This window comes from Oxyura jamaicensis, chromosome 1 (assembly GCF_011077185.1).
Source record: "Oxyura jamaicensis isolate SHBP4307 breed ruddy duck chromosome 1, BPBGC_Ojam_1.0, whole genome shotgun sequence".
NCBI lineage: Eukaryota > Metazoa > Chordata > Aves > Anseriformes > Anatidae > Oxyura > Oxyura jamaicensis.
Genome location: NC_048893.1, coordinates 141,562,971 through 141,623,918, shown reverse-complemented (window position 1 = coordinate 141,623,918; position 60,948 = coordinate 141,562,971). Strand labels below are relative to the sequence as shown.

The window sequence follows — 60,948 nt, the reverse complement described above, 5'->3', positions numbered from 1 at the left end:
GGTTCTCCATCACATCCCAAGCTGATCCAGAATCGTTGACTATAACAGAAAGCACTCCTGCACATAACTTGGTATCCCTTGCTCGAGAACAAAAGTGAACCCATAGAACTACTTCTGGGTTTTCCTATCCATGCACAGTCCACCAGTGAGTCTGTCCTTGTTATTACTGTCTCGTTAGCAATTATCCTTTCAAAGTGGCATCTGGTCATTCCTGAGTGTAAGACTTTTGTCAGCTGGGATACAGTTGGGATTGTCTTGCCCTGCCTCTATTCTTTCCTCTGGGACAGTTACATCTCCACACCTTGGTCACTTACCTTGTCACGTGTGGTTTATTAGGTTAATCCGTCATCTCCGTATTTGACTAGGCAAAACATGGTGTAGAATGACTGGGAACATTTTTTTTTAAAAAAGTGTAGAATTAGACCTTTTCCATATTAACCCTGTGAAGCATAGGGTGACCTTAGCCACTCAGTGTTCAGATATCCACCACAGCACACCTCTCGTTCTCATTTCTTTAACCCACTAGAAGGCAAGGAACAAATAAAGCAAGATTCAGTTGTCTCAAAGCAGGCTAAGCAAAGCCTGCCCCAGCAGCACCAGGATAGTTTAAAAGTTAAATGCACTTTGTGGCTCTACAACCTCTCCCAAGTAAACCCACAAGCATATTCTCACCGCACTGCAATTCAGCCTGGCTAACTCTCAGAATCACAAGCCTCTGTGCTCCCGTTAGGCTCACGGTGAATGAGCCAACCCAAAAATTAAGCAGCAACAAAATGTCATCACCGCTTAATATTCCCAATTCTCAACACCTCATCATTTGCTTCAGTGGTTATTGACACAAAAGCCATATGGCTTTCAGCTTATGAGTCTTTTCTTCTAATTGTTTCCTGCTGACCCAGTTTTTTTTTCCATTCCCTGTTGACCAGGAGTTTTTCTAAAGGTCACAGCTGAGTCTTCTATCTGTGGTACCAGAAAGAAGAACTGTAGCAATAATAATAGCAGCAACCATGTGCTTTCCAGCCCAAGGATATGTAATACTGACACAAACACATAATCCCCCACCTCCAAACAAACTGAAACAAAAAACCACCACTAGTGTAATCTCCACATCAGGCATAGCCTGAGTCCAAATAGCAGAGTACAGGCATCAGGCATAGCCTGAGTCTCCAAATAGCAGAGTACAGAATAATTGGAGTACAGGTAAATTAAAAACTTGTATGTAAATATTTTATTCTCTCATACTTTGCAAATCAGAAAGCGGTGTTGGTAATAAAAATAATACAGAATTATTATTTTTCTTCCAGTCCACACTCATATATTACCAGGTTTTCCACATTCTGGATAAAACTGTCTCTTACAGCTTAAACATGACATTCATTTAGGTATATTCTGTACTTTTGGCTTTTTTAATATTAGTCTTCTGAACTATTTACAAATATATTACAACCTTTAAACCTCAAAGCAAAGGAGTATTTCAATAATCAATCTGACATAAGGATCAGTAGCTCCTACGTAACTTCAGTGTTTAAGAGAAACTATACACGCAGTGCGGTAGGTCTGAATAATTTATATCTTTAAAAAAAAAGAAAAGCATTGAAAGTTTCCTAGTATAAAACTTTCGCATTGCAGTGGTACCTACGGACCCGCCTCAACTGGAGGACAAGAGTGTGACGTGATGTCGCTGTGCTTGTACAGTGCCTCGTCCAAGTCCAGTGCCTTGCTGTTCAGCTTCACAGTCATGCAGCCGTGGTAGAACGCCGTGACCGGAGTAGAGGTGACAGGAACATCTGTGCCAAAGGGGAGACAAGCATCTCTGGTGGCCTGTTTTGCACAAACACCTGTCCTGCCTACGCTCCCATGATCATCAGTGAATTCAAACTGACCTCTTCGCTGCGCCAGGCTTTCTGCCTTCCCCTGCCCCTCTCACCAGAACACAAGAGCACGATCCCAAACGTAGGCAGAATGCCCTCTGCTCTTGTGCACTGAACCCTTCCCCAGCTGCTCTGCCTCCGTGCAAGGCCTCCAGCACTGTGCAGCAGCATGGCTTCACTCCGCTCACGCCAGAAACACCATGTTCACACTGCTTTCCATCTCAATGGTTTCTCTCCTTCTACCTTGGTTTTTCCCTCCCTCTATACGGTCTTCAGAGGAGTTGTTGGACCTTCCTGTGATGTTGTTCCCCTCCTCAACATATTTGCCAAGATATTTTTGGATGAACTTCATGACAGGAAGGCTCCTCCTACACACAGCATCTACCGCTTGCTGCAGCCACCTTTCCCGTTCTGTGATTATGCTGAGTATCACCAGCACAAGGAGGCTGCCGGCATTCACCAGAAGGTGCTGGAACACAGAGCTGGTAAGACTAATGCCACGGTTTTTTTCTGGTGACAGTTTACAAGAGGCAAAAAACAAATAGCAAGGAAGAAGAAACTAAGTACAATCCAAGAGACGAAGAGAAATTAGGCAAGGCTATTACGAACTTCTGCAACATCACTTACACACTGGCCTTAAATAAACAAACACAACTTAAATTGAACTGTGTCCTCTACCCTTCCCCGAAGGTTATTAGCTTACTTACAACCCAAAGCTGACCCAGCCGTGCTGGCTGTGCAATTGAAAGCAAGGAATGTCTCACAGATGAGGCAGCCTCCCAGTGAGGCAGGTAGCAAAGCAAGCCCCTTATCTCTACACTGAAGCAAGGACGACGTGAACAATAGGTTGTCCTGTTGGTCTGAGATTATATGCCATTTAAAGGGTTCTGCCAGGCCAAACTCAACGCTGATGTAATCAAACACAGCTCACACTGAGCCGGACTCCAGGACTGAGTGAGAGAAAGAGTATTTGTGTGGGATTTGTAAGCCACAAATAGATACTATAAATTTTTCAGCTTTCTGGCTGGAAAACACCATCGCTTGGTGCTTGCTTAAACAAATGATTTCAGCTATTTCCTGTTCCTCCCTGTTTACCAAATTTTATCTCTGGAGTCTGCTTAAGATAACTGGACTCTCACAAAGAAGTGGGTCTCTGTGTTACAGTACCTCACACGAATTTAAACTGAATTTTGACTTGGAAGAAGTTGATAGTGATGGTTTCATGGCTTGAACACTCATCTAAGGAATCATGCAGACTGCTGTTACATGTGCCACATGGCTAAAGGAAGGACAGCGTGGGCTGGGTGAGATGGATTTATAAGATACTGTCAAAAATAAATATAAAAAGGATTTGTGTGTTATAATTGCAAGTCAGGTCAAATAGATAATTTTCTGTTACGACTAGAAATGGATCTGTCTGAATGTGGTCCTGTAAAGACTCAGAAGGCTTGTTTAAAAGCTCATTTACCAGCCTGGTATACACATTGCCTGGAAAAATGCCTATGCACCATATAAATTACATAATTTAGGATTTATCCAAGTTGAAAATACCATAAAAAGGTAGTAAATGCCTATAAATTCCCTCTTGTCTCTCAAACTCTAAATAATACTTCTTCTACACCTGCAGTCTTATCTGTACTTAGTATGGGACATAATGTGTATTTTGACCCAGGATTCTTTATTTATTTGTTGCAAATGGAATAAAGCTGTTAAATGTGATTGGCTCTTTTCCACAGGGTAAAGAAGCAGGGGAAAAAACACAAACGAAATAACATTACTAAAATCTGAATGAGCCAAACTCACTTCGATCTGACCATTTGATACAGTTATTTAACCCAGAGTTATGAATCCAACCAAAGTGCTGAAATGTTTATTCGTCTGGCAAGGAACAATGCTTCTCAGCGCAAGCGTTGGGTTCTGCTCAATGGTAAAAGCAGACCAGAGGCAGCAAGTCCTCCTGATGAGTAGAACAGATCAAAGGGTGAAAGCAGCTAAATCTACAGAAGCCAGGTGGGGCTGAGAACAATAGTTACGATACTTCCCACCTAGTCCTAGGTAATTAAAAGCTGTCTTTCACCCAGCACAGTTAGTCTGAGCGTGTGAACTCCCCAGAGCATCCTGCCTCCCCCTTTTAGGTGTGACGATGAACCATTTACATCGCTGGCATAAATATTCTCTAAGCTCGTGTTCATGGTGGCACCAGTCATGTGCCCTAGCGTACGCTGCACCTCGGCCACTCTGTTCCATCTTGACTGCTTCAACACTACTTCCCCTCCCTCGCTTGGGCAAGTAAGGGCAAGATTTTACTTAGCTGTTGGCAACAAAATAGGATGGACTGCTCTGTGTCACAAACACAAGTGTTTCCTTAACTGCATTCCTCAGCACTAGGGACTGATAAACCAGTTCAGCCAGAACAAGAGACAAACCCCCAACATTTGGCCAAAATTCATGAGTCAGATGAAAGCTTGATCTTCCAGGCTCACAACAGAGGAGCAAACTGATCTCTTTCAAGCAGCTGAAAAGCCACCAAAGCTATAAACTGTGGTAGGCCTCTGGTTGTGCTCTAAGTACCTTCAGCTGGGAGGAAATAAATTAATTGTGCACTGCTGTGTTCAGCTCAAAGAGAACATCAGCCAGGGAGAATCAGCACATTGGACTTTCCAAGCTTCAGTCAAAACAACGTGAGTCAGGAGTCTGACAGGAGTCAGGCAGAGAAATCAGATTTTGGAGACAAAAGGGCAGAAAACCTGTACACGGATATTTGGCAGGTTGGGACGCTAGGTGCTGTGTGCTATGGCATGAAATGTTTAGCCCTCACAATGGGTTCTTGGACCAATTCTGAAACTTCCTATCAAAGGTGATGGGATATAAAAAGTAGGACTACAGATGAGAACTGAGATCTCCTCACAAGGAGTGCTTAAGTAACAACATAAAGCTTGCACGTTCTAACCTCATGAATGTTTATGTGTGTAAGAACTGCAGGATCTTGTGGTACAGGTCTTATGGATCTTACCATATTTAAGGCATTACAACTACCCTTCAGAAAAAACATTCCTATTGCTGACTAAGCAAAACCTCCTCTTTCTTTTTTTGCCTCCACCTGTCCTCAGAAGGACACAATCATTGAAGAAAACAAAACAAAACAAAACAAATCCATCAAGCACACCCTCACTTCTGTTGAGATCATACAGGCTGCATTGCAGACAAGGCCTGCTTAAGCACAGAGAGTGAGGCTCCTAGGTTTAATGAATGGGGACAGTTTTCCTGACTGCCAGCTCAGTAAGGTGGTATTCTGTATGCCATGCTACAAAACTGGATGCTCACCTGGCAATCCTCCCACATATGTCTTCACTGTTGATTGCAAAGAGCTCTCCAAGATGGACAGGCTGTCCTCTAACTCAGAAGTGCTTAATTCACTCTCTCCTGCCATCCCATCTACCCTCAGGGATAGCTGGTCCTTCTTGACAAGGATGTTAACAGAGTGTTCCTTCTTATCGCAGAGATTTATTGCCAGTCTGGACACAACTGTGTGCTCCAAGGCCAAGATGACGAACTAGACAGCAGGGGAAAGAAAAAAAAAGAGGCAGTGAGCTCCACTCTTATCCAGGGCTAGGATGGCCCCATTGTGGCCTTGTTTATGAATACTTTGCAGAGCCACGAGAAAATTAGCATTATTATTATTATTATTGATCATATTCTGAACTCACTTGCACTGATGAAAAAACAATGAAGTGAGGGGAACTAACTGTTTCTTGTAACCACTTTCTCCTATGAGAGAATTCTTAGTGGGTCTTGGTGGATGTAAATACACCATAGCTGCTGTATTGTACGTGAAAAGTTGGCTGATGAGTTTTAGTGAAATTATTCCTTATTTATACTCCTGTAATGCCAGAATTTAACCCTTCATTCCGAATGTAATTAGATCAGCATCTTCAGCCCTCCATCGTAACTGACCTTTCACAACATCTGGAGTGACTCCTAAATTTGTCTCTTGTCTGTGTTGGGATTATTACTGAGGAGCTCCAGAGAATGGAAATTCTCAGCTTATGATACTAAAGAGCTTCTAAGCCAGCAAAATTTAACAAAATATGCTGGCATTCAAGAAACCAGTTCCATCTTTTACCTAGGCCATATCTGCAAAGAGCTCACAAATAGTGTCTGTCTAACACGTTACCCCCAGGGCAGAACTTTGGCGTTAGCCAAGCAGCCCAGTCTCAGACCATGTTCAGAACTGGTGAGCGTAAGTAAGCAGGCAGGCAGAGAACCTGACAGCTCTTTCTTGAAAATGGGTCTCAGGTCCCAGGAAATAGCAAGGAGCTTTCTCTAGAAAAATGCTTAATCTCTACCTGTTGTTTCAGTTTCTTTGTGGAGTGATAGTCAATCAGAGATAGTGATAAAGGGACAGATGCTTCTTCTGTAACCAGAGCAAAGAGCACACCGGTGTCTGTTGCTGGCTGAATTGCAGCATTTAGTTCTATTTTCCAACTTGTCTTGGTTTCATTTCCCGAAGAAGGTTGCACTACAAGAAAAAAAAAAAAAAAAAGTGTAGCAAGAGAAACATAAGAATATCACGTTAAATGGTAGAATGTGCAATTTCTGGATGGAGAAGGGGGCAGAAGGATGAACGTATGTAGAGATTGCCACATTCCTTTTGCTCAAAAAAATGCTGAAAGCACCTGAATCAGAGAAGAAAATGGCATCAGTTCCCTCTTTTTACCTTCTGAAATCTGTTGCCTTTCAGAAGTCAAAACACAAGCTTTTTATCACAAAGCGAGATTCAAATTCCCATGGCTGTCAATCCATCACATTCAAAGAACTGCTGCAACACAGGGCACCCAATTTTTACATGGTTCTTGACTGTCAAAAGACCACTGAGGAATCTAAGTCCAAATCTGACATACACTTCTATAAAAGCCTGTATTAAACTGAAAAAAACATATAAATATACTACACTGATCACTGACTAATCAGTTCCTGATCATCACTCTGTCACAGGTGTGGGATGTTGCTTCTCATCTGGTGAACCTGGAATTCAACTTGCTGGCATCTTGCTTACTGACGTAGTGCCCATGTAATTCAAAATCTGATGCCAGCTAGAAAGAGCAGTGCTTCTGCAGCCTCCCTGCACGGTAGTATTAGCTATACTGGTTCACCACATTTTGGAATACTATAAGTAAGTTCTTTATAAAGCTACTATTACAAAGCTGAAACTAACAAACAACCACCACCACCACAAAACCAACCAAACAAAAAGAAACAAAACAAAACAAAGGTGGATTATTTGTTGTAGGAAAAAAAAATGATATAAAAATGCAGGGGCTAAGGACTCATCTCTGCAGAGTGCTCTCGTCTCACTTCAGATGCTGCATTGTCTGTACACTGCAGCTTTTGGATCTGTGTGGTAAACAAGATGACAGGCATCTGATACTCCCTCATATATGGTGGCACAGCAGAAAAATCCACATAATGGTGCATAGGAAGCTTCTCGAGATGAGAACTTGCACACAAAACTAAAATAGATGGTTGTCAATTGTATAGGTTTAAAAATACTGACAGTTGGTCATACTTATAAACAGCAGAATAAGCTAAAACACAGAAAATGTGTCTGAGTGCTAAATCAGTATGGCCAAGTTTGGTTTTGAAACTCTATCTAGGATAATTTCATTCAACTTCTACCAGTGATATGCTGAGTGTGTTTGTCCCAGGTGAATACCAGCCAACAATTAAAAGGGAATCTGATCTTGGACATTTTGCTACAGGCAATGTAGATATTCTGTCCATTATAAACTCAAGATACTGCACTATGGCTTGCAGCTCTCCTTGTTTAGGAGAAGACAACGGTCAGGGCTGGAATCAGCTACAGAGGAACAGCTACAGAGGAACAGGGAAGCCCCTAAGGCTGAAGATGAGCCGGAGCCAGCCCAGGTGTGAAATGCATTGGTGGAACCACACAGAGAGAACCTTGTCTGTGCTGGCCAGGTCCATAGCAGCTCTAGCCATCATACACAGGCCTTCCTTTGCTATGAGCCACAAGTTCAGCTGATACCTCCTCATCCACAGCTGCCAGTCACTTCTTCATCAATCAACGCTGAGTTGGGCATGATACAAGTTTCAAACTGTTCATTAAACAATTACAATTAATGGCAGGACAACAGTTAGAAATAAAAATATGAAGTACTTACTGTAAGTAAGATTAAATACAGCAAAACCTCGACCAGGATAGAAAGACCCTCGTCCTGCTACAGAAAAGCACTGCATCCTTTCATTCATCCTTATGGTCTCTTGGATAGTGCTGTCCTCCCCATTCAGCCAGTTCCATGCTCGCATGCAACCATCCAGACGAGGGTTTATCTACGAAGATAAAGCACTATCTCACACCTTAAACTGCAATTCAGTGAAGAATGAGTGATTTCAGGTTCCAGGGATATTATGATATCAGACAGGAGAAATCACGTTGACATTTTACATACATGCAAACCAACTGGTGGCAACCCCAGTTCTGCAGCCCCAAGTATTAGGTGGTCAGTATTCCCCAGGAAGCTCCCTTGGGTTCATCTGAAGGGTACTGGCTACTGCAGGTGCTGATTTGGTCGTACTGATTCTGTTAGTCACTTCTACATGCTGAGCATCATTACTGTAATTTACTTAAGCTTTGCAGCCAAAGCTTTGTAACTCCTTTAATGCTGCATTGCAACCACTGGGGGCTAACTTGAAGTGGAAAACAAAATCCTTTGTGTCATTTTAAGTAGCCTTTCTGACACACAAAAGGTTGGACGTGATCATGGCAGGTGGTGTTGTGTTCTGGTTTAAGTGAGGGGTGCCTGAGCCGTGAGATGGGCACGCTGCTCTGTACACACCTTGTTTGTTCCAGCTTCTTGTGCTGTTATCCTGCACCAGCATTAAAATGTGAGGCAGCATGTAAAGAGAAGGCTCCCTGCAAAAGCACCTAAATCAGAACCATGATCCCAAATTAACTGAAGCAGACAGAATTAAGTTTCTGAGCCAGGATAAAAACCTCAGGAGTTTTTGGCCCTTAATCGTATATTGAGACCACACCCCTAGCTTAGCATTTCAGACAAGCATTGGCCCTGAATGACTTCCTGAGAGGAACAGAAGCCTTCCTCAGCTGCTGCACTCCCAGTCACGGAGCCACAAATTTGTCACCTCATTTAAAAATAAGGGGATGCCAGTTTTGGTTTCAAGATGCCAACTCTGTGTGTGGTGGACGTTCAAAATAGCCTGAGCAGCAACTATTTCAGAAACACAGCAATCAGCCAATCCCACCCAAAGGATGCTTTAACCGTCACTTGTGTGCTCTATCTGCTTGAATAAGGAAGAAACGAAGAAAAACAAGCTCCTGCTTTCCCTTGGGTCTTACAAAACCGAAAGAGTAAAAGCCAGGAGCATAAAGCTGTGATACAATACCCATGAAGCTCAAACCCCAGTCACAATGCAAAAACTGCCCTCCACACCAATCCAAGTCCTACTGGGCACTGTATTACCCTCACTCTGGAGCCTGGCACACCAGGGCCACTCACGATCTCCAAGCCAGCATGATCACCATTAATTCCTAGGGCTCTGCCACATGCTCCAGCTTTGCTGTGTCCTAACTCTGCAGGCCAAGGGTGGGATAGATCGCACCCAACCTTATCAATCAAAAAATCAGGAGTCTCACCTTTGCTACTGGCTTAGCTTCCCTCTATAGTCAGTGGAGAGAAATCTGTATCCAGGAGGTGATAATGCCACCTGTGTCAGGGCAGGCTGAACTGCTCTCAGGAGGGACCTACATCACCCCAAGAAAAGATGAAATCAAGCCCTTCAGGCATGCAAAACAACCTAAGTGCTGATGCTATACTTACTGGCAGAACAAGGTCCTTTGTTTTGAAAGGGATGCCTCCTACTGTCAGATTCAGCTGATACAGTCCTTTGTCTAGAGTAAACAGATCACCTGAGACAGCTATTTTCATAACTGCATCCCTGTTGACCTTTATAACCAAGCTTCTCTCGAGTTCTTCAACAGAGATCTGAAGAAGTAAAATTGTAAACAGACAATTTCAGTATAAAGACATGCAGGCTCAACTATAGGACAGACGCTATAGTAATATACCTACAATGCAGAAATATTTCCTGTCCCCAGGTCTCTTTGTTTACCTTTTAAGTTACATTCCACCTCGATATTCAAGTCTCTAGAAAGCAACCTGCAGTTGCCCTAATGGCAAAGACAGCCCAGCTACTTCAAAACAGAAACACGAATGAATGAATGAATGAATGAACTATGTGACATTTGCAGCTTGCTCTAAGCAAAATCTAAATGCAGTAACAAGCTATTAATGAGAAACTTCCTATTGCAACAGCATGTGAAAGGAAAAGCCGGAAGGACAGATAAGAGGATGTCTCCGGTTGGCTCAGCGAAGGATAACACAGAAGCCTTCCAGCCACAACAAGTTTAGTCTTTGAGCACTGACCCCTGAAAAAAGAACAACAGGAGATGTTGTTACATTTGAGAGGGTAATAAAAATGTCCAATAGGCACTATTTTTTCTCTCACAAGGTCCCTGACAGTAACTCCTAAGAGTTACTGTCAGGAAGATTTTATCCTCACTAAAATGTAAAAAAAATAGTTGTAATTCTTAATGGCATCGCTGTATTTGTGGTGTCACATGGGAACAACGATCTACGACAAGGTGCCTCGCTAGAAAGCAAGAGGCCAGGCTGCACAAACACTGCGTAGCAGCCAACTGGACCCTGCTGCCGTGGGACCTGGCTTCTGCTGCCAACAGGACGTCTTGCAGCCGCAGAGGAAGTCAACTTCTTTCATCTTGTAGAGGAGAAAGGAGCACACATCCGCCAGTCCACAACCTTCAACACAGCCCTCCTTCTTCCCACGACATGGCAGATATCCCACCTACCCACTCATCACCCGTGCAGCTCTATTCCCTGGGTATAAACCCAGAGACTGGGTTTGAAACCCTCCATCAGTGCGCCACTGAGCAGAACCGAGTCCTTATTTCAGTGGTACTTTATACTTGTTCTTCCCACACTTTCTGTGTGCATTTCGAGAGTGACCACCCCCACACTGTTTCCATCATCCGTGCTGGGCTCTCTATGGTTGTAACACAAGGGATGGCAGGGTTGGGAACATTAGCAGCCCAGCAGGTACAGCCAACCTGCACTAGCTACACTTGCTATCTGACTAAGAACCCATTTGGGTGCCTGTATCCTGAGGCTCTGAGCACAGACTGCGGGCAGACACAGAACAAGCAGGAATGGGGAACGGGGAAAGCCTGCGGTGCTTGCCCTGTGAAGGGCACCTTCAACCTGCAGGGCCACCAGTGCTTCTACAGTTTTACTAGATTGTATTTAAAGCACGGGCATGTGTTTTAATTATACGTGATTGTATTTGAAGTATTGGCATGCATTTTAATTCTATGTTTAAACAAATAGCTTCTGTTCTTAACTGCTTCTGATCATTAACATACAAAAAAAAACACACCAGAAATCAGTGGAAACTTCCACAGGAGAAGGGGTCAATGCCTCTTTAACAAATGCCAGTTGAGGAAATTACATTCTGCCTACCTCCAGCTGCCCTCTGGCAGTTTCAGCTGTGGCTCCTCACATCAGAAGCTCACTGGCTGGTGTGCCACCAGCACCCACAGACCAAACGGGGAAGCCTTTGGGTAGCGAGCAGACTGCTGCAGTTTCCTCCTCCTGCTGCGAGGAGCAACCAGCCGCTGCCTGCCACAGTCTGCGTGGAGACTCCTAGGCAGGCAGGTCTTGTAGCTCAGTGCTCCCATACGGTGTAATCATAAAGGCAGGCAGTTTTGTGTGTTGGACTCCTGCCCTGGCTAGCTCACAGAGCACAGCCCTGTCTGCTTTCGGCTGAGAAGCGAGCGGGCAGCACGGCAATGGGACCGGGCTGCAGGCAGCCGCAGGGTGAAAGCCACGTTACGGATCTGCTTGTGATTGCTTCACCTCAACTTGGACATTTAACAGTGCCCGTAGGTTATTATCTGTGCTAAACATATCATCTTCATGCTAGTGCTAAATTAAACACTGAAAAGAAGACAAAATGATACGTTGGGGGTGGGGGGGAATGCAAAACAAACAGAAAAGCAAGTGCGTTTTCTACTCTCATCAGTTCATACGTGACACTTCATTCGGCTGGATTACAACGCTGTATTAAAAGCTTTTCCTGAGGCTTGCCTGTTTGTGCTTTCACTGCTGGGAATGATCGCCTCAAAATAGATGAGGCAAGATCAACATCAGAATATACCCAGGTAGAAACGCTGGCCTGAACTTTTGAAAAGTACCAGGCACAACATTCACAGTTTAACTCTGGGAGATGTCCACCAGACCTATGGCCATTAACCTGCTCCAAGCAAGCACTCCACCTACCATTTTTCAGTTTAAAGCCACCCCCCCTTGCGCTATCACTACAATCCCTGACCAAGAGTCCCTCCCCAGCTTTTCTGTATGCCCCTTCAGGTACTGGAAGGCCGCTGTAAGGTCTCCCCAGAGCCTCCTCTTCTCCAGGCTGAACAACCCCAACTCCCTCAGCCTGTCTTCATGGGAGAAACCCTGGGGTAGAGTTTCCAGGGGACATACACAATCTCTACCAAAACACACACCGAGTGCGTTGCTGCAGCAACTCAGCCAGGCAACTTCTTAGGTATGACGGTAAGTGGGGATAAGAGGCCTGGACCTGATGGCTGGCAGGAGACCAGCAATTGTACTCAGTGCCTAAAAATGATAATTACTTTTATCATACTGCCTGCTCTCCCTGCAGGAAGCAAACACGGCCTTTGCACTGTTTACCCTGTAACTCCCAAGTGTTTGAGCATAGCATTTTTGTATTATTCCTTGAAGAATGAAAATGTGTTTCTGGTATCTCTCCCACAACCAGTATGGGAAAGTTTGTAATTACTACATAATGAGGTCCAGCACTTAACAAGTTTACACTCCTATGTTAAATGGTTTGGCTTGGTAATAACTGCTTTTTGTGACTCATCTTCTATTACCATCCTCCCTCTGCAGGCAATTACAACCACCATATTTCAAATTAGCAGGACAAATCTTTAATTTAGTAAGAATTGCCTCAAGGCTATTCCTACCTGCCAAGATACAGCATGTCACACGTTTTATCTACAGCTTTGCTGCATCTCTACAGCTCTCCGTTTGGAATCTAAAATTGTTTCAGTGACAGTGAAGGAACTGAATCAAACATCACCTCATCTGCTGGAAATATTACCACATGTCAGTAGCTGACAATGTATGCACTCAAGAACTTCTTTATTTATTCATTAGAAACAAAACTTTTCCCACTGTGCTTTTTTTCTTTAATGTATAATTCTGATTTTTAAAGCTAAAAAACTTTAAACAGAAAATGACTCACAGTTACCAGCATCTGTATTTGTCTCCTGTGGAAGTTAACCGAGAAATTCCCACCCACTGCCCAACAGACACATCAACTTAAAGGCCACAGATCTAATTAAATAAGACAAGAAGAAGGGAGGGAAGGCACAAGTGAGAAGATGCATATATCACGCTGATCTGTTGTAGATCATACTGTAAGATAGTTTTTATGATCCTGTCACAAAAGGTAACACCCCAGAAACACCAGAGACATTCTGAGAGTGCCAAGAACACGAATTCTTACAAGCTCCAAGATGCAGTGCGTCTTCTCATGAGACTGCTGGGATTATGCTGTTAGCAAGCAGAGATCTACACAGTTTCTAATCGACTCCAATATCTTTACGAGGGAAATGGAGTATTTTATTTATAAACAAACTTGAAGAATGTATAATATAACATAGAATAATAGATTTGTCAAGGTTCAGAGCTGAGCTCTGCTACTAAACAAATGAACAAAAACAAATACACACACCATACACAAAACAAACCACCCCTGGAGACTTCCTTAAAAGATCTTCCGCTCGCTCCCTGGCAGCACTACCCAGAGGACATCTTCTCATATTAATGTAAAGTCAGCTCAGCACTGCTGCATCTTGGAGGTGCTGTGTCTGTTTACGGTAGCATTGTGCAAACCAATGATGTTGTCTAGTTTCACTGGACATAAAGTGTAATTCAGCTTCTTAGGAAAAACATCCTGTTCTCACCTTATCATGAATAATGTACTAGTGTGCAAGCGGATGCTCTGACTATTGAATGAGTAGGTTGGAAAAGCATCTCAAAAATATGAAGACACATGAAGACCTATGCTTAATAAGGTTTAGCAGGAACAAGAAAAGAAAGGTAAGCTCTTGGAAGTGGCCCATACTCACCGTCTGCCACATGCCATGGTTGATAAGTGGTCCGCTGCTGGTCACGCGGCCTATTCCGTTGTATTTCAGCTGCAGCTCTAACCGTCCCTTGCGCAAAGCCAAGACTACCCATGTGCTGTCTTGATGGCCTCCAGCAAAGAAAAGGATACCTTCAGGATCAAAGGTTCTAAAGTCGAACTCAGCCACAAGTCTGACCGCACAGGTGTCAAGAAATAAATTAGTTATGCAGAGTTCAAAAACCACAGAGTACTTTCCATACAGACAGCATCAACTCTAGTAGCTATACAGCTCTGTTAGAACACACTAGCTTTTAATGCACTCTCAAAAAGCTTAAGCTGTGAACATGGACCTTAAAATGGCATCAATACTAAAAAATACATTACTGTGCTTCAGTAATTATCTTACGAGCTCTGTGGTCAAGACTGCCTTTCCCAGTTACTGGTTTGGATAGTGTTTCCCGTAAAGTACTCCACAACCCAAACAAATAAGCATGATCACAGGGATACTCGTTATTTTAATGACTTAACTCCATTGCATGCATCAAAGCTGGCCAACACATTTGACTGTCCTTCAAAATTGTCCTCACCTTGTCGGTTGTTTCCTTTTAAAGCGCAGTCTGATGACAGGAGTCCCACTGAACATCCTCCCCAGGTATAAGGACTTAACGCTTTTTGCAACAGCAAAAGGCACACATGGCATTATGTTCTATAACCAAAACACATTCTTTGAATGCTTGTTCTCCTCACACAACTCAATGAGAATGAAGCAATATGCCTTGTCTTTCCTCAAACACATAATTGCTATACATATAGTAGGCTAGGGCACTTTAATGGTCGTACTCTCAAAATACTGCTGCTTTGGTCCTGAGAACATTTCCTTTTTCCTTCCCTCCTCCCTCCTATTCACCTTGGCAGAATGCTTTCCTGGTGCAAAATGAGATCACGCTCACAAGACACAGCGTAAAGTTTTCTACTGCAACTTAGTGCCTGCAGCACGAGATATGCTCAGAACTTGCTCTTGGTTGGCTTATGCAGAAGCAGCCTTTGCCACTGAAGCCCATCCACCTCAGATGCCTGGACCATGGAAGTGTAAAGTGCAAGCGCTGCTTCTTAACTTGCTCTTTTTGGAATGGGGACAGGAGGAGCATGAGAAGAGAAACTATGAATAGATATACTCCCATAACAGGCCAACAAGACCCTTCTATCTTTCCAGGAGAGCTACTGCCCCAGCTCACGTGGCCTTGACCCTCTGACTCCCTCCTGATGGTCTCAGCTCGAAATGGCTTTGGTCCAGAGCTTCATCTGTTATTCTCAGTTGCAGCGTAAAGTAAAGGTTTACGGTTCTGTTCTGCAGTTACAGCAACGAAGGAAGACTAACGTACCTCACATGTATTCATGTCCTGGGAAAGTTTTACTCCCCCTCTGCCATCACAGTGACAGGTATAACTCCCTGGTGAGTTGACACAGGTCTGTTCACAGAGCTGTTGTTCACATTCATTTATATCTGCACAAAACCAGCAAAGAAAGGAGAGAACAGCCATTGGGTTTGTTTGAACATTAATTATCTGTGGGAAGAAAGAGTTATTAGTGCTGTTTTGTTGCATTGTTACTTGAGTGTGCTCAAGTGTTCCATAGCCAGTATCTACCCTATATCACTTCTTTACAGGAGAGAAGAGTTAGCACCTGCACAAACCTATTTTTACACACAGATTCCTGCTGCACAAACACACTCAGCAAGTGAGTAGGAGGGCTGGATGCAGAACTCAACTCCTTATCTGCTGGTTCAGAGCCCTGGGCTTTACCTTCCAGACAAGATTTCCACCCTGAAGGCCCCTTCTGCTAGTCCTGTTCTGACTGGCTCCTGCTCCTGCAGCTCAGGTTAGCAGGGGCTGCTTGCTTCACTGCTACTCACCAGCTGGATCCTCAACAGACAAGTGAAAACTGATTTTGTCACTTGGAATTTTCTTAATCGTTCAGCATGTTTTTATCTGCTTCACCAGCAAATGCAGGGAACCAAACTGTGACGGGCCACAGAGATCTTTTCAGGCACAGATAACACGTAGGGCCCAGTAGGGCTGGTGAGTGTGTGATTCCAGTCAGTGCATTAACTTAAACAAATGACAAGGCATAATGCTACTTTTGGAATGCTTTCAAAACATACTCAGTTGAGAAAGCGTGCAGGCAGTGCAGCCAGCAAGGGCTGTACATGGTTCCAATGCATATTAAGCTCCTAGTTCTGAGTAATACCACAAGACAGGTTTTGACAGAACAACAGCTACTGCCCTGTAACTCTTCTTGTCCTACAAAGAGACGCAGCAATATGTACAGATGCTTCCACCAGATCTTGTACTTCTCATAAATCCAAGAAATCTCAGTACTCCAGGTCACATAGTTGATTCAAGTAATCAAAAATCACTGCAAACTCAGTGTGTTGCTCAAAACTAGTGAAAGGCAATAAGGAAGACTTAAAAAGTTGCTTTTACTGAAGCCTAAAGTTAAATTTATTGTCATTTTTAATAGCTTTAGAGCACATAATAAATGTTAATATGCTGTTATTTCATGAGCTTACCATCACAAGTCTTTCTCAACTCATTGTACTTGTAGCCTGCATCACAAAGACATTCATATGAGCTTATCAAATTTTTACAGCGAGCTTCTCCACAGATGTCTGCTGATGCTGCACACTCATCTATGTCTGCAAAACAAGCAATTAAACAACACGACTTCAGATGACTAGAATCACTTCAACATTTGCACCCAGGAGTGGGCTCAGAGTCAAGTGATCCCTCTATGATTTTGGTAAATCAAAAACCAGTATCTTTAAGAATCTACCTTTACTTCAGGCTTTCAGGACCAGCTGTTCTTTCTTTCTCTAAGCCATCAACCACTATTGGAAAAAACAACGCAAAGCAAGCCTAGAGGAAAACCATAAAACAAAACAAAGCAACCCCATGAAAAACCCCAAATCCCACTCTGTTCAAGGGGCTGAAACTGGGGGATAAAAAACAGCCACGAGGAAATCAGGAAAAGCAGTATGTTTTTTAATAAAACACAGAAGCAAGCACTCAGTCTGTGGAAAAGCCAAGATTTCTGTTCTTCCTCAGACAAGCAAACAATCCTGTTTTTTCACACATTCACAAAATTGACATCCAAATCTGCTGATCTGTGGTGGCAAAGGGGAATTGAGGCAGTCCTGATTGTCAGAGAGAACAAGTCTTGTTTAAGAGGTGTTGTGCGATTTCACTACAAAGGCAGGCAATGGAGTGGAACTGGAGGCCCATAAAACAATCAAATATTTTCCTACCATGTTAACCATTACCCAGCAAAATCTTGGTGTTGTCAAAACATTCACAGTATATTGAGAGTTTCATATTTACTTTTGCTTCCTATTACATGTTAAGACTACAGTTACACTTGGTGATTTTCCCACGTATGAGTGAAGTAATCTATCTCATACGCTGTGTAGCCTAGTCTACAAATCAACTGGCAAACATAATGTTTTAGTGTGCACACCTAATGATAGGAAAAAGCAGCAAGAAACTCAAAATATACAAAAGCATTAAAATGCAATGACACATCACAGCTAGCATTAGTCATATCTGATATTGACATCAGCAACCTGATGGCCACGCATCGGATATAAATCTGGTATGCTATGTTTACAGTGTTTTTATAGACAGCACTATACAAACACATACATGCAATAACAAATATAATTGCAAGCCCATTTGCTGTCCACCTGTTCATGCCAGCTGTCACGAGGGGGCAATTCAAAGGCGATGTTGGCTCATCTGAGCGGCTGTGCGCATTAGAAGCAGATACCATGTAATCTGTACAATCACCACTTTAAATGGTGGAAGTGGCACAGAAGTAAAATCCTGCTCTTTTTTTTTTTTTCTGATAGCATTAACAGGTTGTTCAGGTCAGGTATACAAATTGCTCAGAATTATGTTATCGTATCCATTAGTTATATACAAAGACTTGCATGTTTTTCGTTGAGTTAAAAAAAGAACATTAACAGCTACCTGTGATCATTAATGGGTCTATGTCTCTGCACGCAGTTTCTCAACACTTTTAAATGTCAGTTGCTTAGGTTCTGGATACGTAAAGTCATTCCACCATTTCATGACCGATCAGCTACACCAATTCAGCACAACACCAGCCACAAACCCTGGTGAATCAGACCAGTGTTGAGACACTGGAGAGCAGCGTGGTGGGACCACTGAGGAACCCAAGATGTAGTGCTGGCATGAGCACCCAGTACCATCCCAGCCCCAGCAGCTTCCCAGCTGGGGCTGGGAAGTAGGAGAGGACTGCTCAGCACAGCCCAGCTCTCCAGCGTACAGCCCCAAGTCGCCAAGCACCAGCTGAAGCACACTGAGAGGACCAGGAAAACTTACCTTCACATGTTTTGCTGTCTTTAAGGGCATAACCACTGTAGCATGAGCAACGGTAGCTGCCGAGCTTGTTGAGACAGATCTGGTTACAGCCACCGTGCTGCACTTTGCATTCATCGATATCTGCAGCAAAAGAAAGTATTGCAGTCAGCTTTTCACCTCTGCATCTGACCTGGGGAGTGAGAGTGGGGTAGGAGCTGGGAAGGAGACAGAGCAAACAAGAAACACTATCACATCTGCAACCTGATGATTACAAAAAGTACAGAGATTTCATTAATTTCAAGTGCATCAGCTCAAATTCATTTGACAATAGAAAAGGCAGAGAACAAACTGTAACTGAGTACCTCCCTCTCAGTTTGGAGAATGCACAGAGTATCTTTAGCCATTATGGAGGTGAAGAAGAAGAGTTTGTCTGCAGAAGCAAACTACTTATAACTAACATATTTTATATTATAACTAACTTTTAAGATGATACAATGACCAGTAACGTTGGGGTGAAATCCTCACTACTACTGAGCACAAGAGAACACACAAAATTCCAAGTTCACAGCTGTCAAATGCTGTGAGCTAAACTGTGCTCCACTGAAGCAAAAGCCTGTTAAACTGAGAGCATGGATTTCACCCTCTATGTGTCCTACCTGTTCATGATGTCCTGCTTGTATATGGCACTCCAGAGTCAGCTGATTGGTAGGACAGAAAATTTCATGGCACTTTGCAAGAAAAAGAGGGGGTATGCTTCAGACTGACTGCTGAGCTCTCAAGCCTGTTTGCATACTGATGGATCAAACTCACCAGCATACAAACTGCCTCAAGTGTTTAAATAAGCTGCTTGTGAGTGATCCTGTAACTTGTCTACAATACTCACTTCAGAAATACAGTGTGTGGATCTCCTGCTCTCTTGGTGGCCACAAGTCTGGACTGTCTGAATGTGATTCCTGGCAACTACTCTATTTTGGCAGGCAGAAAAGCAGTGGCCCTGACAAGAAGACTTGCAGGCAGAGAAAAAAAAACACAAAACAAACAGAAAGCAGATAACAAGAGGAGGGAAGGTAACTTCAATATTTCATAAAGGAATACAGAAACCATCTTGGGACTTGGAATGTCCTGCACAAATATTCTGCCTGCATATTGTCTTTGGAGCTGATGGGAATACACAGTGGGACACGAGTAGACTTGGAATAAGATCCCACTTCTGAGGAGGCTTTAGCAGACTAATTTCACCAGTTTGTGCATCAGCAGCATAGGACTCCAGCTGTGTGCTGAAAGTCTCTGTTCCCGTTGGAGGGGAATGGGAATACGGGCCAGCTCCTCAGGCTCTGCAATTTGTCATCTGTTACATTGGGGTTAACAGCACCAGCTGAGGTGTCACTACAGCTCAATTTCTGCTGCCCCCTTCAGAGGGGTGGGACAGAGAGATGGGGCATAACCTCTCCGATTTCTTTGTCAAGACCATGCTGAAATCCATTAAAGTAATCTGGAAAATGTATTCAGGCATAGTTATATGATTCCCAGAAGCACAAAAATATGAGTTGTGTATAATGACTTTTGAGTTGGGCAGCACAGTATCAGTGATCATTTGAAAATACAGCAAAACCCAACACATCGCTGTTACAGATCTGAAAGATAACTAAATGTATATTACCTTTGTCACATATTTCTCCCTGCCAGCCACGTTTGCATTCACAATAGAAGTCCCCCTTGAGATCTTCACATTTGACAGTTCCCTCTTTGTAACAAGGATCAGGAGAACACTGGTTTGGCAAATCTGATTTACAGACGGAATAAAAACAAACAAACAACAATGCTTAGAGGTTAATAATGAAAAGGTGTTTCAACCTTATTAAAAAACAAGACCCTTAAACACTAACGGGAAATCACTATCAGAAATATACCTGGGAAACCTGGAAGCTAATGCTTATTGCTAACATGCCAAATGAGCTATGCCAGAAGCATGCAGTGGAATTCATTTCATTGCAAAGGGTAGTGAGCTTCTACCCCCATACTTGAAGGGCACATCCTGAAAGAACAATTTGAAGTAGCTCTTTTAAAATCAAGTTAATTCTACTCTTCCTACTGCTGGAGAAAATAGAAAGCAGGCAGCAACTAAGCACTCAAGGAAGGATGGGTTCGCTTTTCATTTACTTTTGGTAATTTAACTGAGTATCTCACCATTAGATTTGTTGTTAGGAAAGGTTTGTATCTGAGCTACCCAGTTTACGCTTTTCTATTACACTGAATGAGAACAAAAAAGAAACATCAATGGCTTAAGCAGTATAAGAATTGCTAAACACTAATTATACAGCTAAGTGAAGGAAGGAACAGAGGATTCCCTTGTCCCCATAAAAAAATGAGTTGGCAGCTTTCATGTAGTATCTGTTATATGGGTGCTCTAGATCAGTTATGTTCAAAAACTATAAGCATATTAACTGTTTCCACAACCTTAACCAGAAGGAGCAGTGCAGAAGCTCGTTCTGCAGACTGCAAAGCTCACCTAGTCAGAGGGTCTCTCTGTTTACATACACCCTCCAAAAAACGGGGTTCAGGAGAGATGGAGCACTTCTGCAGACCTTCTATACTCAGGTCAACTTCAGTCACAGTCCAGTCTGTCATGAATGCCAGCTTCTACAGAGAGCATTTGAACCTAACCAGAGCCTCGGCAAACCTGAATGAATGTGTATTCACACTGGGGCTGACCTCTCACACCACAGCAGTTCCAAGTCACTTGCTCTCTGTGCACACCAGCACATGAGATGCATTCGAAAAGGAAGTCCTAAGGCATGAACATGTAATGTCCAGGCTTTTCTTCTGATGAAAAGATGTGGAAGTTTCTCGTGCCTGACCAACTCTACCAGAGTGGGGCTGGCACAGCTACAAAGCAATGCTTCTACCCAGTCCTTTTGCTGCGTGAGACATGGGAGCTGTCGCAGCTGCTGCAGCAGCAGCCTTTAGAAGAATTACTGTCATTATCAATGCCTTCTACAATCCTACGGTCTTGGCAACACATCCTTACAATTCAGCAGAAACACATTTCATCCCAGACAAAAGAAAGACTTCACAAAAAGCGGAGTCGACAGGTGGATTTAGAGCACCTAATTAACAGCAGCCCTCTGCATATGGCCAAGAACTATGTCTACTGCTCAGCCAAAATGTATCAGCTTAAATGACAAATCATTGCACCGTCTGCCTTAGATTTCAGTCACAGAGATTGATTGAGGCCGTCAGGACCCTCTGGAGGCCACCAGCCCCAAGCCCTGCTCCAGCAGCCACCCAGCGCAGGCTGCCCAGGCCCATCTCCAGGCAGCTTTTGAAGGCCTCCAAGGAGGAGACCCCACGGCCTCTCTGGGCAGCCTGTGCCAGGGCTCCTCACCCGCACAGCACAGGAGTGCTGCCTGGGGCTCAGGGGGAGCCATCACTTCAGGCTTTCCTCCTCTGTAACTAGCACAGCTTCAGCCCCTAGCTGGGGGGGTTGAACCATTGAATGCCATTGAATAGGTAAGAATTCATCCTGAGACTCAGCAAAATGCTTTATGGTGGACAAGGAGGAGAGAACCAAAGGGCTGATCTGGGATGGAATATGTCTAGAATCCTGCCAAAGAAACACATATTCTCAGTATTTCATCTAGGCCCTAGTGCCTCAGAAAACTCTTCAGGAAAAGCATGCGTACACAAGTCGAAAAGCCTCACAGAAATAATCATCCACTTACCACAACCAAAGCCTAATTACCTTTCTTCCTCACCACTCTAGCTGTGCAGAGCTGGGGCAAAGCCCCAGACAAGGCAGCCTTCAGGCCACACAAAAGACACCTCAGCCACCTGGGCGGCCTGCAACAGCACCTGCCAGAATAGCCCCAGGTACTGCGGGTGTATAGCTCATAAATTAAGACAGAGAATAGAAACATAAGTTCCATTTTTTAAGTCCACATGGAAACAAGACTTTACCCAAATACACAGACTGCTGCTTCCAGTTCATTATTCTGCATTCTGAACTTGTATTTTGGTATTCATAAATGATGCAAATTAGAACTTCATGTGGAAAATGCTAGGTCGTGAAAATTATGACACTCACTATTAAAAAGCAGACACTCACAACATAACAAAAATCTTATTGTATTTTTAAGGTCAGATGTAAACTCATTTCCAAAAAATACCGTCGCATTTTCCAAACTCTTACAGAACCAAATCCCTAATTCCTAGCTGACCCACAGTACCTCTTTTAGAAAAAGCTCTGCAGACCAAAATATAGGTATCTATGTGTAAAGCAAGTATCTAGGTGTGTAGCAAGTGTCTAAATTCTGACTGCAGTCAGTGGAGATCTAGCTGGCACAATAAACAGTCCATAAAGTGATTCAGCTCTCCCTAGAGCAGACAGAGTTCGGTCAGTGACATCAACCTAGAGCAGCCGACTACAGATGAACTCTCCACTGACTATAATGGGACCTACGTCTCATGTAGGCACCTATGCTGGGAACACCTGCATCTACCTGTCTGAATCTGCAGCTGAACCCTACCTGTATCCCTCATCTAAAGATGTTGTGAGACAGAAAATCCTCAAATGCCCCACTAGGCTGCCTAATCACTACCACAGTTAAAATTTGTACCTTATTTCCAGCATAAACTAGTCTACTATCACCCTCCAGCCCTTGGGTTGTGCAATGTCTTTGTAATGCCAGATTAAAAGAGCTTTCTACTACCTTGTTTTGAGAATAGAAGATGAATGTTAAGAAACACAACACTTAAATGCGTCTCACAGGCACAACCCCAAAGAGCTACATAGCATTTTGGCAGCATCTGTGAAAAATAAGAGACACCCTGGAATCTGCTAAGCACAAAGTCTGTAATTCTTCCAAGCACATTTCAGGCTCCTTCTCCTGTGAATTAACAATAGCTAGCCAAAACTCAGCCACTTTAAAATATTTTAGTATTTTAATGGGGGAAAATATTATAATTTTATTGCCAAACCACCACATTTCCAATGGACTGCATCCCTAAAAACAATTATTCAGCTTTCATTTTTTTCAGTGCACAGAAAACATCATTGCCCTTTAGACTTTTGTTTCTGAAACACTAATCAGTTGTTCATAGTAAGTGTTCCCAGTTGATACCATTTTCAGCAGCAGCTCCCACCTTTATGCCAGGCCACATGCAGGGGCAAAAGGAAGCATCCAGCTTCACATCCCACTTTGAGCTAGCTTGCACACCACGCTGGTATTCAGGTCCAAGAGTTCCCAGTTCAGAGGACTCTAACATTTGTCTAAACATCTTGACTAAATCCGGACCCTGCTTTGGCAGAGTTTGGTAGAGCTGTTATGAACATGAGACTGATCAAACTTGATCATAGTCAAACTGAACCACAGGGGTAAGCATGAAAATAAATACACATACACATGGTTTCCTCCCCATCTTAGCTGATCTGCTCCCAGAGTGTGTTTAGAATCTTTAACAACAGAATATTTATGTGGTTTGTATCTTTAGCACTGCTAAGCTCCAAGAGGGAACTGGAAAGGTCTTAGAAGAGTTACTGAAATTCCAGTCTCTGGTGTCAGTAATGAAAAAATACCTCTCTCCCTTCTACACAGATATCAGATTGACTTCTGGATTGATCTGGATTTTAAAATGTTGTAACACTTAAACCACAATCACACAATGAGTGAAAATGACCTCCTTACTTAAAGATGTCAAAAGCCTGACACAAACTTGGGCTTGACTGTAAGTTATTTCAGATTACTTAACAGGGGTGAGCCAAAGTTAGCATTCAAGAAAAGAGAAGATGAAAGGCCAAGCACACAGTACAACCTTATGGTAAATCCTATTCCTTGTCACTCTTGCTTCTCAGTTTATTCAGACCTTGAGAAACTGGTGAGAAAGAAATGTCTTGCATCACACAACACCAAACAACTGAATGATGAGTGAGAGAAGGCAATAGTTCTACAAGCAGAAAAGCTCACATAGAACAATCAGTACGGGGTGTCAGGCATAGAGAATAGGAAGAACAGTACTAAAATACTATCCAAACTGTAGTTAACCCAGAGGGTTCCACCACTTCAGGTATAATGAGAGAACATTTAACTACAATATAAGAAACAAAAGTGCTTACTGTGAACGCACGTAAGGAAATCTGGACTTCTTGTATACGGCGACCCATATTTCTGAATACAAGCTGAAGAACAGAAAATGAAATTGTTGTTATTATAACGACCACATGGCGGCTGTTCAAAGCATGCAAAATGATAGCTAGCCTGCTGATGTTTCATTAAGCAAGGTTTTGGAAGGTGAATGCAAAATCTATGCAATGTTATAATCTCCGAAATGCCTTAAACTTCTTAAGTTCATAAAAATATTTTAGCTCTGATGTACAGCAGAATTATGATCTATCTGAAGGGAATAATCATTTTGCCAGAGCTGTGATAATTCTAAAAGCATATTGGTAGCTACTCAGATTTGACCTATTAAAACTCTTTTGAATCTAAAAAGCACATGAAGCTTTGTAAAATTGCTGGCATTAGTGATTTCAATAGCTATATGTATTAAAAACAGATAGAAAACAGTATGGTGGCATGACTATGATACAGCCAGTAGAAAAAGCGAGGGGATCAACCAGTAAAGGCACTTTTTAAAATAAGGAGTTTAGTTAATAGCTAAGCTAAGCTAACTAAGCTAGCTAAGTTAGCTAGGTTAGCTAAGCTAACTAAGAAGGGGAGAAGATAAAAGACTAAATTATTTACATACGCTGCAAGCTACAGACAATAAGTGCAATATCAACATTGTAACATGCAGAATCTCTGTATGCAAATCTATACATAAGGGAAGAACAGCCCTCAAAATCACATCAGGAATGTAGGGTCTGTCTTCAAAGTTAGAAGTGCATGCTTATTGCAGTCCCACTTCCACCGCTTTCCTCAGCAGAAGCTTCAGCTGCGACACGCTCCAGGGTTAGGCACCACATACCAACGCTGCCACAAAGTAAAAGTAAAAGCTGCAACTCACCCAAGTATTTCGGGTAAAAGTATTCCTGTATGAGGGGAAAAAAAAAAAAAAAAAAAAAGCAAATATTTATTGAATATTTGTTTCTGTTGTCATTCTACTGATATTTAACAGCTGCTGTTAGTTTGGTGGTCTTGCGTGGCAGTTGTTTAACAAGATCCAAGGACAAACATCCTCATTTCTTTTATTCAGAGCCAGAAGAAACACAGTGCTACAGACATGTTTTGTCCCATGAGAAAGGCGAGAAGCATTAGCTCCAGCCTGGGTGCATGGCCAGACAGCTGACCTGTCGCTAGCACGAAGCCACTTACCCACTGTCCCAGGGGCAAAGGTACCATGAGGTACAGGGAGGAAAAGGGATCTAGGGACAAAAACCAGAGGGAAGGTACAGAATGATTTAGTCACCCCCTGCCTCCTCAGGAGTCCCTCTGCTGCTGCAGAGCACAGGCAGCTCCATGACACCATAACCACTAAAATAAAAGGGTATGCCTTGCTTTTACAACAACAAGCACCCTACAACTCTAACAGCACCCACTGCCACGGTCCCCACTACATCTCCTCGTGGAAGCTGGCTGCCCAGAGAAGGAGGTGCGGAGCAGCTGCAAGCAGGGGGAAGGCAGAGATCGAAGTACCATGAGAGTGCCATGGGATTGCTTGCACCAGCACAGGGCAAGAGCAGGAAAATGCAGCTGTGCTGCGTGGGAGTGTGGGAGGTTGGCCTGAGCTGATCATTAAACCACATTCTTAGAAAATGTGAAAACTCATCACCTTGAAAAAGGTTACTTTCTGAGTTCACTTTATACCGGATTTCATGATGTATAAGGCACTAGTTCAAGGGCTGTTCAAGTTGTAAATGAGGCACACAATGAGGGAAAACTCATGGGTTGCACCAGTGCTTAACTTTTTTGGTTAAATTAAGCCATTTTTCGGCTAATTATAAAACTGTGTACATCCTGTCATTCTCTTTCACTCAACATGAACAATTTCCACATAAAACTGTATCTACAGTGAGATTGGGATAGTAAATATCCCTTACTCTACAAAGTTAATTTTTGCCATACGATGCGCAAGATTAGAAACTCTTTTTTTTCTCCTCTTACTACAGATGTTTGGATAAGCTCATGCACATATACACAGACACGTATAGGCCACAGCGACAGACACGCTGCGATTCCATTTGACCTGGGCAGTCTAATGAAATCAATCGGTTGACAAGGTCATATAAACTAAAAGTTTTGCTTTACTGTCATCCTCCAGAAAAATCAATCACTTCTGGCAAATACGCTCCAGCTACTGAAATGCACCATGTAAATATTCAGCTTAAATCATGAAAACCTCTATGAAGAAGCAGTAGCCCATGCTTAGCTTAATTTTCAATTCCAACAAGAGGGTAATAAGGCTTAGCATCCTTTGGGGCTGAGCTTTGTACTATCTCTTGGGGTTAACAAACTGAGTGAGGAGCTCAGAACTCATTACAATCTAACTATTTTTTTCATTATTTTCCCTTTATTCAGCATACATCACAAAGATGTGCAGGTGTATTTAGAAGTAGGAGCCTTCGTATGCATGGCTGCCAGCCTACCTGCTCAAAGCCAGTGATGTCAAAGGCAAAGAACTCAGTTTTCTCCTTTATCTGTGATGAATGAGCCGAGTGCTGGAAAAGCTGTCTAGACTGTATTCTTACAGGGAAGACTAAGGTAGCTACCTATTTTCATTACACAAATAACCTTCCAAAGACAAACTCACGGGACATTGATTTGATGCCAGTTTGCTGTGTCAGCAAAAAGAGTACCCACAGAGCCTCTGCCATTGCTCCCTGTCTGCTCAAACAGCAGCAGAGTGAAATCCCAAGACACTGTGCCACCACGAGCTGCAGGTAAGCAACTTCAATGAGAGGCTATTAACAGAAACTTAGCCTCTCTTTCCCTGCCTTCCTTATTTCCTTATAATCACACAAAGCTACTTTCTGATCAGTAACACTTCTCCAGATCTACAGGACCGAATACTATATAGATAATGCTAAAATAAAGCACAGTGATCACGGGTTCTAACATTCCTCATTCCTGTGTGATTAACTTTTCACTTTTCTCCCTAATCAATTTTTATCACAACAGGCTTCTGGAAATATGACAACGTATTTCCATTCAGCCAAAAAGATTGATCAAAAGTGAAGGATGTAAGATCTTCCAACTTGGGAAAAGGAACTTGCTTGAACTCTAAGTAACAGCCTCTTTAAAACAAACGATCAAGCAAACAACACTGATCAGAAGATTGCCCGGTTAAAAATTCAGCTTGTGCCTAACTTGCACAGAAGGACAGCCAGACTTGCATTATTTCCAGCGTGAGCACTCAACCTTACAATGCCTTTTCAGACTTCTGTGCTGTATTAAGTCTTAATGACCCACAGATGTCGGGTAAGATGAAATCCCTCAGCCCTGCACAGATCAGGTCCCTGGTAAAAGTCATCTTTCCTCCAGCAGAAGTCTTCATTTCTATTTTCAGGATCCAAGAAAAATGCCAGGAAAAATGCTCTGAGGCTTGCTAACAAGAAGCCTGGTAACAAGACGATTCATTGTAGCTATTTGGGCAATTTCTCAACTAGTCACCTTATATTTCAGGCTCACCAAGCACCTCACCATCCAGAAAGCCACTCAGGATTCACAGGATCAAAATGCAGGAGAAATTGCAAGATGGGGAAAAACATTTGCCTTTCCCTCCTGTGCTGGTCTCACCAAGCTCTCCAAGCACACCACCCAGCAGTAACACCTCAGTGCAGACAAGAGGAAGACAAAGGTGCTCCGGCCAGCGCCTTGCAGGAACACCAGCCTCTGTAAGAGGACAGCCATTGAGAAAGGCATTTTTGACAGCTCCAGCCTCTCTCTGTGCCTGCCCCGAGTAGAAACACCTCCATGGACTTCCACCCCTGCTTCTGGTGGCCCCACGCACCCTCCCCCTGCCTGGCTGCCACAGGACGGGGATCTCAGATGCTTCAGTTTTCAAGGGCCTGGCCCCTGGAGACCTGCAGCATGCAGGCCCACATGCAGCAAGGGTTACAGGTGACAAGCCTTCTGCCACCAGCAGCACAGCTCAGCTGAGGCCTCAGGTCGGGAGGGAGAAACAGCAGAGAGCAGGAACTGCCTCAGATCTGCAAGGCTCCAGCCTCACAGCCAAGTTGTAAATATGGCACGGGGCCCGTCCCTCCAGACAGGTTCGTGCCTGCTGATTGCAGCTCAGTTCAAGAGACCTTTTCTTTCCTGTCCAGGAGGCAGAGCCGTGAGATTTAACAGAGATTTAAGCACTGCAGCCCCCACCCTTGCCACACAAACACACATGCATGCTACAGAAGTAAAGACACACCTTTTGATGCACTAAACACAATGCTTGGGTTCCAGCACTCAACAGTAGTGCAAGACCTAGGTATGCACACTTTTGTTTCAGGGTTGAGTGACGCCAAACAGTTTTTCAGGGGGCTAAGAAGCTCCTCTCCCACCCTCATCCACAGCTGGCCTGGTAACGCAGTCACTAAAACACTTAGCGTGGGTATCTAAAATGAAAAGAGCGTTAAGTCTATAATGGCTGCAAAGAGAACAAAGCAAAGCAAGCCACCGCCAACAAACCACAAACTCCGGGTTGTTCAGTTTGTTTTTCTTTAATTTAACTGAATTTAATTTTGTTTTATGTCATGTTGTGTTATTTCAAGAGCGGTAACCTGAAGGTACGGATTTGCCACAGGGCTGTGGAGTTGATGGGGCAGAAGTATCAACGTCAGTTTGCCTGCCAAAGGAAACCTACCCTAAGCTCACAATCTCTTTTCAGCACGGTCAAACTTTCTCTTAGTGCTAAAATCCAGAAGTTTGTGAAATTATACAGGGCATGCGCTCGTCCTGCTGCGTTTTTAGAGAAGATGGAAGAACGTGGAATCAAACAGCCCTTACATGAGTCACGGGGTATAAATAGCCCTTCTGAAACCATAACAATGACCCCGTCTACACCAGCAAAATGTTCTCACTATTGCTTAAAGCACTTGGCAAGGCTGGGAGCCTCAGCCAGAAGGGCCTGCCAACTGCTTCTGTTTGTTTTGCTTGAGTACCAGGTCAGGTAATCCCGATCGGGGCTGAACCTAATCAAAGCCTTGCCTGAGCTGCCGCAGCAGCAGATAACCATCTACACAGGGACTGCGGCACTGCCAGATCTCATCGGCTCGCATTAGCAAGGGTAATTTCTAAAAAGCATTTGCTTAGTGCAGACAGGCCACTCTGGCAACTCCCAAGTTGCTGATATTATGAAAAGCAGAGCGAACAAAAGCTACACCAAATTCAGGCCTTCTTCAGCCACTGCAGAGAAGCATGAAAAGGCACAAGTCCAACCAATTTTGCCTTCGCAGCTCTGCTTTTCAAAGCAAATTTGCCTCCAGAAATAAAATGCAGGAAAACAAAGCCTGTGTCAGAACACATGGCTTTGCCTACCAGCACAAAGTTTGTCTTCAGCACAACTACTGCTTTTGTAGAGCATTTGCTGAGTAACTCATGGCTGACGTGCATGTCATGCAACCTCTTAGGCTGCACTGACAGCTCCCACATTATGCCCTGTTCTCATTTCCATATAGTGACTCTCCCTTTTTCTCCTTTCAGTACTGGATGTTTGACCTGGGCATGGCATGACCTCTTTGTTTATAAATACGCTTCATCTTTCCGTGCTGCAGGCCTGCAAAGAAATGGCCTCTTCCAAACATAATTGTCTATAAGTTAGTGTTTAACTTGGGTGTGCATTTATACCAACCATTGCTTAACTGCTATAACTTGGGAATGCAAATCTCATTAATGCCCAAGAGCGCTCTGCGTTGTTTTTTAAATTGGGCAGTAGTCTTTTGCTGCATAGCAGATCTCACGCTGAATGATTAGGCCTACCTCCCAAACAATGTAATTAACCAGTCCTACAATTCACAACTTTAACTCTACAGAAACACTAGGTATAGAAATGAAGTTCCAGTCAATGCCATGTGGCTTGCACAGGCTTTCCTTTTCCATGTGAGGTGCTCTGCACGCAGTCAGGTCAGTTTGCCTCCTGTTTTGCTTTGGAGCAATGTGCATTCTCCATATAAAGAACAATGAAAGCCTCTCCCCACAATCCACCAAGCAAGGCCCTACAGAACCAAGTAGGTCATGTTACAATCCAACAGCAGCCTCAAAGTCACATCTCCCATGACCACAGTTAAATTGGTTAGGGCAGCTTTGAGACTTCGTGTCCATTTGCACAGCATCCCTTTCATAGTGCCCAGCTATTCCGATGCACAAAGGCTATGAGCGCCCCTTCCCCTGACTTGCTGATCCTTCCAAACAAGAGCACCCTCTGTAGCATCTGCAGGAGTACTTGTTTCATAGAGATGAGGCACCCCTGTACAGTCCTGAAGACTGGAAACAAAAATGATCTGTTACTTAGCTCTCCTTACCCTCTCAGAGGCAGGACTATTTTTCCCACCTCAGCAAAAGATGTTGCTCCGCGATGAGGAAAAACCCAGCAATGATTAGAATGCACAATCACAGGAAAAAAATTAATGAAAGGAAAGAGAAGAAGGGAAAAAAAAAATGTTCATGTATGTCCAGCCAAGTAAAACACAGATACTTGACATTTGTAGGGCACACAGGGAGATTATTTCTATATGCAGCCTGAGGCAGGGCTTGATTGGACAGTAACAACGTGAAATCAATGTAACCAGTGCCGAGAACCTAATATTCCAAGAAAAATCACTGGAAGAGTGTTTCCAATGAGTGGGTTGCATGCTTAAAAATTATTCTGAATGCTCTCCAATCACAAAAGCCTTGAGGTTTTCTCCATTGCTTCAAGATTTAAAGGCTAGTTTCCCTCCAGCTGTATTAATGTGCAATTTGAAAAGAGGATCCCAAGCTGAGAACAGATCTTCACTCGGTGTTCCTCATTCAAATCCTCATTGCAAGAGTTATAATACTTTTAAGTGTGGTTCAACTAATGCTTGTGGTTCAACTAATGGTTCAACTTCAGGCAAATTAAACAAAAGTGAATCTGAAAAAAAACCTAACAAGGAAAAAGCTATCTCCATGTGACGCTCCCTGACACTATATAACACTCCCTGACACTATATTGTGCCATTACTCTGCAATTATTTGCTGTATTTAAAATAAAACATCCCATCCAATGCGATGTAAATGATTGTGATCTCTCTTATAGCTTCTGCAACATTTCATCCACTGAAGTGAGAAAATACTGTATTTTTCCCCCCTTCCTGTAACCTAATGGCATTGTGAATTGTTTCTTAGGATTTTGCATAAATGCAGCTGTTGCAACTCACAACAACAACATTCAGCCACTCTAAGGCACCGCCGGATTTTGCCTTAGTGTGGACAGGCAAACAGGAATGGGGAAGTGACATCTGAGACAACATTAGGCCCTTGTGACAGAATCCTATTTTACACTTCCCTGTTCATAATTTTAATAACTAAGTAACTTTTGCTTTTCTGTTCCTGTCCCACACGTTTTCTTGGAACTGAACTAGGACTTGGTGTTCCAGTGGTCAGCCAAATGTGGTAGCTCTCCAGATGCACGTGATTTTGTACAGTGCAAGCACGATACATTCTCCTTCCATCTCTTAATGTGTGCACCCCAGTGTCCCGACTGGCAGTGCAACATGATGCAGAATGAACACCAACACTTGCCCCTCTTCCTGGGTTTCCACCTTACTTTCCAACTTTACCCCTCCTGTGGGTCCCACTGCTGTTGCTCAAAGGAAAGGGAAGAAAACCCCAAACAATAAATACGGTGGCTTCCCAACAGGCATTCTGCATGTAAAGAGCCTCTAGAACAGCAAGTTAAACTAAAACAGTGATGGAAGTGCAGACACGGGACACAGACCTGCAGAAAAACTTCAGTCAGATTCTCCAGGGCCTGGTTCTTCATTCATTTCTTCAAAAGCATGAGCTGTGACAACCCTTTTTGCTTCTCCCACTGTGTCAGTGCAATCCTTTGTGAAGCTGCACAGAGAGCTGGGCTGGGGAACTCATCCAGGTGCCAAATGATCGTTTTTCTCTCCAGACTGCCTTCCCTAAGATCAGTTCCTTAGATCAGTCCATGCAGGTGCACTAGTTGCCGTGCAAAGAGGACGAACAAGGAGGCAAGGGGGTTGCTTAAAACAACTAGATCAGCTGAGCTCACAAATATGAGACTAGAGTTACTGAAAAGCAGAGTGAGTGGAGGAGAAGTGAACAGGAAGAATCCCTTCCCACTCTTTCCACAGGTTCTCTTTTCAAGTTGCCATGGTTTTGGTCACTTAGGTCTTGCTGAATTACTTCATCGTGGACTGAACTATGAGAAAATGCATGTTTCTGCTGCTGCTTTTGTAGCTGTCCTGCCCTTTCCCCTCTTCATACCCCAGCTCTTTGTCCCGCAGCCTCCAAAGCAGTCGTGCTGCGCGCACCTCCCTTGCCATGTCCTTTCTCAGTTTCTTCTGAACCTCTCTTGCTGGCTCCATTCTTGTTCTTCATGCCTATTGGAAAGTAATTGCTCATAATTCATTAAGTTCATTTAGAGTTTGGAGCGCACATGAACCGCAACTGCCAGTTTGTACAGTTCCAATGTTTCCCTTACCTGATTCTCAAGCAGCTGTACTAACACAGTCTCTTAATTCCTGCTAGGCTGTTCCTCATTTTTTAATTTAAAAAGAAAACAAAGGAAAACCCATGACCACAAAACTGTTGTCTTAATTTATTTAATTGGCTTTCTTCCTCTCTCACACATTTATTAAAGCCTATTGTATTCTGCTAAAAAACTCTGACTTACCCTAACCTTATCTGCTTTTTCCACTATCCTGCTCCTTGCCCCAAACCTGTGCAATCCCCCTGCTCCAATTTACCATTCTTGGCATCTTTTTCCATGCTAGCTTCAAACAGCCCCTTGATGTAGTTATCAGCCACTCGTTTTCTCTTGCTCCTCCCCTCCTGCTCCATGGGCAGCGCAGTGCGGAGTACTTCCATGACGGGGTGTTTCAGCATTTCCAGTCCTATTCTGCACTCCTGGGCTCAATTCACACGAGTGGAAACAGATAAGGATCAAGTGGGCCTAAGTCCAGCAGAGTTGATGGAGCTTTGTCTGCTTCCACCAGCAGCAAACTTCGCTCACCCTTCTCAATAACCTTTGATAACGCAGCCTTTAGCTAATGACTGTACGAGCTGCCTCCTAAGGCAGCGGGAGTACTTTTGTCACCCTCCTGCTACCAAACTCCACTACCTCAACCAAACGCTGTGTTGTCCACACCGCCACAAACACAGATGCATCTTGCTCCACTGTCCCAGTCTGTTTTCCAGATCAGTTAGGCCCACTAACGCCTGGTATAAATCTCTCCCATCCTGTGTTTCTTGTGTAAAAAACTATAGGGAAAAGGAAGAGAGGGGAAGGGAGAACCCGCTGCATCCCCAGATCTCATCCCAGCAGAGAGCTGCTATGCCACTGTGGCATAAAGCTGGACACTCAAACTTTTCTACTTCCTTCTTCTCTCCTTCAAGCCATTCCTGGACAAAAGTCTAAACGTCCTCATGTGTTCTTTCTCAAAATCTATTAAACCGGTAGCACTGTGCCTAGGAATCCATTCTTCCATACACTGAATCCAAGCAGGTTAAATCATCGAGCCCAGAGCTCTCTGGTAACTCTTTCCCTCTCTCAGATGAATTCTGTAACAAGAAGAAGAGATACAAAAATCCATAGCAGTTACAAATCCAGCTCTTCCTCCACACTCTGCCAAAATGCCATAACAAATCGATAAACATTGGCAAGAATTTTTGCTGCAAATAAACCCAGATTTTTGCCTGGATATAGAAAGAAATATTCTATGCAGGGATGATGACATCTCTATTTAGAGATGCTATCAGTGTTATTCATGTCTAGACAACACAACATTCACTAAATTACTCAAAGAAATTTTACACTGCTTAACGTTCCCACTTAACTCTCCTCCTACATGCCTTCATACTTTTGTTATTAGTATTTACAATTCTGCATCTATCTTGGTATTCTGAGAAATGAGACCTAAATATTGCTTGCCGTGCATTCTTCCTACAAGATCACAGTAAAGTCGGGACTGACTACTCTAGTCAAGATATGCAGCCCATCTGTGCTACCATGACCATGCCACGCAAGAAATAAAAAGAGTGACCCGGTAGCATTGTGAAAACCGACCCAGCTGACTGTTATACCCTACACATTGCTTCATCTGCATTTCAGATTCTTGATAAACCCAGCCCAGAGGAAAGATTGCTGGCTTTGCTGGATGTTTGGTTATGATCAGCAATTTTCAAGCCATGACTGCAAAACGCCCCAAGTAGCCTGGTCAGGTCTCACTGCTGACCCTGCTGGGAGTGGGGGATTGGACAAGAGACCTCCTGCATCCCTTTCAGCCCAAGTTATTCTGCAGTTCTATGCCAGTGCTTTCTGCACCTGATAAAACACGGATTCTAACATCAGTTTGGATGCAAGTCCCTCAGAAAGCAACAGAGCTTCTCATGTTTGAAGGCTTCTCAGCCTTTGAATCAGATGTTCAGTGTGCACATATGCGAAAAGCAGCTGGCTTTCCCTGATGCCCTGTTGTGGGACAAACCCATAAACAGCGCACACAGGTGCCCAGGCTGACTGGCATCAGCATTTCTGGTGGGCCTGACTGCTTTCAAAGCGTTCACCATGGCAATTTCAATGGCAGACTGCCGACAGACCAACAGCTCTTCAACACTAACAGCAGCAAACACGATGAGCAGTGGCAAACAGATGCTGTACTGATGGTCCGAAATGATGAGGCTGCACTCAAACATCTTCACTATGTCGAGCCTTTCAAAACAGAGAAAATCCTTGCACAAGGTCCCTGTTTTGCTGTATTTACTCTTTGGTGAAATCCAGTGTTTTCCAAGAACACCAGCAGTCACGTTCCCTTCAGCCCTTTGTTTTACGTGCTCGGATAGCTGCATTTTTAGAACAGGTCAACCAAATTCCAGAGCAGTTTATCAGTCAGTTAACAAGCTGCAATACCTTGACTGCATACCAAGGTCAAATATTTCTGCAGCACTGCTTTTTATAAGGCCTCATCAACATTTGAGAAGAGATAACATCCTTATCTCCACATCCAAGATATTTTGTAACATCACCCATCCATCACACCTCAAATATCTTTTTAATAGGCTGCATTTAGGAACATAATAGGTTCATACCTCCCATGAACATGCTTTCCACCCTTATTTTTTCCCCACTATATTATCTTTTCATTTTCCTGCTTGGTATCCCCAGCCTAAAAGACATTAAAACACAGGAACCTTCCCAGAATCCTGCAGTAATACCTCAGGACGTTTTAATCAGCTCCATGAAGATAGGCTGCAAGACTCATTAGCCTAGGCTCACACTTGTTTTTACCATGTATAGGCATACAACTAGCACAGACTGAGTTTTGTTCCGTCTCCTAAAAAAAAACAAAAACAACAACCCCACAATCTAAAAATGTTTCAATTGATCTTCCTTCCTCCAGTCTGGGTGAGCTGATATTTATATTTTCCGTAACATGAAAGACAAAAGCAGCGCTGGCCTGCAAATGAATGGCCACTGAGCCCCACCTAACACGCTATTATTAGCGGCTGATGTAAGTAATTGTACATGTGGCAACACTCACATGCAGGTCTAAGAAAATGGCCTTCTTCTGCTGACCGCTTGCAGATGTCCCTTCGGAAAGCTGGTCGCTGAATCACTGAAAGCCTGACACAAGAAGGCTGCTCTGGTACAGGCACATGCTACATGGCATGGAATAGCTCTTTGGCCAGTTTGGGTCACCTGCCTGGCTGTGCCCTGTCCCAGCCTCTTGCACACCTCCAGCTGGTTCACAGAGGGCTTAAGAGCCATGAAGAGAAGCCTTGATGCTGTTCTAGCCTTGTTCATCAACAGCTGAACCACCGGGGTGTTATCAGCATTGTTCTGGTCACAGATCGATAACACGGCACCATACAAGCTGCTATGAAGAAAATGAACTCCATCTCAGCCAGACCCAGCACAGTCTTGAAATTAAGCCTCAAAATTCCCTTCACGCAACCGTAGGAGAAGTAGGAACAGCATGCTTTGTAAGGAAGACCCATACATTTCGTTAGACCATCTGATTGGCAATCGGGGACGAGACAAAGCTGCTGTGCTCGCACCTTCTTCAGGACAAGCAGAGAAGCAGTCCCAGAGCGCAGCATGCACCCAAGTGGCTATATTCATACTCATCTGGAGCTTTACAGCATAAAAATCAGGAGATGTGAGCAGACCTGACAATGAGATGAGCAACATGTGGATGTGTTCCCCATGGCTTGCCCACCACGAGGTTACCCACAGGGCTCAGTGCAAGACAAGAAGTGCTGCAGCTCCTTCTTTCTGATAGGACCTCAGCAGTCAACCTCTGCAACCACAGTAAGCCAGCAGAGACGAACATTTCAGCCCTCCTACACACGAGAAATCAACAGCTGTCAACAGTAATCTGTGCATTTCCCCAGTCAATAAAAAGTCCTCGCTTAACCAACAGGGTCCAGCTGCAACCCAACGATACGCTGAAGCGTGACTGCAGATACCGTAACTCCTCAAACTGCTAGGCCTTGGTTTTTCAACAGTTTTCATCATTCCCCAGTGAACTCTCTCTCAGATAGCTTCTTTCTTCGGTCAGTCAACAGGACAGGGCGTAAACGCAGCATCAGGGCAATGGCAACGTGTTAACTCCCCAGTGTTTCAGGGAGACCTCCACTACCGCAGATGCATGGCAAGGAGATGTGAAAAGATGAAGTCAGTGAGGAAGATCCTCTGTCCATCGACGCCACAGCCACTGCCAGAAGAGTAGTCATCTATGCCTTACAAAGCCCCGAAGGCTTCCAGTGTTTATAACAATAACAATATCTCGTGCACATGGACTCTGCCACTACTTATTAGAAAACTGCTAATGAACATGAGAACAGATAGCAAGGGCCATCAGCCCCCCTGGCAGGAGGTGCCACAGCTGCTGCCCAGGAAAATTCAAGAAATTTGACAGCAAGGAACTGCCTGGAGCAAGCTCTTGGGAGCTCTGTGTCTCAGAAGAGAAGGCGGGAGGTGTACCACTACAAAATACAGAACTTTCGTGTAGAAGTGCATGTAAAATAAACAAGGGGGCACAGATGCTTGAAGCTCATCCAGCTCCAGTGGTATTTCTTCAGAGGTTTCTGGAACTAGAGACTTAGCAGCAGTAGTGAAGGGAATGCACAAAAACTAAAATCCTTTGCAACGACAGCAAGTTTTGTTTGTCCTACAGAACATGCTTAGATGGCGTGTCTGGATCTTAGAGAATTTCTGTTAGACATCAAGCCCAAATGATTTAATTCTTTTCATTACAGTAGAACTGTATTATTTTTTTTCTAATATATACAATAAGTACCAAGGATGGATAAAAGCTCCTGACACACTCACACAGTCTGCCACCCTCTACGCTGATCTATCGGTGTCACCCACCTCTGGCAACTTCCTTGGCCAGAAGCCAGTCAGCAAAGCCGGTGACCTCACATCACCTTTTTTCCTGAACGCCAGAAAATCCCATTTGGGAAGCTTTTCCCACACTTGTCCTGTGTAGTGAATGTCAGCTCTGTGACAGAAGGACTGTCAGAAGGAAAAGCCCTTTGCCGTCCTTACCGCCTTGTAAGACGGAGCTGCTGCACCATGTCCGCGGCTCGGAGCTGCCTAACGAAGCACACATGTCAAGACTTGTCCGACCGAAACATAACACATCTGCTCCACAGTCCCTCCCTCGCCTCCGGTGCGTGTGCCCTGTGTACAAACACGCGCACACGCGCTCCCTCCGTCCTGTCATCTCCCGGAGGTGCCGCACCATTAGCCGGAAAGCTCTGCACCAGCGTCGGGCTTCCATCCGAGCCCCGTGGAAAAACATTTGTCCCTGCTAAATCCCTGCCGGGTCACCTCTGCAAGAAGAATATGAGACTCGAGGCAGGGACGGGAGGGGGTGAGGGGGAACTGGGTGTGTGAGCCGAGCTTCGCAAAGCAACTCGGCGGCATCCATGCACCATCCAAAGTGGCGGTCAGCCTCCAGAGGAGCAAAGAAGCTGGCTCTTGGTGCAGGTGTAACTGCGGGTCCCGGGGAGCACGGCAGCACCGCATCCCCGTACACGTGCTCCCCTGCTTTCGTGGTGACAGCTCCTGAACCCGCCGCTCCCCAGACCCGCTAACCGAGCTGAACGGGGCCCGAGGGGCTGCCATACCTCCCCTGAGACACCTCCGCTCGGGCATACTGCTTCATGAGGGCATCAGCCAGGCTTCCGACCCACCTGGGATGGCAGGAGGAGGAAAGCAGGGCGGCGAGGCGCCCAGGCTGGGGGGCTGCAGCGGTCTCACCTGGCTGCTTCCTACCAGGGGTCTCTCTGCGGGGTCTCTCGCCCCGCGTGTCCCCGCCTTACCGTCTCGGGGTCGTTCTCGAAGACCTCCCGGGCCTCCTCCTTGCTGCAGTGCTCCTCCACGCACTCCCTCTCCAGGTGCCCTTGCTTGGTCTCCTCGAAGATCTGGTAGGCTCGCCGCTGCCTCTGCCGCAGGAACTGGGCAGCCTCGGGGGCGCGCAGCAGCACGGCTGAGCCGGCGACAGGAGGAGGAGGAGGAGGAGGAGGAAGAAGGGAGGCAGCGGTGAGCAGCCTTGCGGCACCGGGAGGGGGCTGTCCCCGTGTCCCCGCGTCCCCGACCCGCCGGCGGGGGTACTCACTCTGCGAGGAGTCCGCCGCCAGCAGGACGAGCAGCAGGGCGGCACCCAAGGGCGCCGCGGGCTGCGCCATGGCGGCGGCCGGGGCCGGGGCCGGGGCCGGGGCCGGTGGCGGAGCGGAGCGGCTCGGAGCGGCTCGGGGCGGGCGCTGCTGTGGGATCGCGGAGCCTGCCGAGCCCAGCAGGGAGCCGCTCGCCCATCCTACCCAATCGCTCCCCGAGCCGCCGAGCCGCGGGACACCCCCGTCCCCTCCCTCCATCCCTCCCTCCCGCCTCCCCTCCTCTCTCCTCCCCACCGCAAAGGTGGAAGGCAGCGCCGGAGCCGGCTGGGCTCTGCCTGTGTTAAGAAATGCGCCCCACGCCTTCCCGCTGTATTTTCTTCACAGATAAAGCCGGGGTTTACGGTAGGGTTTTAGGATGGACGCGTGAGGTGAGGGGCGGGAGGCGCTCTGACAGACCTCCGCTCCCCTGTGGCGGCGGCCGGGGGGCTGCACCCGGAGACCCCCGGAGCTGCAGGGGTCATGGTTTTACACTAAAAAAAATCGGTTTAGATTAGATGTAAGGAAGAAATTCTAGAGGGTGGTGAGGCCCTGGCACAGGCTGCCCGGAGAAGCTGTGGCTGCCCCATCCCTGGAGGTGCTCAAGGCCAGGCTGGATGGGGCTTTGGGCAGCCTGGTCTGGTGGGTGGTGTCCCTGCCCACGGCAGGGGGTTGGAATTAAATGATCTTTAAGGTCCCTTCCAACCCAAGCCATTCTGTGATTCTATGATTCTACGATTCCATGAAGTTTTCCAACGTAAGTTTAGTGTTTTGGTATATCTAATAGACACTTCCTGTCTCCATAATAATTTGTAGCATATAGAATGTAACTAACATAAATGATATATTTATATTACATATGGTTGAGGTAAATTAAATAGAAACGCAAGTGGCAGCCTACTAGCTCAAAGGAAGCATCCCTAGGCTGGTGTCCTCTGCCTGGCAATGGCCAAGTGCTGACATATGAGAGATACAAAATATAAACCAGCACCAAGTGCTCTTTTCTTTCAGTTTTCAGTATCTGAAGGGCAGAGGAGGAGCTCCCTTGGGTAAAAATTGTGGTCGCTGTCATGCTGCCAAATGTACTTCTCCATCAATTTGTCAAATAGCTTTTGTACTTCTGGCCTCTAGGAGTGGCAGCAAGGTCCCAGATATGCACAAAGTCTAGACAGAAGCTTTCTCCCACCAATTTAAAATCCAGTGCCTAATAATTCCATAGGGTACCTTGACTTTCTGTCTTCTAATCAAGAGTGAATTATCATGCCCTTTTTTTCTTCACTGTATCACCTGATAGACCTCTGTTGTATGCTCTCTGAACCACCTCCTTTCCTAAGCAGCACAGCTTTATTCTGTTTGGGACATAGTTCCCAAAACACGGGCATTGCTGAAAGCAGCAGTCCCACCAGCTGCTTGTTCCTGTCCTCTTGCCACATCTGCTTCTTGTGCTGGCATGCAGCAAACCTGATCAGAGCAACCCAACGACGATATTTAACTCTAATTCAGAGCAGCTGCCACAGTCCTGCCCTCCACCTCCCTCAGTTGTGTGTCCCCCTGTCCACGTGCAGCCATGGGGCTGTGCCTCTTCATCTCACTCACATGGCAGGAACTCTCCACCCTTTTTAGTGTGTGGGTATTTTCTGCCAGGTTATTGTGCTGAATCATCTCAGAGAAAGGGCAAAGAAACGAATGATCGAGTGCCACTGCAGCAGTAAGTACACAGGTTGCTGTAGGACTGCAGCCTGTACTTATACTGAGTCATCATTCCCCATCTTTGTTTTCATCTTTCTTCTCTTTTTCACTTATATTTCTCTTCAGATGAAGTGGACAGAACTACATGCAAGATGCAAAACTACATTCAAGACAAGGGTTTACTGTATTTAAGCAATGGCACTGTGCTACTTTTTTCTCTTATTTTTTTTCCCTTACTATTCCATGGGTTCCTTTCTACCTCCAGACCTGTTATTTTCAAGAAGCTTTGAACAAAAGGTCTGAGACCTCTTTCCTGAGTGGAGGTTCTGTTTTCCCACGGATACACATGGTGAGCATTGCCTTCTGTGGGTGCATCATTTTGCATGCACATATATTACTTTTCATTTGTCTTTTATCATCCTACCACTTTCAAAGTACTATCAACTGATACTGCCAAGCTAATCCAACAGCAGCTTGCTACCAAAACAGGTCATCCCACTCTTCCCTTCCTCTTTTCTGCCCACCCTTTTTAAGGCTTTGTCACCAATGTGACCTCCTCTCAGCAAGCCAATTCAGCTCACTAAGCCAGCAGAAAAGTCTTCCTTTTTTCTAAGAGTCTTTCAGAATTCTTGATGGCCGGTTTAAGCTCAACTGTTCAGAGGAATTTTGAGTGATCTGCAAACCGTCATCATGGCGTTGAACTTCTCCATGAAGTTTCTGAATATGTTAAGCAGCAGAGATTTTTGTGGGGTCTGCAAACTGCTTTATGGTGTGTAATCTAATGGTGACTTTCTTTTAGTCAGTTTTTTATCCTTTTATTCATAAGAACACACTTTGAGATCCTATGGTGAAAGACCAGGTCAAAAGCTTTTTAAAAATTCTGATATATAATCTTAGCTGAATCATCCCTCTCCACATAAAGAAATCACTCCATGAACCTCTAATGGGTTTGAAAAACATGATTTCGTCCTTGACGTGTAATGTTGATCCTTCTCCAACATGTCATTGAGGCTATCAATCCTCTCTTTATTATAGTTTCCAGTAAGTTGCTTGGCACAGACCTCAAAAACTGACTTGGACGTGCCCTGAGGTCCTTCTGACAGTCACACTTTCCACCTTCCGTTCTTCTGGCACCGTGGGATTTGAGGCAGATTTAAGCGGTGAGTTACAGAAAGCAAAGCTTCGTTTTCTTCAGGATTCACAGGTTAATACCATCTGATCTCAGCTACTGCCGCGAGGTCTCGGGAATGTAAAAATCAGGATAGAAAAATACTGCAGAAAATACTAAAAGAACATTACAGGAACTGCTTGTACTCTCAGCACATTATCATTTTCGACCCCCTTTTGACTTTTTAGTAGTGTTATCTTGGCACAGACATTTCCAGATGTAAATCTGAACTTGTAGGGTTAGATTCTATTGATTACTGGCACTGCTAATAAGAAATATGCTCCAAATATCACAGACTTAATGTATCACTTGAGAAAAGTGATAAAAAAGTACTGCAAGAAGGTATTAGAGAGAAGTCATTGCTATAGAGTGTAGTAAAATCTGTTATAAACAAGCAAAGTTCCTGCAACTAATTATATGTACAAAATGAGAGATTGAAACTAAGATGTCCTGAAAAGACTGAATGTGTCTCACAGCTTCAGAGTCAAAGATAACGCGTTATGGAAAAGAGAAAAGGGTTTCCAAGTGTGATTTTCCTTCCTTCCCTCCTTCCTTCCCTCCTTCCTTCCTTCCCTCCATCCTTCCCTACTTCATTCCCTCCTTCCTTCCTCCTGTAAGTAGGAGGAGTAAAAGGATGTGAGATTACATGGGAATATTTTGATTGATCCTGATTACAGCAGAATATTTTAAAACATAGATGGCTGTGGAAGACAACAGGATTAGCCCCTGTGAGGGTAAGAAAGCTGTTTCCACGATCGTGCCCTACAGGCTGGGCGCATGCCAGTGCGCTCAGCACATTAAGATCTGGGGAGTTCCAGCCTAGCAAGCCTGGTGCCAGGAAATTAACTGAAGTTTTCAAGGACGGGAAGCTCTGAACTGCCATCCCCTCCGTGTCTGTCTTGGTTCCAGCTCAATGGGATTTCCCTTCATTAGAGGTCAGAACTGTGACTGAAAATGGCTTTAGGCACCAGCAAACCTACACGCTAACCTAGGCAGTGGCACTCCCTCCACTGCAGTGGAGGAGCTGTGCAAACTCCCAGGCACGATGCACCACGGTCCTGCACTGGCCATCCCTCGGACTAAATGGCACCAAGCAAAAGCAGCGAATCTCCTGCCCCAAGCTGAAGAAGAGGTGGCAGGTAAGGAGGAGAAATTGCAGGAGGTCCTTGCATAATTCAGTCTGCTTCTCACTTCACTGAAAAAAATAGCTTTGCCTTCCTCCATTTGGGGAAAATCTCTCTTGGACCCCCGGGATGCTGCCATTAGACTGGGGGGTTAACTGCTTTGATGAGGAAGCCCAGTTCCTTTACCACACTGCTGCCTTTGCACATGCACTGTCCAGTTAAGGATAGACCCAAAGGATCCTGAGACAACTGCTGATGCAGACGAGCTGGGCTTTTAGCACAGCCCTTGATTTCCTTTTTTTTTAAAATGGAGCTTGAAACATGTCAGCTGCACTTAATGTCTGGGTGGGAAATGAATCAAAGCAAACCAAAAGTGTGAAGTGTTTGTACTGTCAAGAAGAGAAAGCTGAAAGAGTTTAAAAAAAAATAGGATGCAAGCCTTCTAAAAAGATTTCAAGGCTCTCAGCATAACAACGGGTGGCCGTGCAGCTCCACGGAAAGGTTGTACTAATGCATATGTGAAACCTTACTTGAAGATTCAGATTGGTGTAGAATGAGGACAGGGATGAAAAGAAATCTGTCAGAAAGATGAGAAACTTGAACTGAAAGCTGTTAGAAGAACCCATGGTTTCACTTAGGCTTTTCTCAGGTCCGCGGATAAATATGAAAAATTGCTTTCCTCTCCCCTCTTCCAAATACAAATCCTTGCTGGCACCACACAGCCATGTATGTTTGTTTAGATTAAGCCAATGTTTTTGAGGGAGGATGTGAAATTTCATGAAGAGATCTCTAATAACGCTAATGGCATAAATACCTCTTCTCCAGCACGTTCAAATTAAACATTTCCTAACAAAAACAAACACAGAAAAAGTCCCTTTATACCATTTAACTCTTCTGAGCAAATAGTGTGTGTTAGTTAATTTTCAAAATGTACTTAATTTTGCTAGAGGAAGAAATGGATGAGCAGGCTAGGCAAATAGAGGCTCAAGAGAAAGAAAAGCACTTGGACAAAGAAGTGGAGCTGGATGCACAGAGGAAGATATGGGAGAAAGGTTAGTTATCTTTCGTAATTTACTCAAACTACACTTTGTAACAGACTCCGTAGCTGGCATCTCTCTTCAAAAAGAGGTCCAAGACACGTTTTCTGAGAGCGGGGCATTGTGCTGGTGGGTGTGGGGAGGAGAAGAGCTCCTTCTCCTGCGGGTGCTTGTCATGCCCAGACATCCACGTATATGTGGATGACCAGAAGAGTAAGTCTTGCAAGGGATCAGCCTCTTCTCATGGCCACCGCTTTGCCTGCTGAGTGCTCCCCTGCAGCTGAGATAACTGAATCTCACACTGAAGCATTGCACCAACGCAAAAGGAGATGTTTTCTCTCTTCCATGGTGTCACCGTCCCTGGGGGTATTCAAGGAAAGGCTGGACGTGGTGCTTGGGGACATGGTTTAGTGGGTGACGCTGGTGGTAGGGGGTTGGTTGGACCAGGTGACCTTGGAGGTCTCTTCCAACCTCAGTGATTCTCTGATTCTCATCCCTGTGGATGGGTTAACTGTGGGCTGGGTTAATGGCTTGGGGCATCCCCGTGTAGACATATGGAACCCATTTCTGACTTACGGTGAAGCCAGGAGTCCAGCAAGCCAGGATCCCAAAGCAGGCTCTCTGAACATGAAGGAACTTTTGAGCGACATAAGATCTTTCATCAACAGTGCGAGTGGATGTGATTGGTCTTTCGTTAGGCCAGTTAAGGTATTGTGGCCCTTAGGGGGTTTTCTTCATGGTTTCTATTCTTATGCATTCCACTTGAGCTTGTTTTCTAGGGGATTTTAATTGATTGAATAAAGCCTGAAGTAAATATAAATAAATTCAGTGGTGACATAAGGAGTCAAAAAATATTGCAGACAAATATTAAGAACAAATATAAGCCCGTACGGTGTGTTATGCCCTACAAAATACCAGCAGGGATAAGAGAAGCAGTAGCTGGTGAATGGACGTGCGGAGAGATAATGTGAGCGTGAGCTGTCCCTGAGGCAGCAGGGAGTGTACTGACATTTCCATTACTGCCTTTCAAAAGGGGTTCTTATCAGAAGAGCACGATGTATTCTTTATCGTGCTCATTAACACAGAGCAATGAGGATGTAACTTAAAAATCTCTTGTTGATGGAAAAAAGTTGGCTTGTTGGAAGTCACTGGCTGAACTCCCAGCTGTAACACGATGCAAAGGGATGGTGAGTGATGAAAATGTGGTTGGTTTTCATGAGATGTGGCTCTGGCAAGTGCTCAGAGCTCTCTTACATTGTTTACCAGGGTAACACTGGCAAAGTAAGGAAAAATGGTTCAACCTTTTGCCACAATTAACATTTCTCCTGTGGATGGGTTTTAGTTTAAGCAGGTTAAAAAGCTGGTAAGTCATCGGTACACTCCTGTGCTGATCCGTGCTGTAGTGCTTTGTTTTTGTCGCTCACCTTTTTCCTGTTAGCAGCAGGAAATACCTATCCCCTTGTTGAAGCCAAGTGTGTCCATTCGTGATTTGTCCCTAATGAAAAGGCCAACAAAAGGGGTAACATAAATGAAATTCCATAAATGTAGAGTCTTCAACAGAAGCAAGTTGCTGATTGCCATATTACGTACCCACACAGCCCTGCCGTCCTGTTTGTATGGATTCAGGGGCTAAAAATACATTTACTAAATATGACAAAGAAGGCATTTTGCCCTCTGGGCTAAATCTTTATTATTTTGTGTTCAGAGGACGCAAGTATGTGCAGCAGAGTGGCAGCAGGTTCATGTTGCAAAATACAACAGGGCTTTCTGTAATCTTTGATCGATTAGCTGCTTGTTCCAACGGGGTTTGTCAGTGTGATGCCGCAACCTTTGGCATGGGTGAAGGATGGGGAAAAGGTGGCGGTGGAGGGGAGGGGACCAGAGCAGGACAAGCCATAGGTGTGACTGAGAAACTGAGGAGTCGTTTTCTGAAAGAACGTGCAAAGATATGTATTAAAATAAATGTATAAATAAATAAATGAAATACTTAGAAATAAATAAAAATATATATGTAAATTTGAATGGAGGATAGAGCATCCAATGTGCTGACTTTTCTATTTTAGATAAAAACAAAATGAGGATTTCTACAGGCTAAGGAAAGCAAGAGTTCTGAGCTTAATTCTAAAATAGGTGATGATTTGTTTTGTTCTGTTCTGTTTTGTTTTGTTTTGTTTCTGGAAGGGAAATTGTAGCTGTCCAGGTTGGGAGGAAGTCAGACCTGAATCAGGCCTTCTAACAGCAGCATGGAAGTGGAAGCTGGGCCAGAGGTATCATGCTGTGAGCCTGCCATCAATGGGGAAAGTGTTTTCCAGATGTCATGTTCCTGGTCAGCCTGACTGCTGTGAAATTCCCATCTCCCAAAACTGGATGAAAGGGGAACACTTGGAAAATAATAATAATAATTAAAAAAAAAAAAAAAGCACACTAAAAAGAAGGTGTGAGGTATACAGAAGGGCTTACACGCCCCGGGAACAAAAGGTGGTATTGATGTGGGCTCTGGTGTGGGAGTCAGGCTGACAAAGAGCTTCTCATGGAGCTTGTGTGAACTGTGTCTGAGGGTGCTGGCAAGAGAAAGGAAAGACGATCCGTTTTTGCTTAAGTTCAAAATGTCATTGTTCAGTAACATGTTATTTAAACCAGAAAATTACAGAGGAAGAGACCTAGGTGAAGTGTTGCTTCACTTTTCAGTTATAGATTGCTCCAAAAGATATGATAAAGTGACAGTACACTGCAAATGAAAGCTTGTTTTGAGCCTGTGTTCTGCTGCTGTTGTCAAATATCAAAACTTTCTAGCACTGGCACTTGAATTCAGCATGAAATATACATCAAGAAAGTGCGGTATTTCATTCCTGTGCAAGGTGGTCTTCACTCACAAATATTGAGCCAGTCTTGCCTATAACAAAGCTTTGTGTTTTAGGAATAATGATATGGTAAAGAGAGAAAACAGCAGGTATACACAAAAATAATAGAAAAAAGTCCCCACCTCCACCCATAACTACATACCAATATGCATGTATACGTATATCCATATCCCCAAATATCCCCAAACGCATTGCCATGTCCCAGCATCCAACAAACATGAATCACTTAAGCTTCTTACAATATTGCTCTGAGACAGGAAAGCATTATTCCTGTTTACAGACCTGAAAGCTGAAGCGTGGAGGTGAGGAAGTTCAGACGTAAAACCCAGGAAGAGCTGGATTTGGCTTTATTTTCTTAAGTTCAAGGTTTACAATACCATCTTTTCTTTCCAGTGTTTGACTTCATCTCCAGATTTCTGTGGAAAAGAGAGAAGAGCAATAGGTAGGATAGCATGCAAACAAAAAGAGAGAATTATTATTTCCTTTTGAGAGCTTTTCCTTATGTTAGGCTGTATCAACCCAATTTAAGTTAAAAATGAAGGTCTGGTTGTTCAGAAAGCAATGTGGTTTTGATACCACCGACTCCAGCTGGGGCTGCGAGGGAAGGGGACGGTGACGCGGCAGCACGTGGTCGGGGAGCAGGGAACCAGGTGTGTCCGATTTTGTTCAGCATTTTATCCACTCACGGTGCGATACGAACACGTTCCCTGCACATTGTGTATAGGACCGGGTACTGGACTTTGCTGCAGATTCTGCCCCCGATTTCCTGATAAATGGCTTGTGTGGGCTCTCCCCAAGTGAAACGCAGCCACCCAGTTAGCCGGTGGGTTCCCTTTGTCTCTCACCGCTTTGCTTTCAGCTGTGGTTTGGCACCCGCTGCACTGCAAAGAGGCATGACTTGCACGAAATTATAGCTGGCTTCTGCGTTGTCTAACCAGAAATTCAAAATCTAAGTCCCAGAAATTACACACTGCTTATAGATAATAAAAAAAAAAAAATCAAGTATCCCATTAAGGAGCCAGTGTTAAACAGAAATCTGCTGACTGAGTCAGTCTGTTACAAGTGAAAACACCCCAATATCTGAAAAAAATCCTTCAGGCATTATCTGGTTAGAAAATTAGCTTTACCTTTTCTTACTAACGTTTTCCAGTTCTTGTTTTTATTATCATTAGGTGTGTATTGTTTAATATTGTGCCCTAGAAATATTTTTATTGCTTACATGTTTTTATAGAGGGAGGAAGAGGATGGAGAGACGGGTGGGAAAAGAAAGCAACGAAGAAATCCAGCCTATGCAAGGCTTCCAGTTTGTACCCAAGGTGTAAGGATGAGCCTTGCAGTGTGGTGAGCAGCTGTCCTCCCTCTAGGCAAGCTCCTTTCTTCGTCCCCCGTGTTGAACCCGAAGTGTTTGTCGCAATGGTGGTGTGCATCTTCTGATTGTGGCAGATAAGCAGAGTGCAAAGGCTCCTTTTTTTCTGGAAAGGCAAAAAAGTAACGTGAGTGACATTCCTGTGGTTTTTTGATATGTGCAGCTTGATGTCTGCCAGGCCAATTGTGCATGAGGGAAAGAAATGACGGGATTGTTCTCCTTGTCTTAGACTTTAACTAGAAAAACTGTGAAACTCTTTGTGTTACTGTCAAACGTATCCAGGGCCTTCACATTTCCAGAAGTAAAGTGGGTTCTCCGGCCAAATTAAAGAAAATGGAGAAATGCCAAAGCAAACATTTTTGTCCAGCTTTGCTTATCTGATGTTACCAGCATGCAGTGATCCTTTATCATAGCGAGTTATTTCCTCTGTTAAACATAGAAGCAGGAGCAAGTACGGATAAACAATGTGTGCAACCAAACCCCAAACATTTAACTATTTTTTGCTTACCGTGGTGGGGAACGGGGGCAGGAGGAAGAGATAAAATTAAGCCTTCCTCAGAAAGCCCAACCAATGCTTTCTGTGCTGGACTTTCCTAAAGCAGCGAAGAAGGCACAAAGCACAGAGCGAGTGGCTGCCTGGCAGCCAAAAGCTCTCGTAGAAGCCAGCTTTGTTGCAAAACATGGGCACGGGGCTGAGCTGGGCGGCTCAGGGAGACACATCTCCAAGCTCCTGGCCTGGGAAATGCATGCGTGAGGAAGCAATCGTCTCACCTGCCTTCAGACACATCTGGAGCAGATGTTTACATCTGATCCACTCACTCCTGGCTTGCTTTGTGGCAAGCAGAGGGATGTAGACACCTTCAGGGGTACAGTGTGCCCGAGATGTTTCAGATGTCTGCTGTGGGATGAGATGATTCATGCCCTGAATACACAATCATCAGCTAAGAAGAGATTACTCCAAGGTGGATGTCTGTGTTGCACACATCAGTATTTCATCAGAGGAGCCCGCAGGTCAGCACAAGGACTCCTCGTGGCATTTCCCATCAGCCATCATCGTGAAAGAAAAGCTTTGGCTGAATATCCAGAATGGGCCTAAACTGTGAAATATCGGCATGCTAGAGTAACAAAGGCTCAGCTGCCTTCAGGGCTGTCTCTGGTAAGGCCATGGCAGGACCCTGCCACCCACCTTCCTGCCGAGAGACTGATCTGTGACCTGGGGTGTCACTTCCTCACAGATTATCCTTTGTCTAGGGCCTTGTTTGCACATAAAAATGTGCTTTGGCATGTGAGGTCCCAGCTCCTGCCTGCAGATTTCCAGTGATGTTGGGTAAGGTGAGACACAGCCCCTTCCAATAGCATGTACTGATTCATAAGCTATCACGTTCATTAGCATGGCAGGAAAAAATGTGTTTGCTAACCCTTACGCACATCAAGTGTGCTGATGGTGATACAATGTTCTGCAGAAGGTTCAAAGGGGCCTCAGGGCTGAACAGAGGGTGGTACAGTCACCTCATTCACTGCCAGAAGTCGCTGGACATCATCCAAAATTACCCGTGGATCCTCAAGTCAAGGTCAGTAGAAAACGAGAATTAGCAAGAGAAGCACTTGCAGACATCTGTGTGTGTGGAAAGTGAAAAGCAACGTACAGAAGACTGTAACTTGGTACCCTATATATAAGTCTAAGTGAACACTATAAATAATATATATATATAAGCATTTATATGTTTTCCAGCGTACATATAAGAGTCACAGTTTAAATTCATGATGTTGCAAGTCAAGAGGCATTGATTCTGTATGAGATCAATCACCGGTGGGTCTCTGGTAGGTAGCAGTGCTTTACATTTCATTACATTGTCCCACAGTGGTATTAAGCTATATTTTATTGGGCTTTCTGAACTAGGCCTGGTCCAGAAAAGCACACACCAGTGTGTATTACTTTAGGCATGCAAAAAGTCCATTGTGAATTTAGCCAAGCCGCTTATGTTTGTTCATGGTGTGGAGCCACAAGCCTAGATTCCCAGATCCAGGCGCTAAATAAGAACATAGAACTTCAATGTCTTACTGACATTAAACCTCTTGGTTGACTCCTGGGTATTTTCTTTTAAACAACACTCAAAACTTAAAATTAAAAAAGAAAGTAACCAAAAAACCTGTGAATCTAAACACAGTCTAATGAGCTTAGAGTCTAAAGCAATCACTCTTCTTTCGTCAATAATGGAAAGTATGGTGAAGTCTGCAGAAAGTGCCTATGATACTAAGATTCCTAAAACTCATTCAGGAACGACCTCAGCAATATAAGGCCAGGCTGGATGGGGCTTTGGGCAACCTGGTCTCATGGGAGGTATCCCTGCCCAGGAACTGGATGGGCTTTAAGGTCCCTTCCAACCCAAACCATTCTGTGAATCTATGACTCTATGGATAGAAAAGCTTAGTCTAAGCAATCTCTGCTTCTCTTTTGGGGGATTTCTTTAGTTAACATACAGAATTTAGGTTGGAATAAGCTCTTGCAGTGTAAAAGAATCCAAGTCTCACAGAAATTTGTTAGTGTGCAGTAGGCTGTGATGGGACTCATCTCAGTAGGACAAGGTAGGATAAAGAGTATGCAGATATCCAGCTGCATATTCATTTTTCTATTGTGCTTGTAGGCATGTCCTCGTGACTTCTAACACTGAGTCTTATGAACACCAGCAGTTCTGTGAGAAGAACCGAAATAAAATTAAACCAAACAAACCAACAGGCAGACTGCATTGCACAGCAGTTACTCACTGTTTCGGTGGGGACATAGCAACTGAACCCACACGGCAACAGCTCATACCAGCTTGCCAGGCTCCACCAGAGCATCCAGAAAGACGCTGTGGAAAGAGCAGGAATGGAGGCGTGTGTCAGGCAGCGGTGGCAGCAGCATCTGCAGCGGAGCATCAGGTACAACAAGTCTGCTGACTCCTGCGGTTCAGAGCTGACGTAGGGGTAGGAGGTGGGCATGGAGAATACACCGCTTCAGACGTCTTTTGACTTTGACACAGTCAACCTTAGTAAGTTGTCTCATGGATGCAGTTATAACACCAGCACTGCTGTGCCCAGCGTCACATCTGCTCTCGCCCATTGGCGTGATGCTGACAAGGGCGACAGCAGTAGGAAACCTAAATGCTTTTGTTTCTTCATCTGTGGGAAATCTACAATTGGAATCAAAGGGTTTGCAGTGAGGAAAATTGAAAAAAAAAAAAAAGCCCAAGGGAAGTTGACCACTTTGAAAGACTTCAGCGTTGTTTACACCCACTCCTTTTTCCTTTTTCCTCATTATCTGGAACTTTGGGAGTAGTGTGGCACAGACACCTCTTAAAGCGGAAAGGCTGGGACATGCATGGAAACATACATGCTGAATCAGATTCCAGCACGTCAAGATATTCTTGCAACCAGTAATAATAGTGTGCTTGGGGTTGCTGTTATTTGTAGGCTTAAGATCTGCACTGTATCTTGACTCAAAAGACCTTATGGCTCCCTGCAACTGCAGATGGGACCAACTGAAGTTTTCAGCAGCCCTGTTTATGTTTACACATTCCTGTCTGGTTGAAAATGGCTTCTTTTGTTTTTGTGGGTCCTTTTTGTTTTGTCTTTGTGACTGCAGAGTATTTCAAAAACAAAACAAAATAACCTGAAATGTCAGCTATTATCTAGAGAAGACAACAGCGACCACCTAGGATTACCCTGCGCGCTCTCTTTCCTACAAACAATGATAAATTTGTATCTGTTTTTTATGGAGGGGAAATCCTCAAGTCCTCCAGGGAACTCTACTGTTTAGGCAACTTTTGTTGTTGTTGAGGGAAACAGTAAATTTTGGGGCATTGCTAAAATGTTTTTGTGTCTTCATAGTGTCCTGAACATCTGTATGTAGTGACTGATTTCCCAACTCTTCCTTCCATCACAGGCACAAAAACCTTTCCTACAAGGCTTTACGTTGGTATGGAAGTTGCGTGTCAGTGTCATGGTCGTATAGCAAGGATTTGAAGCCATTTTATTTTTCAGACAGCATATAGCAAATCTCTCTTTTCAGTTGCCTCTATGACGGAGATCAGGGACCTGTGAGTAGCCATTAACTTCAGATCTACCTTTTCATTTTGAACAGTTAATTTTTCTTTTGACTTCCTCTTTTTAAAGTTGACTTGCTATCCAAAAAAACGAAGTGACAGAAACATGTACTTCTCCCATTACATATAAAAAAAAACACGTTTTCCAGTAATAAACTACATCTAAAAGAGATAAATGTGTTTCTACTGAAACTATGATGACTAGTTACACCAGCAAAATTGAGATATTTTCTTCATTGTTGGGTTTTCCTCTATCTGACAGCCTTTCCACTGTTATTCCATCAAAGCCAATAGAAATAGTCAGGCTCAGAACACACAAATCAAGGTCTTTCTGACATTCTCACAATGCAAGCAAAGATCTGAAAATGAAATAAAGTTCAACTCTTTGTTGAAAAAAAATGTACCTTAACAGAAAGCTTTCAGCTTCTGCCTTCTTTACAACATTTTCATCCTTACTTAATTCTCTTTTGAAACTTGTTTTACTGTGCTGTCTCCCCTCTTCCTCTTATCCATCTGCAATATGCAAAATGTACTTCCCTTTCGCCTTCTGCCTCTATTTTACTTTCTTTTCTCTCACAGTGGGTGACTCAGGAGAAAATGAGGAGCGTGTGGTCTGTTCTACAGAACAGATGGCCATGTACAGGCCATGTACAGGCCAGCATATTCTACTATTTTTCATAACAACTCAATCATATTGAATCATTGCATCTTACAAGCCGCTAGAAGTTGCAAACCTAACTGTGAAACTTCACATTCCCCTTACGGAATTATTTTTTCAAACTGTAATGTTCATTTATCAAGATCTTTTTGAATTCCAATCCTGTTCACCAAAGTGCTTGCTCTCTGTCCCTGGCCTACAAAATTAGAAGTAGTAAGCACTAAGCATACTCTTCAATGCATTATTCAAGTTATTTTTGAAAGTATTGAATAGTAAAAGACTTCAGCCTGGAAACATCCATTTCACACATCCTTCTATTCTGATCATGAATTACTGATAACATTTTGAATACAGTTCCCCAACCACTTTTTTACTTCCCTTGATTATTTTTGAGCAACCTCGTCTAGTGGAAGGTGTCCCTGCCCATGGCAGGGGTTTTGGAATTAGATCATCTTTAAGGTCCCTTCCAACCCAAACTATTCTATGATATGTTCTATGTTACCTGCATGAGGACATCATGTGAACTGGTTGCAATATCTTGCCAAATCGAATAGATACCTACAGATCTGTTGGAAAAATTAAATAAATCTCTTTCCTTCTCTTGGAAGGACATTGCCTTATTTTGGCATAGCCTGTCCTTGGTAAATCTGTGCTAATTAATAATTTTGTCCTTGTTTTCTTGGCTTTGTTTGTTTGTTGTTGTTATTGTTTTCTGGCACTTAAAAATGGCTGTTTTGTATCTGCCTGTAAAGCCTTTCATGAGGAAATGAAATTGGCAATTCAAAGCCATTCAGAAATAAATGGAAAGTTTTACAATATGTGAACTGAACAAATTATGCAAAATAAGCAAGATGGTCTCAAGGCACTTTAGAATAGACAGGCATCACTTTTGACCTCCACACGATGTCCTTTCTGGATGACACAGTAGAGAAGGGATGGACTGAGTGATATATATTTGGATCACGCAGGTTTCCATTTTGAGTGACCTCAAGTCACTGATGGCTGTATTGAAAAGCTGGGTGAAGGGGTGAAATGTAGGAATGGTCGATAAGCAGCTTTAAACCAGACATTACTTATTTTAAAGTAGCTCTGAACACAGAGAACAAGCTCCTTCAGTTATTAGTGAAGTTACTTCGAGCAGACCTAAAGAAGTGTCTAGGAATGGAAAGAAATCCAGGTTATCCCACCTGGTATGTTGCTACTTCTCTGGACCCAAGGTGTCTCTAAGGATCCTCTTGCTCTCACACAGGTCATTGTCTCCTGAGATTCTTCCCATAATGCACGATTTGGGGATGAGGAAAGAGAGAAAGTGCTGATGCCAAAAGGCATCCCTTCATCTCTATCTCCTCAGGGCTTAAATATTTGTTAAAGCAGACTGTACATGATAATTTAGTATTTACCAAAAGACCAAAATTCCTCATGGCTTGATGTTACTTGATTTTATTTGGCTTTCAGATTGAAGCCCATGGTTTGAAGATGCACTGCATGGGAAGGATTTCAAAGCCCTGCAGCATTCCCATCTCTCTGCTCCAGTAGAATTGCTGACTTTGGTGAAAGCAGAGTTGGGTGTCCTCTGCGTGTGTTTGAATGCCATTCCATATTTGATCCACTCAGCTAACTCACCAAAAAAATGCACACATTAAATACAAATAAGAAATATATACATTAAATAATCTCATCATTGGACTAGGTCTTTCATCCCTAATCAAGGTTAATTTTTAGAGTAGGAAAATGCAAAAAGGCATGGCTGCTTGTTGTCAAACCATCCCTGCCGATGACATCTTGATGATTTTCTGTCCCCTCCAAACCAGACCTGACAAAGCTGATGCCACAACACACATTACACAGGGGTACTGTGGCAGGCCACAGCCAGTGTCATCTGTATTTTGTACACCTGAAGAGGGACATAGCTTGCTTTACATGCCAGCAGAATTTTTACATTTTTTTTTGTAGAGCAAAGTGCTCCCTTCTGCAGGTCACTGCAAGCGAATTTCTGACTTGAAGAGAACTAATCATCATAGTACTAAATACTCCCCTTGGTAGCGGGTGAGTATAGCTCATTTATCTGATTTAACAAAACTAAAATAAACATAATATTTTCCTTCTGGAAACAAATGGGAATAGCGTCTTAGAAAATTAATCTAGAATAGATGTTTAAGTCATGAAAAATACCTTTCCTTTTTGTTATTTCAGACCATAATCATTTGTGTTCATTTTTGGCTCCTTCAACAGCAGCTAGTGGCGATGAAGTAACTGTAAAAGCATAAATCACTGAATTGGAGTTCAGTGAGTTTCGTAATATTGTGACCTATATATTCCTATTAGGTTACTTGCTACACTTGCATGGTTCCAAGTCGAAAAAATGTGTGTTTCTTTAGGAGCACATAGCCAGGCAGTTGGAAAAAAAGCATATAGAGAATAATAATAATAAAGTATGCAGCTGAACATGGAAAGACAAGGCTGTGAGTTACTGCAGTTGTACTTTTTCTCCAAATCCATCTGTTTATCATAAATTCTCATGTCTGTGCAAGTGTATTAAAAGATATTCAGTGATGTAGTAGTTACTGGAATCATTACAAAAACAACAAACCTGAGGAGAAAGCCAGTTTTTCAACAGTTTATTTACTATACAGGACAAGCAATAGAACATACTTTTAAAATTTTGAAACTTCGCAGTTACACTCCCCAAGCACTCTGTCAGAAAAGCCGAGGTTTGCAGCAGGTTTCAATTACATCCATGGTGGATTTCAGGACTGTTACATCAGCTCCTATATGCTGGTCAAATTGAGAGGCTAATTAGGGCGGATGAACTGTGTAAATAGGTGGTTGTGGTTCTTCTCTGGGTTATTTCAGCTCCATTTTCTTCTGCTAACGCTCAAGCTTTTCAAGCAGAAGTCAGGGCTATCAAAATAGCCTTGTAATGAGCTGTAGGTAGAGTTTTGCTGGTTCAGAAATCAGGCTGGTGATGAAATCCCCTTTCCTAGGAATCCAGGAGTTTATGAACATGTTGGCTATGTGTGTGGCTTGTCTAATCAGATTTATTTTAAATACTTACCTTATGCAAGCACAATTTCTATTCCACTATTCAGCAGACGAAGTACGATTATTAGCAACACAAACATTTTCCCAGTTTGATCATTAATAATCAGACTGTGGTGCTCAAAGAATGTGTCTTAAATGGAAGGACGAGTAGACTTCACAAAAGATTAAATGATTTGTTATTTGGTGATGTTTTATAAGCAAACTGAGCACTGGGGGGGGGAAAAAATAGCCATAGACTAAATATGGCCTCTGTGAGCTTTTAAAAGCCCCACTACAGAGTCCTGCCAGTCCATTAGGAAGAAATCAGCGAAATCAGCAAGCCAAACGCCATCATCAATTGCTTGTCTAGACATAATCCTCCCGCCTCCTTCTCAGTCCTCATCTCTCTCCATTCCTGAAATGCCTCGGCAGTGACTGCTTGAGCATCCTCGCCGGCGAGCAAGGAATCCCCATGTGGCAGCCCAGACACCCTGGCCATTTATTTCTGCAGCCATTTGACTCAGGTAACAAGTTTCCACAGCGGCCAGAGGAAAGTGAGGAGAACTGAAATAAGTGCTGCCGGTGGGAATAGATGAATGCAGGGTAGGAGGTATTTTGGGCAGATCTAAGGGGGCTGCTGTCTGCACGGCCATGGCGTGGGGTGCCTCAGGATGGTGAGCTTGCTGAGCCACCCAAAGAGGGACCTGCCATTGCTTCAAGTGGTGCTCACCAACGGAGGAGGGATGTCTCCTCGTGTGGGAAGTGCAAGATACCTCCTAGGAGAAGGTGCAGGCAGCTGTGGGAGACTCTTTGGTTCTACCCCCTTTTCATGGACCTCCACTCTTGGCAAACTCAGAGGTGAGGAGCTGCAACCCAATGCTGCCGATCAGGTGCCGGCTGCTCACAGAGCCATTGAAGGGCTCCAGTCATCTGAGGACTGCAGAGATCTGGTGAAAAGCAGGATAAATTCCCGTCCTGTCATTGCATGGTTGGCCAATGACTTAAGGAGAAATTCAGTTCAATTTCCTTTCTGAGAGAAAACATTGTTTTGAAGTAAGGCTGTGTGTTTCACAGATGTGTCAATATACTGGCTGACACAGCTCCTATATTCCAGAAAATGAATATACCATTTCTTCTTCATAGGAAGTCAAAGAAAGAAGGGAATGGGCTGAAATTACATGCCAGTATATTTGTTATTTCCAAGCTCCTAATTGAAAAAAAATAAAAAATAATAATAATAAAAAAAACAGAATTGCACAATATTTTGTGCGATTTCATCCATGATTGTTCTCCAAGGGATCAAACATTACAAGATACACTCATGTGGACAGCTGGGCAAGTATCTCCTTAAGAATTCCAGCAGAACAAGATTTTCTGGAAATCACTCGGTGCAAAATACCGTCCAAATTCAAGCTGAACAAAAAGACATAGCTTCAAATGAAACACATGGCCAGTTTATAGGCTTCAGGGGCATGTACTGCTTGGTTAAACCTCTGCTGTCAGGTGGAAAGACTCCTGTACTGTTAAAAGCTATAGGCATCAACACCTATAGCTCTTCAGTGCTTCTTGTGGTTGGGGCATGGCCCTCTTTAGTTCAGCTGTGAAGAGCTAGCTGCCGAGTTCTGTTTCTCTGGAAAAGCTGAGCATCCACAGTCTCCACAGCAATATCCATGGCACATTCATGGCAATTAGGGAAATTCTTAAAAATTCCAAAAATTTCCAAAAATTCTTAATTTTCTTTGACAGCAGTAAGCTCTGATATGTCCATGGAGGATATTGGGTTAATGGCCATGCTTTTTTTTTTTTTTCCATACTGTCCAGTGTCCTGATGAAACGTATGGCTCTTCAGGACTTAAACTTAGGGAATCCAAGATAGTTTGCTACTCTGTGATGCATTTGTCAAGATAGTGCTTTGCTTGTGATATCTGTGTGCCATGCATGTATCTGAAGGGCTGGGTGGCTAACTTCATGATTGTACAAGACACAGGAAGAGGAGCACACACGTTCCAAGCCACATGGAAAGAAGGCAGACCACTGATCCCAGTAATACAACAGTAGTAGTATAGTCTAGGGTAACTTAAATGTGTACGTCATCCGAAATCACCTTCAGTACTGGCAATGATGCTGCAATCACAGAGAAATTTATAAACAGAAGTTGGTTTATGTCTCCAGAACAGCCAGACCTGCAACACACATTTTGGCTGAAACTAGCACCATAAAATTCCCGCTGTGGGACTGTTCTCCCACGTAATGTTAGAACAATAGTTACAGACCATAAAGATCAGTCAGGCTCTCCTTCTGCCCATCTTCCCAGCCAAAATAGGACTGCACCAGGAGGAGTTTCACCCATCCCATCTGCAGAGTGGTTTCCCCAGCAGCACACATGGAGGAGGGGAGCTGCATCCCAAATCTCGGACACATGCAGTTGAGGGACACCACCCTCTGGCTCATACTTCTGCTACTACAACACTTTAAAAGCTTGTTTCTGAGTCACTTGTCTCCTCTCTCTGTGCTGTGTTCAGATGCCCCTAGGCTTTGCTGCTTTCCAAAGCTTTTATTTTATTTTTTTTTATTATTATTATTATTATTTTTTCCCGAGTTCTTGCCTCTGGGATTTTACCTGGTGTTAACTTTGTCTTTTAAGGCTGAATGCAGGTTTTGATCTCACAATCTGTTCTGCAGATTTCGTGGCTGTAAGGTGGAGAGCTGTTCTCTCAGCGGTCCAGCTCTGCATAAATCCTACAGGTTCAGTCCTCAATGACTAGACAAGTTTACAAATCAAGGATCACTGCTCATCCAAAGGACAGTCTTTTAGCAGCTAACACATTCTCTCACATGCGTGAGGAAATCCAGCAAAGTATAGTAAGCAAAAGAGTCAGATGAGGGGAAGAAAAATCTGCAATGCTATAATTAAAGCAGCCAAAGAAAACAGAATTCTGGAACAGCAGTTATTTAAAGACAAAAGCTCTCTCACATACAAATATTAAAGTACGTATTAGCCTGATTTCTAAATGCACTGTGACCTGCGCAGCCATAGTGCCTTTCTGTCTTTAACCTCCTTCCAAACCAATTCTGACACACACAAACCCTTGCCAGTTTTGGTTAGACGTGGCTGCAGGTAACAATTGCATAGATGCCACATGCTTACAAGATCGTCAGCCATGTAGAAGAATAAAATCAAATAAAAGGCATCATGAAAAGGAAAAGAGGGAAATCTCCATCGTTACCAGCTCCGTGTTGCAGCAGCCGGCATATGCATGGCACCAGGCAGCAGAGCTGGTGAGGTGACACGGGCTGGTACAGATGACATTGGAAGGAAACGGAGATGCTGTGGGAAAAGGCTAGGAGTCTTGGGAAAGACACGAAGATTTTTTTTTTGCCCATTTTGATTTCAGAGTTGTAGGGCTCTTCCATCTTCTGAGGCTTTCTGTTTTTCTTTTTTTGGGGACTAATGACTTATGAATTCAATTGTATATGGGATAGTCATTAAAATAAAATAATAACAACAACAACAGCAAAAAAAGAACAGAGAATGCAGAGGCAATTTTGGGGGTTATTGTCATAGGATGCAGAAGGTCACCAAACAGAAAAACCCACAAGAAACCAGACTTCATTGGTTCTCCTGATCCCAGGACTAGCTGGGTTCTTTCTGGGATCTTTTCCCCTCCTATTACTTTTCAGGCTGGCTAAATTTCTGCAAAACTCCTCAAATTCAGAAGCAAACTGTGGCTACAAGAACATGTCAATCTCAGCAATCACAAACTCACAAATTCTTGTTTTCCCTTCAAACACCAACAAGCAGTCCTAAGTCACAAAGTTTAGGGCATTGCTTGAATTTTTGCACCGTTCAGCATATGCAAGCTGGAGGCTATCTTTTACATGAGGGTGTCAGTGGAAAATAAAATAAAAAATGCTGCTCGAGGCATTATCTTGCATTGTGGCTAGTCATGTGTACCCCAGAGTGAGGGAAAAAATGTTACCAAACCAGAACCCCAACCCTACCCCGCAGGTGACAGGGAAGTTGACAGCCTGGGGGAGGACCTACACCTTTTCTGAGGAGCACTTTCATCTGTTGTTTCCACAAGCAGTCCTGAGCTTACCTTCTCTTAAACCTACCACAAAAAATAATCCTGAATGACAGCATTTATGGGGCAGTGTTCACAGGAGACACTCACAGAAGTCTTACAGAAGCAATGCATGGAAGAAGATTTAGGTTTGCCCAGTTGACCCACAGTGAGGTGGACATGGTTATAAGCTCAAGGGAAGTTTGCTCTCAGGGATGTCCCATATGATGGTATCGGACTCATGTTCCTCTCATCTGGCAGCTGCCAGGTATGCTCAGCTGAACTTGCAGGATTTACTCAGCTTTCTCCCGAGGTCCCCAAGCCCTTATCCTTCAGCAACCCAGCAGAAAGTAAGTCCAGCATTACCTCAGGCTATCTCACTGTGTAATTTCAAACATCTATTCCCTCAGGCACACACGATTGCAGCAGACCCAGTTTACAGGAGCTACCGTCTCATGCACTGGAAGTAGCATAATGCTGGGCATCTGGTCCCCATGGTTCCTGCCCTGTTAATGCCGCCGATATTTCTGTCTGTGTGGTGATCTGTAGCTATG

At 43.9% G+C, this 60,948-nt stretch overlaps 1 protein-coding gene across 1 annotated transcript; it reads right to left on the bottom strand.

The window, feature by feature from the left end:
- Positions 1 to 1,201: 1,201 nt before the first annotated feature.
- On the bottom strand, positions 1,202 to 39,535 carry GAS6 (growth arrest specific 6). Its single transcript, XM_035317439.1, has 15 exons — positions 39,288 to 39,535; positions 38,992 to 39,158; positions 25,532 to 25,556; positions 24,642 to 24,704; positions 20,190 to 20,312; positions 18,551 to 18,670; positions 16,720 to 16,845; positions 15,533 to 15,654; positions 14,738 to 14,856; positions 14,152 to 14,341; positions 9,731 to 9,895; positions 8,054 to 8,222; positions 6,218 to 6,390; positions 5,196 to 5,424; positions 1,202 to 1,787 (listed from the first exon to the last, which is right to left on the bottom strand). The coding sequence occupies exons 1-15, from the start codon at positions 39,355 to 39,357 to the stop codon at positions 1,636 to 1,638; spliced, it is 2,013 nt and encodes a 670-aa protein (XP_035173330.1). The 5' UTR covers positions 39,358 to 39,535; the 3' UTR covers positions 1,202 to 1,635.
- Positions 39,536 to 60,948: the final 21,413 nt, after the last annotated feature.

What these genes read in the sequence shown, in the direction of transcription:
- GAS6 (XM_035317439.1), bottom strand. Translation starts at nt 39,357, where the DNA reads ATGGCGCAGCCCGCGGCGCCCTTGGGTGCCGCCCTGCTGCTCGTCCTG. An exon ending in TTTCCTTACGTGCGTTCACA is followed by an intron (nt 20,313 to 24,641) that starts GTAAGCACTTTT and finishes TCTGTAAATCAG; the next exon opens with ATTTGCCAAACCAGTGTTCT. An exon ending in ACCATGGCATGTGGCAGACG is followed by an intron (nt 9,896 to 14,151) that starts GTGAGTATGGGC and finishes TTACTTCTTCAG; the next exon opens with ATCTCTGTTGAAGAACTCGA.